This window comes from Rhamphochromis longiceps, linkage group LG1, assembly GCF_057381845.1.
Source record: "Rhamphochromis longiceps isolate RC_006_pf linkage group LG1, R_longiceps_female_GT1.1, whole genome shotgun sequence".
Lineage (NCBI taxonomy): Eukaryota > Metazoa > Chordata > Actinopteri > Cichliformes > Cichlidae > Rhamphochromis > Rhamphochromis longiceps.
The window spans coordinates 30,097,843-30,169,498 of NC_140557.1; the positions used below are offsets into that span (position 1 = coordinate 30,097,843).

Below are 71,656 nucleotides of genomic sequence, written 5' to 3' on the forward strand. Positions count from 1 at the left end.
CCGCCTATGCTACTCCTGCTTGACAGGTGAAAATAGAGCAACAGGACCGCTAATCTTTGATGTTATTTATTTTCTGCTGTGTTTTATTTGCATCTATTTGAAAGACTGAGTGTAAACACACAAAAAAAATATATTTTATGTGCTGGAATGTGCAGAAAATAAGTTTAAATGTTAAACAAATTTCTTCCAGTCAGAGAATGTTGCATATAATTTAATTTTTGCTTGATGCATAAAGTTAAAAGATTAAAACTAATAAAACAAGTTTTAAAAAGAGACGTTTCCATTTGATTACATTTTGTATGATGGATTATGTAGAAAAAGTAGAATTGGGCTGAAAGATCTATCGCTTTATCACCTCTTCAGGTTGTAAATCGTGTTTTAAAAAAGTAACTAAGTAACTAAGTAATTAATTACTTTTGAAAATAAGTAATCAGTAAAGTAACGGGATTACTTTTTTGGGGGAGTAATCGGTAATTAGTTACTGATTACTTTTTTCAAGTAACTTGACCAACACTGCTCCTAAAACTTCCCCCCTCCCTAAACAACTAAATGCCTTGTTGCCATATCATTTTTTTGGATTGGTGACATGGTACATTTTTCGACCAATAGGAAAGGGAGGGGTTTTTTGGCTTTGTTTTTGCTCACAGGTGGAGAGCGCTTTTTAGGTTTTCCTTACAAAACACCGTTTTTACTGTTTCTTCCTGCAGTAAATATAAACAACAATAGTATTCAGGAAGCACACAAGCACAAACACACAAGATATCATTGGAAAGGCCAGAATGTCCTCTACTGAGCACAACAGGACTTATTAGGGTAGCTCAAATAAGTCAAAAATATATATAGACCATTAAAAAGGATAGGCTGGTTCTCAGGAAGTAATTTTGCTTCCAGGAGCCAGAACGGTTTGTCATTTTTAAAGTGTTCTTGGGCAACAGTCTGCCAAGATTTCTGAAGGTCTTTCAAAGTTTTTCTTTGGACATTGGCTGTTTTTCACTCATTTTCAGTCCAGTCCTTGATCTGGACTATTTTCAGAGGAATGTTTTGTTTGTTAAGCTACTTGCAACTGGAAAGTCAGTAGCAACAGGTATTATGGAGTGATGAATCCAGATTTGAAACTTTTCTCATCATCAATATGTACGGATGAGTTCTGGAGAGAAGTACAACAGTGAGTGTCTACAGCCATCTGCAAAGGACGGCGGAGGCTGTGTAGTGGTTTAGGCCTGCATTTCAACCAGCAGTGTTTAGGAAGCTTGCCAAAATGATGGCATAATGAACACAGAAAAGTACCATGAGATTTCCATCTACTACTTGGAGATGGTGTGATTGGCAACAGCTTGTTCACCATTATAATGATCCCCAAAACACTGCCAGTGCAGTCAAAGCATACCTGGATAGGTATGCCAATCCAGTTCAGTCATGGATTGGCCTCCCCAGAGCTCGGACCTCAACATTATTGAAGCAGTGTGGGCTGATCTTAAATCATCAGAGAACAGAACAAAAGGCAGCCAGCATTGATAGAAGAAACTATTTAAAGAAACTTTAATGTAGCTTGATTAAGAAAGTTCAGGATTTGATAAAGAATACAGGTGGTCTTATCAAATATTGACTTTACTATATTTACATGTATCTTTGTCCATGTTTCAACAAATAATAGCACCTATTTGATAATTTACTAGTACACTGAAATGAGAGTGACTCAGGACTTTGGCGCAGTATTGTATTGCATGAACTTCCCTGACCTACAAATGAAAACACTTAGAATTTGGCACATTTTATCCTTGCAATTAAAAATACATATATCTCATATGATGTTGTGATTGCAGTGTGACAACTCAGAGTTCATGAGAAATATGTGGCCCAAAAATTGTTTGCCAGCCAGAAAAGGCTAAAAACTCCTGGCACGCTGAGGGCACAAAAATTTCATCCTTCTTCTGTCTGTTGCTTGACAGAAATATAACTACATTTACGATGTTTAGAATCTGTTGGTTTGTGGCTATATAAGACCAAAAAAATTAAAACTTGAAAACCTACAGCTGGTTGAAGCCAGCATGTGACTGGGTGAGCACTGCCCCTGATGATGTTTTGTGCTCATTTGAGGTAGGTGGCAATGCCCTCCAGGGATAGCAACTGGCAGCCAGTAATCTTTCCCTCTGTTTTTACCACTCCTTACATGGCATACAGTCTGGATACCACACTGGTAAGCATTAGAAATTATTCAACTGCAGCACCATAGAAAGAAATGAGCAGTCTCCCCTAATGACACCTTGAGAAATTTAAACGCTACTAATACTGAAGGGGCTGGGTTTTTCCTGCAGACAAATCACCTCTTGGATGTTAGTGGTGTGTGTGTGTGTGCGCGCGCGTGTAGTAGATATTTGCATATTTATGAATATACAATCTTTAGTCTGCCTGAAAGTCAGAGAAAATCATTGTCTGTACGAGTTTGACGAGGAGCATTTGAACGCAGCACGCCCCCAGGGGCTTGACGGTGGTCAGGTGACCCGCAGCAGGCAGGCCATTCTCGGCTTCCCCTGGCTTTGGCTCCAATGTCGGAGGTGTTTGTGCCTGGAAGAAATGGACTCTGGCAATGCAAGAATTTAATCATTCAGAGGTCCGAACAGTTGACTCCGTGAATGGCGCCAAAACAGGACCCTAAACCGAAATTTCAAGAAGGTCGGTAGGGGGGAAAAAAGCACCGATGATGCCCAGTTAGCGGCTGGAAGGGGGCGGGTTTGTTGTTGTTGTTCTTGCAGCTGCAGCTCGACGATAGTGATCCCTAGGGAAGGCGAAAGAGGCTTTATAAAGCTCAGATATCAATGAAAACATAGCTTACGTTGACGTAACATCGCAATGAAGCGCATACAATAAAGCTAGCTCAAGCTTTACAGACGCTAACGGAAGGCTAACTGTTAGCTAGCTTTGCTGTTCATGCTCTGCGTTAGCGGCTCGTTTGATTACATTAGTTGTGGGTGTAATGAACATCATAACGTGCTTTTGACATTAGTTTTCCCCTCCTCGTAGGTGAAAGAGTCCTGTGCTTTCACGGGCCATTGCTCTATGAAGCAAAGGTTTGTCCCGATACTTTATGAGGGTCTTATTACTCATTTATTCCCAGTTAAAAATAAACTGATCCAAGGCCTGTGTGTTTTCTCGCTTTTACAGTGTGTCAAGATCAACGTAAAGGATAAGCAGATTAAATACTTCATTCATTACAGCGGATGGAACAAAAAGTGAGCAGCTTGAGTTGAATATAGGCTGACATTTCTCTCTGTGCGTCTATTTGGATAGGAATTATAACACTGTGATGACGTTTGAGAATCTGTGATGGGTTTTTTCTTCCTTTGCAGCTGGGATGAATGGGTTCCTGAAAGCAGAGTTCTCAAATATGTGGACAGCAACCTTGCCAAACAAAAAGAGCTTCAAAAGGCCAATCAGTGAGTTAACCTCTTCCCACACAGACATGACCAAGAAGTGTTTTTGTGAGTTTTCGGTTCTTCCTAATGTCCAGTCAGCTTTTTAGAGTTTCTGTCAAAGAAAAGCAGCGAGAAGAAAAGTAGGGGGCCGTTTGTGCTCTGTTTTGGGCATGACTGGATAAATTTAGAATTTGCAGCTTTTAGAGTTGACATTACACAATATGGTCTGCCCAATCGCATCCAATTACAGATTCTTGGCAGGTAAAGTAAATAAGTAAATGCTATATCAATATATTGATCAGTATTTTTGTGTGGATACATACGTATATAATCAGATTTTCACTATACTGTTTTTGTGATATCTTAATGTTAAAATCAGCTTTATTGCGAGTTCCGTAGTATTTACAGGTCATTTTTGTTTTCCCGTGAACAAGAATGAATCAAAAATAAGATAAAATGGAGAGCTATAAGAATATGAGATGCATATGTTAAAATAAGTATGAAATATCAAAGTATAAATATGAATTACACAAGCTATATTAAAGCTTACATACAGTTGTATAGTTGTTACTGTCAGTGTATATAAATATAGTGTGTACATGGATTCTTATGAAGCTTATATGGATTATTCTAGTCTGTGTATGTTATGGTGCAAATGAGGAAACGTCAGTGTGAGACTGAATGTGTAGGTAGCACCAGTATTGTTCTCTGTACACAAGAGCAGCAGAAAAGTCCTTTAAGTAAAGGCTGAACGTTCTTTATTCTGTTTTTCAGATATTTTCAGAAATCTCAGATATCATTAGATATGTGTTTTTGTGATTAACATGAACTTTACTGTCAGTTCTGCCATATGATATACATGATACGTAATATTAGACATATTTAACACATAAAGTTATGTTGATAGGGGAAAACGGCGGGGTGGTTTTTACTTTTCCAGAAGAGATTGTACAACTTATTGAGCAACGTGCCACGAGAACACTGTCTGACTCCACATCACACACCACTGTCTGCAAATGGAACAGAGTGTTTTGTAAACAGGCTACACAGCAGGTAGCTATGCATGTTAGCAGTTTTTTCAATGCCAGATGCCCTTGGTGATTTGTGTCTCCTCCCAGAATCGACCCAGGGATCTTTAACTTATTTGTAAACCGCTACACTGTGAGGCCACTTTGGAAACAGTTAAGTCAGTGCTGCAGACAGTGTATTTCTAAAATACCCCCCCACCCCCAATCAAACAGCAAGGCCGTGTCTGCATCACCACGGTGTGATACATCACTACAACTCAACGGTGGTCAGTAAAAGTAATTTAGATACATTTCTATAATTGTGCTCTCTCTTGATTTTTTTCTGCAGGGATCATTATGTTGAGGGAAAGATGAGGGGCTTAGCACCAAGCAAGAAGATTGCTGCTGTGCAGCAGAAAAATGTTGATCTGTGAGTGTCCAGCTTCTTTTCCCTCCTGTAATAATTCATTTAATAACTCAGTTCTTGTGATGCAACCTTGATGATATTATTTATTAGAGTGCTATATGCTCGCATGTAGTCAAAGCAATGAATTACATTAAGACAACTTGAGGTATATGTGTCAAATCATAAGAACAATCATGATGTCTTTTTTTGCATTGTAGGAAAGTGAAAAAGGCAAAACAGAAGAGTAAGTCAAATATTTGTACAAAATGTTTATTGAATTTTGTAGCTTTCTTCCAGAATATTTTTTGTTCTTATAGTAAAGATCTTTGGTGTTGTGGCTTCATGAGGTTCAAGTACTGTTGTATTTATGGAGTCTGATGCGATCTGAGACTTATTAATAAACATATTCACCTTTTATTTCTGTGTATTATTTAAGCTGTCCTTTTCTTTTAGCCCCAGGGCCAGGTGAAGGTACCAGCAGCGGCGAGATGCCCCAGGGGCCACGAAAGAAGAGGGCTCGGGTTGATCCCACAGTGGAGAGTGTATGTATCATCATGTATTGGAACTGGACTTTTTATAAGAATAACAACTGAGCTTCTTTCTTGAGGTGTGAGCAGAATGAGGAAAATACTGAGATGTTGGGGGGGGGGGGGGAGGTCCACACTCAAGGCAGTACAAAACATCCTGGTCCTGTATCATTTCTTCAATAAGCTTGTGAAATTGTTCAAAGAGTCAGTTATTCCTGCATGAGTGAACCAGTCTACCCCGTGGGTGTAAAACCCACACTTGCTATCACAAATACACAAAAACTTTTAAAAGCAGCAAGGTCATATAGTGTGTGTGTGTATCCAGGAGGAGATGTTCACCAACCGTGTGGAAGTGAAGGTGAAGATCCCAGAGGAGTTGAAACCCTGGCTGGTGGATGACTGGGACCTCATTACCCGACAGAAACAGGTGAAAATAAAATCACAGCAGGTTTCACTTGTTTCCTTCATATTTATCCATATATTTATGGAAATGCGATGGCTAGAAATGTCAGGTTCTGGACCACTTGTGCTCGTTTGTCTCTGATTGCACAATGGATCCCAAAATCTTGGGTCAAACTGACCCACCCAATACGTGATATAGTGAAGCAACACTGCTAATGACAGCTGGACCTCTGGCTACCGCTCACATCCTAAACTGCAGTTTCTAATGGACAGGTCTGAAGAGAGCGCTTCAGCCAGAATCACTATCTGGAGCATGCTCATTTGTTCTTCTCATTTCAAAGTCAGAACATGCACAGGATGCTCTGCAATGTAGGACTGAGAGTAAATGTTACAGTTGAGTTTGAAATGAGTTGATGTCTGGATGTTTTTATTGATGGAAATGCTTGTGTAACATTTCTGTTGCTTAGTTATTTCATCTGCCAGCTAAGAAGAATGTAGAGACCATCTTGGAGGACTATGCAAACTACAAGAAATCAAAAGGAAACTCGGACAATAAGTAAGAGTAAACATCCTGACGTTCTCAGAATAATGGAGGCGTGAGGAAGCACTGATATCCTGTGATGAAAATGTTCAGCGGCACAGCATCTGTCAACCACATAAGACTTAAATTCCTTCCACTTTACAAATTTGCTTTTAATAGAGATACTTGTAAACACTTACTAACACATATACCATTAGCTGAACTATATTTTTAAGGGCACAACACCACTGATCTCACTAAAACTGTAAGTTGTGCATTTTGTGCATTATAGCCTTCACAGTAAGTCAAACAGTGCTTTTAAACCACAGGAATTCTTTTAATTATTTTGGATACACGACTCAATTTTTTCCCTCTCTCAGAATTGTGGAAACTGGGCGCTAACTCATTTTTTAGGCTCTTTTTTAAAGCTTTTTTTTAGGCATCCTTTATCTGAGTACTTCTTTAAATATCACAGCATGCTGCCTTTTTGCATCAAAATAAAAATACACCAGAATAAGTAAGTTTTTGTAGTCTTTTTTTCTTTTTTTTAATAGTCTGTAGCCAGTTATTGGGGTGGCAGTTGCTGTTACCAGTCTTCTTATAATAGTACTTGTGTGCTTTCTCACATTTGCTGCATCACAGCGCAACAAAAACAACTTTGAGAAGAAGTAAGCCCAGTGATTTCTCTCATGCAACTGTTCAAAACTGTACTATTGACTGTTCTATAGAGAGCTGACCTCTGCTGTCTCCAGTTATCTCTCCAAATACGTGACTTTTCTCTTCTCCGTTCGCTTAGGGAATATGCTGTGAGTGAAGTGGTGGCAGGGATCCGGGAGTACTTCAACGTCATGCTGGGCACTCAGCTGCTTTACAAGTTTGAGAGGCCGCAGTACGCCGAGATCCTGGCCGAACACGCGGATGTGCCAATGTCTCAGGTGTATGGAGCACCGCACCTGCTGCGTCTGTTTGGTAGGAACACGTGAAACATAGACAGTGTATCCGGAAAGTGTTCACAGCACATCAATTGTTCCACATTTTGTGATGTTACAGCCTTTTTCCTAAATGGATTAAATTCATTTTCACCTCACAATTCTACACACAGTATCCCATATTGACAAAGTGAAAACAGTTTGCTTTAAAATTCTTGCAAATTTATTGAAAATATAACATTTGCACACGTTTTTACGTATTTGTTCAATACTTTTTTGAAGCACCTTTGGCAGGAGCTTCTCCCACTTTTCTTTGCTGAACCTCTCCATCTGGTTGGATGGAGAGGATCACTCCACAGCCATTTTTAGATCTCTAGGGGTGTTCAGCGGTGTGAAAGTCTGGGCTCTGGCTGGGCCACTCAAGGAAATCCAAGAATAAAGCCACTCTTTTGATATCTTGGCTGTGTGGTTATAGTCATTGTCCTGTTGGGAGATGAATGTTCTCAGTCACCTCCATGACTAAGGCTCTTCTTTCCCAATTGCTCAGGTTCGTCATGAGGCCAGTTCTAGAGATGAGGAAGGCCAATGTGCTCAGTGGAAGCTTCAGTGCTGTTTCAGTTTTTCTGTACCCTTCCCCAGACCTGTGCCTCAGTACAATCCTGTCTCCAAGGTCTACAGACACTTACTTGGACTTCATGGCTTAGTTTGTGCTCTGACATGACCTGCAACTATGAGACCTTATATCGACAGCTATGTTTCTTTCCAAATCATGTCCAGTGAACTGAGTTTACCACAGGTGGACATTCAAGCTGTAGAAACATTTGAACAGATGATCAGTGGAAACAGGATGCGGCTGAGCTCAGTTTTGAATGTCATGCAAGTTTGCAGACTGTTTTTTTTTTTAACTTTGTCATTATTCAGTATTGAAAAAAAAAATGTAATCCATTTTGGAACAAGGTTGTAAAATGACAATGTGTGGAACAAGTGAAGGACTGTGAATACTTTCTGGATGCACTGTAAACTATATGAAGCGTAATCAAGTTCGCACTTGGTAACAAGAAAAAAACAGAAAAAAATCTTAAATAAATTTGGTCGCTGTTTGCTTCACAGATGCTTGTTTGGGCATCTCAGACTGTTTGTGTTCGAAAGTCCTGCTCCATGATGAAATGATAACTCTTGTAACAGGGCGGACCTTAGCGGCTGGAAACACAGTGAGATGGACCAAGGCAAGAGTAGTGGAACAAGAATGCATTTATTTCCTATACAGCTCTCCTTACAACAATTAACTTGTCAAGCTTCTTCACAGCACAAAAAAATCCACGCTCTAATGACAACTGGCAGCCTTAAATATGTTCAGCTGTCACAGACTTAACCATTATTCCACTCTCAGGTAAATTCTTAAATCCCAACCTTCCCCCACAGTATACAATATATCAATAAGAATAAATAAATACATAAATACATTTTAACATTTACATATTAATAAATATTTCACACTTTAATGTTACACCAAACCCAATATTATAAAAACCCAGAAACCCAAGCACAAAAAGATTCACCACACTCTTTACCCATGGTCTCTCCCGGAACCTTTAAATGGTGTCTGGACCCCCGGGGAAACATTTGCCCAAACACCTTGAAGAAGACACAGGCAAGAAAGGTGAGTAATCATTATCTTACAAACACCTATTTGCACCACTTTTATCCCTAGATTTCACACACACATTTGCATTAGTTTTCCTTACTGGTAAACCTTAATCACAATCTCAATCACCATTCTTCTCTCCTGACAGACAACCACCACATTCCTTGACGAGGAGCAGCTGCGCAGGATCTGAAATAAGGCTACCAACTGATTTTAAAATTCCCAATAAATAGTCAATAAATATTTAAACTGCTTGTGTGCAAATCCATGCTTAAAGTGCAATGCTCATAAAGTGCTTGATAAGGTGCTTTTAATAAAGTGAAAGGTGTGCTCCAAAGTGCTATACATATAATATAATATAAATAAATGCAGTAAGGGAGTCCTCTTCCTTACAACTCTTCATTTTCATTTTAGAAAAAGGAGACAAAGTCACAGAGAGCCTAATGAATGTGCTAGGTAGAGTAAGTGAGAGCAAGATTGTGTTGCTGTAACAAGGCACGTCCCACTGTTAATTTCATTTACACTGAAAACCACAGGATGATACGGTTAAACTCCTCGTTGGCTTTTAACCTGGGAGGACAAAAACCTGGGGACACGGTGCACAACTCCATAAATGCTGAGCTAAAGGGAGAGAAAAAAGTGGTCTCACTCTACTGAAGACCTCTGTTTGGTCTCAGTGTCCTACCTGAAGACCCAGATCTCATTAGCAGTGATGCTCCTCCGCATGAACGTTGCTTCAAAGAAGTTGATTTTGCTCTCAGTGCAAGTTTAAATTGCAGTTGCCAGTCAGATCAGAACTTCCAAAGACAGAAAAATAGTAGGAATGCAGTACAAAGTGGCAAAATGTGAAGCTGGAAACATTTTTTTGCTTTTCACGGGCACAAGGCCCATTAAAAGTATGTGTTCCTAATCATCATGCTTCTTTTTACATGTCGCAGCAGAATTTATATCTGCTCCTTTCAGTTCAGTTAATTCAATATTTCTGGTTCACCTTTTAAGCAGTTTTGTAAATTCGTGGATGAAAGTGCTAAATAGGCTCGAAGAGAAGTCCCAATGTAAAAGGATTGAAGTATTAGTTATTGTACACAAAATAGCTTTATGGCTACTTCAACTATGATGACTCATCTGGATTGTTAGACGTGACTGAAATTAGCTGAAATTTCATTTTATTATTATTTTTTCCTAACAGTCTGGAAAAATGTCAGAGGCCTCCACCTGTAAAACCATTCCTGTTTTGGGGGGTGTCTCATTGTTGCCCCTCTAGCTCACATGTTGATAATTTCATTCACACCAAAGCACCAGACAACCCCCTCTGCTACTGAACTAACCAGATTAAAATCCCACATTTAACTGACTTTATGCTATACTCTCATTACAACTTGGTCCTTATTCCCTGATTTTCTTTTAAGCAGTTTATTTAAAGTATTATTTATTTAGATGTTTGTAGCACCAGTCAGTTTATTTGAAAAGTAGGCTTCTCCCCTCTTTATGTCACATTTTTCGATTGTGGTGATGTTATAGAAATCTTACCTCAATCTCCAAATTTACCGTATGCAATGCTGCTCATACGCTGTATGTTGTCCTCCACCAACAGTTCGTATTGGAGCCATGCTGGCCTACACTCCCCTGGATGAGAAGAGTCTGGCTCTGTTGCTCAGTTACCTCCAAGATTTCCTCAAGTAAGCTTTTAACTCCCAGCACAACACCAGTCACTCCATGTCATGTTTGGCCGATTCTCAAATGTCATGTTGTATTCACATTCACATTAGTGCAGCCAGGCTTGTTGCAGTTCCTCAAAACATAAGCCATGAAATCGATTTTCTGCTCTGGAAAGTATTTTTCTTGAGACTAACCGTACACGTTGCAGCGCGTTATGACAGACTGAGGTACCGTGCCGTTCTTTGGGACTGAATCCAAATTGAAATTGGTCTCTTAGATCACTTGTGCGTGATGTTTAGTTGTTTTGATGTGTGAACAGCACTGCGGATACATCTACACTAACTGATACAGTGGTGACATAACATGACTTGCAGATATGGTACGGTCTATATGGTTGGCCTCGGGCTGTGTGAGAGACATGATTGAGAGAGAAAGTAATTCTGACCTCTCCCCTCTTGAACAAAAAAAGACCTGCAGGGCGGAGACACTCCTTTTTTATATATAGAAGTCTTTTCAGCTGAAGGACAGGAGTGTGACAGGATAAAGCACCCATGCACACCTAACCTGTGGGGCCATGACTTCATACCAAGGCGTGTTTCAGAATGGTGCTCTATGAGTGAAGTACAGCCAGGCAGGGGAAGAACACATTTGCAAACCGCTGTTGTAGTGCAGCAACATTCACTCTCTGGGCCTGTGTGTCATGGTTATCACAATGGAGGGAAGCAAGAATGATGAAATTTGGCAACTCCAGCCAAAGCTTATCTGAAAATTGGGTGCAAATCCACCCAGCCAATAAAATCTGGCCATTATTCGCTCCAGAGTTTTGTCATATCCCAAATGCCCTGCCATGGGGTTATAATGAGGCGCTTGGAAAATCGTTTCTCGGCAGCTTTTTGGCACCAGCACCTGGTTGTGTTCCTCCTCTGTGCGACTCACTCGATAATGCTTATACTTAGTCAATACAAAGTGTGTGTAGGTCAGCACTGTGTCAGGGCGCACCATGTGACCATCAGTTCTTATCACTTGGTCAATGGATAGCTTAGGGTGTCATCAACACACTGCTCTGATGGGAAATCTCTCATAGAGTGAATTACAAGGCCTTCTTGTGAGGGCCCTGCCAGACGGCAGCATCGGACAACCCACAGATACTACATGCTCCTACAGGTCGTGAATGCATCCCCACACACTACCTCAACAGGTTATTACAAGTGCCCACTCTTCCTCGGGCCAGCGAAATGCCTTTGTTTTGGCCTGAAAGATCTCCATTAATCAGAATCAGAAAGACTTTATTTATCCCCAAGGAGCAATTAAGATGCAACAGAGCAGCATGACGTTGAAGATAAGGACAGGGCATAAACAGGCAATAAGAGTGAGATAGTAAATACACAGAATATACTGTATATTTTAAAATTACACAGTTTTAAAATTAAAGTGACTGAGGGGTCATTTCCCTTGCCCAGTGCAATGGAGGGAACCACAGGGGGCAGTGGGAGCAGTGGTGAACCAGCCGAAACCCCACCCTGACACCACACACTGCTCCACCCCTCCCCTGCTGCTGAGCCACAAATCTCCCCCCTACACAAGTACATATGGAGGTTTTAATTTCTTAAATGCACCATCTTACTGCAGTTTCTTATCCTGACTGTTTTGCATAGAGAAGACGAAGGGTAGACAAAAATGCAGACACTGCTGTCATTTCCTATATAACTTGTAGACTTATTGAAGTAAAACACTGGTGATTTAGCTTTGAGCCTTCATCACCGATCCAAAGCGTAGTCATTTCCTTGATGCTTGGAAAGGTTTTTTTTTCTTTATAAGAATAAGAAAACATAAACATTCTCATTGAGTTCTCAATATGACTTTCCCATAAAGTTTTTTTTTCTGCCAGTTTGTTTACATACATATAGAATCAAACTAAACTCGACTTTTATTCAGAGTTGTAATTTGGCAGCAAAGCATCTGCCACAATCTAATCTTACTGTAACAGTCATTTTGTAAATGCATGAGCCTGACGACTGCTGAACAACACACTCTGCACCAGGCGTTCCTGCTTCCCTCCTCACTGACAGTCAGTTGTTTGTTTCCTTCAGGTACCTGGTAAAGAATTCATCGACCCTTTTCAGTGCCAGCGACTATGAGGTCGCACCCCCAGAGTACCACCGCAAAGCTGTGTGAGAGCTCTCAGCAAACCTCTTTCCTATTGAGACACCTCATCCCACTCTCCCAGACCACAACTGAAATATCCATGACTACCCTTTGGATCGCAGTCTTTGGCGATATTTTTCACTTGAACTGATTTGCTTCCCCCGCCAGGGTCTCAGGAGCTCGTCACGGTTAAGAAGAAAAAAAAATTGTGAAACCTTTTTAACTGAGTCACTTTTCTTTTTTCCCCTTTTCCTTTTCATGTACCTTTTTTTTTCATATAAAAGTGTAGTTCTTCATCGTCCGTTACCACAGAGCAGCTCTTCTGTGTTTTTGCATTCCAGCTGATAGATATTTGTTGCATGTGGGTATTTATTGGTGTTTCTTCGGCCAAATGAGGTGCAGTTTAATGCTGGTCCTCAGTCAGTATTCAGCAGTTAATGTTTTTGTATCTGTATCTTGTGTATTTGTATCAGTTTGTAAAAAGAAAAAAAATATATATGTTTATACACAGTATCCAGCTCGTTTACTGTGCGTTCTTTTTCACATCAAGTAAATTATTTGGTTTTATCTCTCTCCTTTCAAGACATATCTTGCTGTAAATGTCGCTTATAATTAAAAGCAGCAGCAGGAAATGAAATTGAAAACAGAGAGCCATCCTCCTGCTAAGTTTTGGTTTAGTATTCACCTGACGAGACACAGGGTCAAAGTATCTTTCAATTACATGTGTTGACTGTCAAAGTGCAAATCAGTTTTCAGTGTTAATCCTGCAAATGTAAAACATCCAAAATGCCTACAACCAGATTTTGACACCACATGACAGACTACAACATACATATCCCCACATCAGCATGGGAAAATTACCAAGGAATTATTAAACATGATCCAGTCATGGAGTCTGATTCCTATATATGTTGGTGTGTGTTTGTAATTTGAAATGACTTTTACTGGTCAGTAAATGGAGTTCTGTGGACTAAAAAATGTGCCCTGAAAAATGTTGTATGAGAGTTAGAGAAATATACATATCATAAACAGTGCTGTGCAGATGTCTTGAGCCACCCCTCATTTCTTTATATTTTGCTTTTTTACATTTTTTGGAGTGCCTTTGAACAATAGTTCTTCAGGGTTCTTGGAGGTCTTTTTTTATGCAGTGGCTGCTTTTTTACTCATTTTCAGTTCAGTCCTTGTACCTGGCCATTCTAAGAGATAGGTTTGTTTCTTTATGCATAGAGTCACTCAGTGTCAGGGGTGAACCAGTGCTGTCTACAGACAAAGAACCTATTTTAAAGTATTGTTGGATACTTTATGATGCACACTTGGGTGGACAAAAAAAACTTCAAGATATGAGTCTGTAAGTTGCTTTTACTTGTCTGCACAGAAACACAGGCACTTCAGGTCAGCGGAGCTGCGCTCTGCAGGCTGTCAGTGCACTAAACGAATCAGGGCCTCTATGACCAACTCTAAGGACGCCCAAGCTGCCCCAACCCTTCCCTGTGCGAGCTTCACTCATGGGAATCATACTTCACCTACTCAAACATATGTCCAGAATAATGAAGATGTAAATAAACGTTAACAATAAGTAACCCAATAAAATAAAATGATGCCCAGTATCTATGAAAATACATTCTTCTGTGTCCCAACATTCAATGAGTCCCACATTTACTAGCAGTCTGTCCTAAAAACACATCATTTTGTCCCATTTATTTTGTTGATTTTATGAAATAGTCCAAAAAATTCACAGTTTGACAGACACAAAATTGGATTTTTGCACCAACAAGGTGATTCCCAAAGAGCTATCAGCCCAACACTTGGCAGTCTGTGCATGCTGTGCAGTGTGTCTTTAAAATATTTGCTGGTCTCAGTGGAAGGGTGGCTGTCAATAAGTTATTCTTAAGTAAGGGAAACGGGGAGAAAAGGCTGAGGTATGTCAAAGTGGGTAAGAAATCCTCAGAATTGTACACTTCGGTCCTGAAGCACCGTTTTTGTCTGTACTACATTTAAAAGTTGCATGTGTATAAATTTTTGTGTTTAATTATAGTTGTACACAGCACATCTGGAGTCAGGATGGAACCACAGGAGCAGCGTGTTAGGGACACACTGCTTCCATTCCAAGGACTCTTGCAGGTTAATCCACCTATGATACTGATGACAAATACTGCATATAAATATGGATTAAACACTACCATTTTTTATCTGCGCATGAGCTGTGAATGCGGGCACACTGTGGGTGTGGCAGGTAAAAAATTCCTGACAGCGAGCAAATGCTGACACCATGACACCTGCCTCAGTCTGTGATTTGCAGTCAAACGTTTAATGCCAGGTCACTGCACGCGGGTGCGCACACACCCAAATGTGTGGATGAGAAATGCTCTCCAAGGAAACGTGGCTGTGGTAAGGGTGTTGCCATGGGGACGTAGACAAAGGAAGAGACACGCAGCATCAAAGTCTCGGTCTTATAAAGTCTTGGTAGCTTTAAGGACAGTGAAAAATACAATATGAGAGGAACACCAGGAAATCCTCCTCTTGGGAATAATTCATGAGACCTGTTAATAGATGTTAACTGTTATCGAGTAGCATTGTAACAGTAAGCCTATATACCAGCTGTTATGTTAGTTTGCCTGTTTATTTACTGGCTGATTCACTTAATCACCCTGCTCTGGGTGACCACAAGAGGGCAGCCTTTTCCCTTCCCCCAATTTGCTATTGTTTTTCCCTCTTTGTAGATTTTACAGTTGAATGCACTTGATATATTTTTATGAGGCGAAATAAAGGGAGAGAGAAAAGAAGCATAAAACAGACTGTAAACTGAAGACAGCAGGGAGCAGTCTGCTAATTGAACACCTTATACTGACTATATTTGGATACATACCCTCACTGTTTAATAATTTAATATTTAATCAGTCAACCACTGTAAACTTTGGCCTAAGAAAGTAATTTTCTTGTGACACACATTTGATATTATATTAACTCAGTCGTGTATCTAAAAAAACCTTTAACATAAAAGAGTCGTTTAAAGACTCTTCAGAGCATTCCAATTCCAAACATTCCTATTCCAAATAATGGCAAAATAACAGCTTGTAGAGGAAAATCGATTTCATCACTGGTGTTGCACTTGCAAAAAAAAAAAACACAAAAAAAAACAAAACTCTTACAAATGCTTTATGCTTTTGTTGTTGCTGTTTTCCTTTTTTCTTTGCAAGGTATAAAGTTACCAACCCTTCAAATAGGCTCATACGCGGGTAAACTGGTGAGATCTGTGAGGTGTTTAAGTGCACATTTCGATACAATACGTTGGACTTTGACATGAGGGCAATGACAGGTAAACGCACAGTTATTATTAAAATATGTTTCGGGGCACTCTGGGGAGGAGGGGGGATTAGAGGATATTGTGATGTTTAAACAGCAGATAGTTGTTTTTGTTTTTTAAATTCAGTTTACATCGATGTTTACAGGTAACTGTTTGTAGGTGTTTCATTCTTCAGGTAATCCTGACGTCACGCCGGGTTCTGTCCCAGGACGACTCCAACTATTCCCAGCGGCCACTCTCCAAGGAAGTCCCGCCCTCCGCAACTGCCCATTGGATTAAAGGTGAACAGAACGCGGTTGGTTTGGTTTGATTGGCTCACAGGTTGTCAGTCGCAGTGCGACGGGAGTTTCGGGAGTTTGAGGTTAGGCGTCAGGTGAAACCTGCTCTGTGAGGAAAACGGCGCAGATTAAACGTACTTTGCGACTACCTTCAGCATTGCTTTTGCACTTTTTAATGAACTTGTCCAGTGCGGGAAAAGTTTAACACCGGAGACCAACAACTTTAAAAGATGAAGAGCCTCAAGTATCGATTGAAAAAGCACGAAGTTACCATAACAGTAAGTTGATCGTTTGTTTTCTCGGTTTTGCTCATTTTCCCCGTTTCCCACCACTGGAGCGGTCAGCTGTGAGTTCATGGACGGCGCTGGGACCCGACGCTGTGTTGTACCTCCGCGGGTTGCTGTCTGTAACCCTCGCCTCTCTGTCTTAGCGACCACGCTAACCGCGGTCATGTTCCCACGGTGGCTGCCCGCGCGCTCCCCTGGAAAATAGACACCCCGCCAGCACGTTCAAGCACCTGCACACACACGCGCGCGCGCAAGCGGAGGTCGTGGCCTGCTCGACACAGATTATTATACTGCAGATTTAGGCCAGGTTCAGATTGTTATAACCTGGCCTAAATCTGCTGGAGCTGTGCTGTTGTTGTTGTTGTTGTTGTTGACAAAGCGCGCTCTGGAAGAAAGCACCACAATTCAATACCACAAAGTGCCTGTTCTGCTGTTTTTTTGTTTTATCACAGGGGACATTTGTGGTCATTAAAAAAACCAACAAAAAAAAAAAAAAAAAAAACGCTGTCGTGCACTTTGACCCACCTTTCATTTCTGTCTTGTGAACACACTGAGAGCTTTTAAATTATGTTTGTTTTTTGGTTGTTTAAATGCACCAGTGTGTTCTCTTTACCAGCCTACAGCTACTGAAACCATGTCCGTGAAACTTTTCTGTAGATCTGTTTAAGAAAAAGTCTGTAATCGTCTTCAGGATCCCGCTTGAACAAGGATTTAGTGTGGTGGTGAACTGCTTGTGTTTCTAATATTTTGTCCATCGTATTTGGATCAACATGAATGGTAGACATATTTGGAGACTGGAGCTTGGTGTTCCCCATTCAATGCTTACATAATGTAAAAGCAGGAAAAACAATGGTGCCTGTTTTATGTTTATTTTGTTTAACAAAAGCAGCGCATTATTATTTTTATTAATACACGATTAATTATTACAGAGCAGCAGACCTTCAAACTTGAGGACAGGTGGGCCTGAGTTGTTTACCGTGAAGTACGGCATGACATACATGACAAAGTTGGAATTGATTGGGTGGAATTGATTCTTCACAATCCAGCGATGACGTATGAACTTTGCTGAATAGACAGCCATCACAATTCTGCACAGTTCAGCATGCAGTGGGTGTCTGGCACTGCACTCTGTTTTCGGCTCCCAGCAATTACCATGAGAAAGGCACAAAGCCAGAGGAGCTGTGTGTGGTAAACTATCCGGCCCCCATTGAAATAAAAGGAGAGAGGGAGCGAAGAGAAGAGAAGCCTTTCGAGATTGAAATGGTATTGTATGTCTCACCCCCTCTGACAGAAGTAGAGACACCCTTTTAAAAAAAAAAAAAAAAAAAAAAAAAAAAAGAACCATGAAAACCAAAAAAGCTTGCAGACTTTATGTTCCACTTGTTTCAAAGCACCCTGAGGAAAAGCTCGATGTGGGCTGTGTTGAGGAAACAGATGTGACATTTACACTGGGCTAAAATTCCCGTTGCATTCCTCTATGAAGGCAGAAGAGGAAATATTAGCACACCTACAGATAAAAGGTGTGTTTAAAAAAAACTCAACAAAACAAAACATGGGTAATAATTTAAAATGTTTAACAAACCTGTTCTGCTTCAGGTAAGATCTTTGTGCTTGCACTGGTAAACAAACACATAGAAGAAGTATGTCATCACCACCTGTTGCACTTTGAAATTTGTGAAACGCAAATCAACCAGTCAATCACTCACTGAGGCATTAAGGTGAACGGCATTAAGTGCTAAACGTTTTAGATGTGTGCCTCGCTCACTGGCTCACAATGAGGTGAACTTGCTTGCTCTTTCTGGGTAGCGTGACTAATCATTAAGAAATACATGCATATTTTTCAAGTAGGAGAGGCAATCATGGGGGTGGGGGGTATTGAAACTGTAACTCAATCCTGGCCAAAGAAAACAAATCCATGGAGGAAACTCCATCTTTCCCCACTCCTTTTGTAACTGTATCAGTTGTGCTCCCTGTTGTTGAAATTCAGAGAAAAAAGGTTTTGTTTTTTAACAAAGAAGCCATAAGCATCATATTTAGTGTCATTACCGTTGTCTTCCACAGTTGCCTGCTTATTGGCTAATCAGGTTTTCCTGTCACGCATTACCAAGAACTTATTTCAGCTGAGGAATGCTGACTATGTTACCAAACAAAGCTGAAAACTTAGTATCCAGGTTTCAAAATGCCATGGCATTCCCTTAATACCAGCTGTAGATTAAAGACAGGATGAAGTCTGTTGGTTTGGCTCACGGTTGCAAAAGGCAAGCCTCCAGTTTCAGTTATTCTTTTGTGTAGAGGCCTATTCTTCTGTGGAGAAGCGTGATTAACTACAAGGCTTCGTACGACAAGCATTGTCATGTTTAAATGCCATGATCATGTGATGGAAAGAAGCGACACAAGATTGTTTTTTCTGTCTGACAGTATGGGGCTGTACCTGTTCCACTCAGTTTAGCTGCTGATATTTTCTGAATGTTGAAGTTCACATGTAATCATTGTCTGTTCCTAAAAGACATTCCTTTGTGGAAAATAATATTGGGTTATGAAAAGCAGATCCCTATCAAAATAAAAATAAATATAAAGCAAAAAGAAAATGTGCCTAGGAATGTCCTCAGCAAGATTCCGATCAGCATTCCTCAAACATTTTAGATAACCACATACTCGGATTGCAAAAAAAAAAAAAAAAGTGATATCTGTTTGTTTCAGGAGATATCGGTGTGCTTTCAGAGCCGAGGCTACAGAGGTACGAGCAGAAAGTTATAACTCCAGCAGGGTAACCAGAGAAAAATGATTTCCTGGTTAGATTTGAGATTTGGCTGCACTGTCGCAGTATCTGCTTGTTGTCACAGTAAACATCCATCGTGTCAGCTGGATTTTGTGCGTTCAGTACAGCCCGTGAAACTGAAATCACTGAGATGCACAAATGATTTGGTTATCAGAGAAGGAGACACTAAACCTGTCAGACATCAGTTTGAGTGCCTTGATGATAGAAAGTCTTTCTAATGCAGATTCATCCATGAGAGCCTTGTAAGACCAGGATGAGCAAAGCAAAACTGAGGTTTGGGGTTTTTTTTCTCGAGATATGGCTGTTAGAACCAGCTAAAATGTTCTGTGTTACTTGCCTATAGTTGTTTAATTCATTAGGGCTGCACGATTTTGCATAAAATGAGAATCACGATTTTTTTTGCTTAGAATTGAGATCACGATTCTCTCACGATTTTCTTTTCCAGTATAAATATTTATTGCACTTATTAGCTGCACATCAACTTCGTAACAGTTGAGACTGAACATAAAAACAATAAATAAACATAAAAATAACAAATGTCTCACATTTGGTCATTGCCGCAAAATGTTGTACTGCTTGAAATTCCGTCTCCACCGTTGCTCGATGCTGCGTGTATAGAGCAGGTAGTGCAACAATAGAAAAATAGTTGCGGGACGGCACTGTGTAGCGTTTGTCTAGGGTGTTGATCATTTTCCTAAATCCCTCGTTTTGCACAGTGTTGATGGGAGCCATATCTTTGGTCAGGTGATAAGTAATAGCCTCCGTAATTTCTTTGTGCCTGCGGGAGTTCGACGGGTATAGGGAAGCGCTGTATAAGGTTCCCGTTATTGATGTTTGGGTGGTTGACCGGGACGGATTTTCTCCTGTCACTTTCTCGTCATCCCTGATGTGCTCTCCGTTGTTTTTTTTTAGCAGCCAGCTTCTGTATCACGTGGTATAAGGCTCCGCCCTTGTTATTTGTTGAGCAGGAAGAGTGAGCGCTTGTTTTCATGCAGATTACGTCCCGGATCAAAATGCGGTACAATCGTCGTCGTCTTTTTTTCTTTTTTTTTCTTTTTTTTATTAAATCATTGTCATTTGGAAATTAGATCGCACATAAGTATGAATTGAGATTGCGATTTTATAACGATTAATCGTGCAGCCCTATAATTCATTGTATTGTTGTGGCAGACACCCCTCCTGGTCAGTTCTTGAGAAAGGCTTCTTTTCATTGGCCTCTGTTAAATCCACAATCAAATTTAGGGACCTTCTCCTCACAAGGTTTTGAATAATTAGGCCCCATCTTATCTAAAAGATTTCGTAGTACCATATCACCCGAATAGAGCACGTCGCTCTCAGAGTGCAGGCTTACTTGAAGCTCCTAGGGTATTTAAAGGTAGGATTGAAGGCAGAGCCTTCAGCTTTCAGGCCCCTCTTCTGTGGAACCAGCTCCCAGCTTGGATTAAGGAGACAGACACCCCCTCTACTTTTCAGATCAGGCTTAAAACTTTTCTTTCTTAAAGCATAAATTTACAGCTGGATCAGGTGACCCTGAATCCTCCCATAGTTACGCTGCAATGATACACTGAGTATTCCTTACTCACCTTTTTCCACTCTCTCTGTTTATACATTACTCTGCATGTAATCATTAGTTATTGTTAATCTCTTACACACTTCCTGCTTTACTGAGGCCTAAAGCCAGATCTGTACCTCTGTCAGATCTCCTGTGGATGGTGGCATGTTGGGGCACCTACCTGTAAACAGCAGATATACAGGATACAAGGCTGTGGTATATGAGTGGCTAAAAATCACTGCAAAATAGAGTTTCCGGGAGAAAATGCAGTGTGTAATAATAAAAAATGCAGCTTCACTTAGTTTTCCTTGTGATATGTGGTGAAATGTGGCTGCCCTACTGTATTGGGTAGGTATGGCAATGTTTTGCAATGTCAAACAAATCAAATCAAATAAAACATGTCTGCTACTGTTGGATGATTGTCGGTTATGCTACCACTGAGCGATGACATCAGTGCTTAAAGATGCTCATCTACGTTGTCCTAAGCCGTCATTATACACCTGCACCTACATCATGTGTCCATGATCCAATATCATTAAAAGTCTGCTGAGCCCATCGTAACGTTTAGTGTAAGGATAGGAGAAGGAAAGGTCAGGAAATGAAATAGTCCAAGGTCTACATGTAACATAGTAACACAACATGTAGACGTTGTAATAGATTATAAGAAGTGTGAGTGGGCTGACGTCCAGGTGAAGGACTGCGTCTTTTTCTCTAGCTTTCATTTCACTCGTAGGAAGCAAAGTATTTTGCTTGATGTTAAGAAAACTTAGACAAGTTTCGGATGTCTGTATCTGTATGTTGTTCAAATTCAGTCTGTTCCCTGACAGTACAATTTTTCAACACATGAAATTTTATATCTGTGTTTTGTTCTGCTCTATCGTCCATCTGTCTTCTATGACTGCTTAGTATTTTCTACATGACGTTCGCTTGAATTGTGACTTATTTGTCGGTGAAATCAGAGGAACAGTAAAACTCAAGTTATTGTCTAAAAGTTACAAAGTTCAGCTAGGCAGACTTTAAGTTCTAGCATATAATACATTATATGGTTATGTTTTTGCTTTTGCACTTGTTTTTCATCATTATAATATCACCTATAGGTCTGGGTGATTACTTGGGTTTTGGACCCAGATCACTTCGCAAGGCTCCTGATTACGGTAGCCGTAATGCTCCAACAATCCATCAAGCCGTGCGGCTTTGTAGCTTACCAAAGTTGTACTAAAACATTTTTGACAGATTTCTGCACGCCATGTACCACATAAAATCGGTTCGAGGTCAGTAAACACAACCAGAATTCATACACAAGGCACACTGTCGATTTTTGAGAAAATTAAAGGATTTTGCGCCTTGTAGTGTGGAAAATATGTTATACAGAAGAATGGAATATATCGCGATATATATCATTACCGCACATGCTTCAAGTTATACCTCCATATGGATTTTAGGCCATATCGCCCAGCCCTATGAAAAACATAGATCCAGTTTATGACCTGGTGATGGCCCGATAAGTATGTGTTTAGATTATTGTCTCATTGCTTCACTTGTGGTTTTCGGCACGTAGCTGGAGGCTGTATGTTTTGTGAGTTACAGGACTCGCGTTGAATTCTTATGACATGACTGCAACTGTAAAAATGCCTCTGGTTAGTTAGCACTAAAGGTATTTTTATCACCAATAAATTTTATGGTGGTGAATGGCAGTCACTCTGCAGCTCGCTGTAGGTCAGTGTTCATGGTCACTGTAGTTTTTTTTCTTTTCTATTTTTTTCTGGCAGTTTTGTTTTTGGATGGTTTTTGCATTGTGTACGAGCCATATTTAAAACATGAAGAGGGAAGCTCAGACCTGTCAGTTTAATGACTGATCATGAAGACCCCATTAGCCTCCTGACAGGTTGAACACTAATGAGAAGCTTCCTTTAGGCAAATTTGTAGCAGCACACTGTAATGAAAGGGTATTTGCTGCTTTTCTAGTATAACCAGCGTTGTTCTTGGGCTTTGATTATGTTAAGGATTTCAGCAGCAAGTGTGACTGAACGCGTAAAGCTTATTTATTAAATCTGTATCTGACTTTAACATTAATCTTGATGTTTAAAGGTTTTTTTTTCATTCACAATGATATGAATTTGTGTCCCAACTTTTTATTGTTATATTCATAAATCCCTCCTTAAAAAAAAAACCTATCAACTTTTATATTCTCAGAGTTCAGGTTTTTGAGCTTGGGAATGAATTTAATTGTTAAGAGAAATTAGTAGTAACATAGTACTCCATATTTCCTGGCGTCCTGATCACACGCAGATTTTTTTTTCTCTCTTCCCAGGGCTTGCATGTTCAATAATGGTGAAATGTAGGATCCTCCCTTACCCTTTAAGTAGTGTTATTTTACAAAATAGAGAGCGGGATTGGGAGGTGTTGTTGATGGCAAAAGTACTGTGGGACAGTGGAGGCACATGCAGCAGGAATGTTTTGTTGGGAAGTTGAAACGACTCTGGTTTCAAAGTTGTTTTTAACAAAAGGAGGGTGTGGATGGGAGAAGGGAACGTGATGGTTCCAAACCTTTAGGCAGTGATCGCTATCAGCTTCTTTAGCTGTTTCTCTGCTCAGGGATAAAAATGGTGATTGTGATAAAGTCTCACAATGAGCTCGGTGCAGATTTGACTTTCCTGCTTCTTTGTTTCGAGGCTTTGTTTGAAATTTCTTTCTTTTTTTCTTTTTCTTTTTTTGGAAGGTCAGTTAGGTGATAACAAAGGTTTTGTATATTTTATTGTGTAGTTAAAGAAATCAGTGTTACGTGCTTGCTTTGCTGGACTGCAACACTGTCTATCTCACTGAGTGACAAAGGCCTCAAATACATTAAGAAAACTACAAATTTGGCTAACAAAAATAAAAATAACAATAAAATAAATTGAGAGTATGCTTTTTTTTTTTTTTTTTTTTTAAACAGCCACGCACTTTTCGTGTAGCTCAAGCCAGGGTGACTAAAGGAAAGCCTTGAGTCAACATGATCTATCAAAGAGCTGTCTTAATAAAACCCTCGTGGTTTCAAAGATGCTGTGGAAGGATTATTTGTTACCCGCAGCTGCTTTTAAGTCTAGGCACTTATCTTAGTATCTTGGTACTGACCTTTTCAGAAATGGTACCGGCTAATTACTCATTAGAATTGAGCCTGTGTGAAACCAAATTTGCTCTTTTTTCCCACCTGCCTGGTGTCACATGCTGAGGTTTGTCAAGCCTGCGGTTACTGTCACTCCTTGGCGATCTCTGTAAAGATCTGCTGCTGTGTTTTTACCCTCTGCAGAGTGCATTGCGGGGCATTGAGGGAAGTGAAGTATATTCTGTCTGCAAGTGCGTGTTTTGTCTGGCTGTGCCTCGGTCTGCAAGGCAGGACAAATAAACAGAGAATTTATAACATGCCTGTCACTAAGCCAGGTCCAGCTTTTTAGTACATATTAGACTTTGTTCACGTAGAGACAAAATGCTTGCTGAAACAGAACCCTGCTTTTCTAAACGGCTGTGTTAGAGGAAGATGAGATGTCTGTTTATTTGTACTGATAAACTGTTGCCTTTGTGGGGAGCTTGTATGTTTTACAGCCTCCTAAATCCCCCAGGAATTTCTTTCTACCCACTGAGCGTTCTTAAACTACCTACTTATGAAGCTCCTTTATCAAGTTTAGGCTGCAACTTGGAGACACCCAGCAGGCGTTCTTAACCTCTGCTGGAGGGGGCGAGATTTGATTAAAATCCTCTTATCCACCCTGCTTAATTTTCACAGTGTGTGTGGTGTTTACTTTTTGGGGTTCAGTTTGGATGGACTGAGTGTTTCATTTGAGCTAATCCTTGGTCAGACTGTAAGGCTGTTTAAATCTCATGAGGAGTGCCTGTCTGACTAAATGCTGTGTATGCTTGCCTGTTAGATAGCAGGCTTTGCTTCATTATGAACCTCTCATACCAGTAATCAGGACCTAGTGTTTTGTTGTTTTTAATTTTCCATTTTGCTATAGCTGTGCGCGGTTGGAATAGTGCTGTGCTGGGTAATTTATTCAGACATGCTGCCTCTTAGTATTATTTTATGAGGAATATTTATGTACCAGTGCACAAGACATCAAAGCCCCGTCTTATTCCCCCATTAACAGTAATAGTAATTGACTGCGTTGACCAAAGGAGACAAACTGTGAAACAGACTCATCGCATGTTTGCTTTAGGCTGGATGTTGTATCGGCTGTATAGTCAGTGGCAACACAGTGATCTGTTGTTTCAGGATTAACGTCTGGCTCCATAAGAGCGGCTGTGAGGTCATCCCAGCAGTGTTACCCATCGGCGTTCCCATGCTGTGCTCCCTCCCACTGCTTACATGGAGCAGAGAGCTCATCCTGTATAGCATCAACCAGGGAACATAAATTTGTTTCTGGTGGTTAAGTGCATGTGTCTTTTTATTGTTGTTGTTGTTGTACAATGTTTGTCATGTGTGAGCTTTGCATTCAGTCAGTTTGTTTATGTGTAACATGAACTGTGAGTGTGTGTCAGGGCAGCGATGGGGAGGTTGGCATGTGAGAAGGGGCTTAGTTTATTGACTGACTTTGGGTGGGCTTCAGCTGACGTCAGAATGTACGTACACACACACACACACACACACACACACACACACACACACACACACACACACACACACACAGTCAGTCAATCAGTCATGCTGAGCAACAGAGGGACAAAGATTCTGCTGATGAAGGACAAACTGCTGTTCAGCAGCACGGACTAAGCCCTATCAAGCTGTGCTCTCTCTGTTTGTATGTTTCTGTCTGTCTGCAGATTAGATACGTGCCTCTGCCGTATGAAAAATGTGGAGTCACTAACATAGTTGGACGGTTTTGTTACTTTTTCAAAAAATCACTGTTCCCTTTGTCGTCACGAACAAACAAGATAGTGAGAGAAACGAAGCGGTGCAGCCAATTAGTGCCTTTCGCTTCAACACCACTGCTGTGTTCAGCTACAGGTGGTCACTGGAGATCTAGACAAGTCTGCTTTTTATGACATTATACAGTCATTTTATTATTTTTAAAATTATACAAATGCCTTGTTAAGATGTGTGAAGTTCATTCACCAAGCAGTATGTATTATTTGTGCAACAGCCACTAAAAGGTTATAGACTAGATGGAATACCTGCTAGGACTGGACGATATATCGAGTTTTTTAATAATATCAATATATTTTTATACGAGATATAAGATGTGACAATATCGTTTATATCGATATAGTATATGTTATGTTATAATTATACTTGTGGAGCTGTAAGTTTGCCTCTCGTTTGTCCACTTTTGTCTCTATGCAGCGTTACTGGGCCTCGCCTCTCCTTCACTGAACACAATTCCCCCTCCCCCATAGTTTCACCTGCAGGCAACGACAAGATGGACACGGCAAATCTCCTCTAACGAGTTACTGCGGATCGCCCCGTGCGTGGGGCTGGACGGCGTCAACGTGTTAACGAGCTAACCGCGCTAACGACATGCAGCCCACAGGGGGTGACTTTGGGTGGGCTTACTCAATTTATTTTTGAGTAATTTCTTCATGTACATCTACGCTGTATGTTAATAAAAGTGCCTGTGTGACATCTGGGACACAGCTTTGACTAAGAACTCTCTTTTTGTTCTTACCTTATGGTAAATATCGAGATATATATCGTATATCGCCATCCAGCTAAAAAATATCGAGATATGAATTTTGGGTCATATCGCCCAGTCCTAATACCTGCCACACAGAGCATGCTGTCTTTTGCTGTATATCTCTTTATGGTGGCGTGTTTTTGTGCGTGTTGATGGAAACCTGGTGCAGCAGAGTTAACTGATGCTCTATTTGTGGCGTGAATGTGCATCTGCTGTGTTTTGAGATGTGGAAATAGACTTTTCTTGGAAGAAGGTGGTCATAGGAAAGAATATGTGTGCATTGGACAATGTCAGAGGGGCAAGCCAGTGCCTGCTTTGTAACAGGCATGAGTCAGGTGTTCTCCAGAATTAAATTTTTTCTGATAGTTTTAGTCATTGTAGTAATTGTTAAATTATTGTTTATTGGATATTATTTTGTTACATACATTTATGTTACTGTTTTTGTTTGTCAGAGGTCTTTAGGTGCAAGACTAGGGAGATTTTATGAAGTATGTTTACTGATGTTTTGGTGTGTTGCATGATAATCCGATTGTTAAGTGATGACATGACGAATCCGACTTCCGGGCCTAAAGTAGTCTGCGTTTAATATGGCTTTTGTGTTGTTAACATGTTTAATGTTATGTATTTTCTTCTATTTAATCTCAAAAAGCTCCTAAAACAGTCAGTGATCACTGTTGACCTCCCTCGGCTTTTATTACCGCTAATCATTTATTTAAGGTCAGTTTTTAAAACCTTAGGATGTAACTACAGCCCAGCCCATGCAGCAGTATATGAATGACTAACCTCGTATTGTGGATGGATTATCTCAGTTGTTCTCCTGGCTGAAGTTTGGTCCTTTTACAGCATCCTGCCATGCGATTACATTTGTTCCTGACCACCGAGAACACTCACGTTAACTTTTATCGAGTGGAAAAAAAGTTAGCTTGTTTATATTATGCTAACATAGCTGTGTCGCTAGCGGTCACGTAGCACATCATTATATACCAGCTAGCCCAACTTCAGTAACCCTACAAACGTCACTGCTGTTTAGTTTTCTGTCTTCATTTATGCTGGAAGTGATAACAGAACTGTACGTTTTAATTTGTTTCCAAAACCCCGCAGTCAGGACATGCTATATTGTATTTAGATAGAAGCTAGCGAGCTAACTCCCTGCTAACTTCTAACTCCGTTAAATGTCATAAATTCCGTTTTTATGGATGCCTGGATGTTAAACTCAATTGTTACACCTGGTAGAGCAGAACGCTGATCATTTTATTAAAGATGAAAGACTTTAGACAGTTTTTCAACTCTCAGTAATGCCATAGTGATCGTTTGATATATGGACCTGCAGCGGAGTTTAGGCCCAGACACGGCTAGTGACGTCAGACTGAACAACCGGATAATATATATGGAAAATTAGTGAGCTCGTATTTACAGTAAATATACCACATGTAAGTGCATTTCAGTTGTAGTATTTCAAGTTTTACACCAAAGTTTGTGTGTGTGTGTTCATGTGAGAGTGAGTGACTGAGGGAGTGAGAGAGAGACAGAGAGAGAGAACCGACCAAACAAGTGTCAACATAGTATTTCTGCCCAAGTACCAGCATGCCCAAAGCGTTTCTTGCTTAACCACATACCGCCATTAGAGACCAAAGAATCCTGTGGTTTTTACTATGCTATTCTACACATACAGTTACACAAAGGATGGAGTGGCGTGGGATCGCGTTAACAGTCCATTAAAATTTTGGATTAAATCCACCAAAGTCAACTTAATGAGTTTAAGTGTGATTTATATTATTAGCATAAAGGTAGTACAGTGTAAAGATTTCAAATATGACACATTTGACCTCTGACCTCTCAGGTCATTTGATTGATCTGAAGGTGATAATAATGTGTTAATAATGATGTATAGAGCGATTTAAAGCAATGTTTCTTACTGCCATTGTTGCGCTTTTGCCATTCAGGGAATTGTATACGGGGATTTTAAATATCAGATATTTGAGATATTATTTTATTATGACTTTGTTATGTACATTAGAGTACCAAATTATTACAATTTAAATACATAAAAATTTGAATATCATAACACTTTTATTGACCCATGTACTAAAGTCATATAAATATAAAAGAATAAAAAAATAATTGTACTTAAATCATTTCAAGTATATCAGAATGGGTTTATACAAGGCAAATAACAAAAGCCTGCTCTTTGTACTTGTTTTTACTGAACTGCAAATGTTTTAAAGTACGTTTAAAAATACCAAATAACAAAAAAAAATGAGTATGTACAAAATCTCTTAAAATTAAATACTACCCAGAGAATGAGCTTCCTCGTGGAGGTTTGTGCTCTTCGGGTGCTGCTTGTTCATAATGCTTCCTTCAGCAAAATAACACTAACCTGCTGCTGTCCCACAGATCCTCCTGTGTGTTTTTCCTTCAGGGGCTGAAAATGTAAATTTTAGGAACATTTTTAAAATATACTACCTCTTTAAGGAAGTCAATACTTTTTTAATTTGCTGTAGTGTTTCTGCATTAGTGACCCAAGTATTCCCTCACTAGCAGCCCACCTCACTGGTACTGCAGTGAGGTGGGCTGCACCCTTTCTTTTTCTTGCATGGAGCTGGAGCTGCAGAGTTGTGGTGGGATATTGTCAGTGGCAAGTGGCAGTGACTTTCTTATAGAACGTGGCTTACTGGTTTGTCATTAGACTGCCTTTCCAGGTGAGTTGGCAGGGGCAAGGGCCACTGGGTTTAGGGAATGAGGAAGGTGATCCCGGGCCTGGCAGCAGGTCACGGAAGTTGAGGGAAAATAGCTGGGAAACGTTTTGTCCTCTGGGTCAAGTGTCATCTAAAATGGTTTGACCTAATAATTGGGTTGACTAGTCTCCATTTTGGGCAGCACAAGTAAGAATATCTTTGGAGGATCACCAGGAAACTCCCAGAAAGCCACTTTACCGTATGGGCTTTATTTTAGTTCCCACATGGTTAACTTTACGTAAGTGTCTTAAACCTTCACACTTTATGCAGATTAACAGCTCACTTTACTGCACGCTAACAGATATTCAGAGCTTCACACATTTTTGTATCCTGATCTGTTTCAACAGTCACTGCAGAGTTGGCATCATGTTTCATTTTGTGTGTGTCATAGTGCAAAGGCTGCATTCTCATGCAGTTGGTAAATTTGTGCTTAATCTAAGTCAGTATTTCCTTTTACTTTCTGTTGTTTCTTGAGCACTGAATGCTCAATAGATTCACAGCTGCTGAGAACAATAACCCATGACAGTGATCTTATATAAGCACCTGGCACTGGCTGCGTAATGGTAGTTTGTACTAATGATTGCTAGAATTTTCTCATACATACTTGTATCTGTAATACATTTTCTGTTATTTGGAGAATTACTTGTAAGATACAATTGCTTTGGATTCTCTTTAGGTTACCATTGTGTTATTAATGCTTTTGATGCTTATCACCTATCCTCTTGGTCAGAGCATGCAGATATACATTGACTTGTTATTTTTCTGCTGACCACCAGAGGGCGTTTCTGCCTGTTCTTATGCATCCAGACCTGGACGAATGACTCTGTGCTTAGCAGCTATCCAGACATGCTTCATATACATTCCGACAACCAGTGCCTCGTTTTCTCCAGACACCTGGCTTGAACCATCAGTGTCGGCCCAAATGCGCGAGGGGCTTTTACTGTGAAGCATCAGCTTACCTGTTCCAAAATGACAGATTGACTGCAAGCATGCTGCATCTTGTCACTTTCACACCTCCACCCCTCTCCTGTCCTTGTGTGTTTGGCTCACACACTCCCAATCTTTCTCTCCTGCACCCTTTCTGTTTCTGGCCCTCAGGGGTTTCAGTTACACCCTACATGCTCAGACAGTTGCACAGCTCACCGCGTTACGCACAGGTCTGTGGTCACAGATTAAAGGGATGTGTGCGATGGTATGGGCGCTGGTGTAAAAACACTCCCGCCTCAAACTGCAATGCCTGAAAAGGTATGCCGGAGAGCTGCATCTATTCATCAGTAACAGAGAAGATTATTATAAAGTGTCCCACTGAGTTACTAACAGGATTTCCCATCTTTCCTTCATGTTCACCTGACTGTTCATGAAAACTGCTCCGTGTTCCTGCATTGTTTGTTTACGTGCCACTTCGAGAGATTTCTGTGGCACAGTTTCTGATATTTAAGCTCTTGAGGGTCTCGTTTACACTGACCCAGCTAGAGTTTTGGCTTTTTAACTGCCACAGCATATCGCACCAATAAATCAAATTGTCATTGAGATATTCACAAAGCATGCAGCTATTTTAATGCCACAAACAGGTATCTCTAGGGATAAATGATAAAAATAGTAGCAGAAGATTGGTGTCCTGTTTGGACATGTTGCTAAACCAAAAGTACAGATTTTATGTTAGTCATGCAATATATTGGTCATCATCTTCAGGAAGCTCTACTTTGTTTGAACACATGTCATTTAGTTACTGTAACGTGTGTTTATCTTAATTATCAAAGAAATGCAGCAGTGCATCATTTTCTCAGTTTTGCTATGTAAAGCAAAATTCAAAGCATGCTCTAGTGGTTGTTGTCCGATTGATTGGACCAGTACGCACCATTTAGCCTATGTTATTCTTACTTGTTTATTCTCTATGAGGTTGCAGGGGCTTGTAAGGTCCTCTTAAGGTTTCAAACAAAAATGCACAGCTCACACACAGAGCTGCAAATATGCTGCCAGTTGCCGGTGGATGTTGTTGAACTGATGGTGGCTGGTTAAAAACTTAAAGTGTGTCAAGAAAATATTCCCCACTCCACCATCACCAACTGTTTATACAAAGCTGGATGGATTTGTGCTTTTGTGTCGTTTACTCCAAATTCTGACTGTACCATCCAAATGCTGTGGCAGACCTCGAGGCTCATCAGACCATGCAACAGTTTTCCAGTCTGCTTTTGCCCAATTATTAGTGAGTTTGTGCAAATTGTAGCCTCAGTTCTTGTTCTTAGCTGACAAGTAACCCAGTGTGGTCTTCTGCTGCTGTAGACTCCCTGCTTCAATGTTTGGTGTGTGTTAGGGGTGAGCAGTATAATCTTATAATTATATCACAATATATCAAGAATATTTGTGAACACAATATTTCTGATGATAAAGGGAAAACCCCCCCAGAACATTTTGTTGATGTTTGCAGGCAGCAGCATTCGGAAGTGTACGTTAATGAACAGGATTTTTCAACTGAGCTACTGTCACTGATGATATACTTCCTAGATTGAAATGTGACTATTGAAACAAGGTTCCAGCAGTACAGCAGCAGAGCAAGATTAAGTCAAATATAAGCACAAAAGTAGCCTATGTAGTGTTTTCCTTGGAAATTGTATGTGAAAATAATTCCCAATACTTCACTTTAACAAGACCTAAAGTATCACAACCTTGTACCTCATCAGGATATGCTCAAGAATGTCATATAGTAAAGCTAAAAAACTACCTGGGATGTTGTATCTTCCTCAGTGGAGTCATTTGGGCTGCACATCTACGGCTGCTAGCACCTCTTAATTCACAGACTGTTTGCACTCAGCGGTGTGTCTTTTCCACAAAATATACAAGCAAACAGCTGGAGCTGTTTTCTTGTATATTTTGCAAAAGTTGCACTTTGTTGGAGGTTTTATAAGAAACTTCATATATAGGTACTAGATCATCATTGGAGGTTGACACGCAGCTCTTATGCTCTGACATGCCTGGGCTAGTCTCACTGTTACACACAGCAGGGAACGTAAATGAATGATATCACAACTTGACATTTTTATATCACATAAAAATGCATACAGTATTGTCACAGAGGGTATGATACAGCACAGTCTCTTCTGCATGCCTCCGTGGTTATTTGAGTTACTGTTGCCTTTCTATTAACTTGAAGGAGTCTGGCCTTTCTCCTCTGACCTCTGGCATCAGCAAGGCATTTTCCTGCAGAAAACTGTGGCTCGCTGAATATTTTCTCTTCTTCAGACCATTCTCTGTAAACCCTAGAGATGGCTGTGTGGGAAAATCCCAGTAGATCAGCAATTTCTGAAAAATCCTCTGGCAAAAACAACCATGCCATTTTCAGAGTCACTTCAAACATCTGCTCTATTCTGATGCTCTTTATGACCTTAAGTTAGTCATCTTGACCATCTCTGTATGCCTAAATGCACCGAGTTTGATTGGCTGATTTAGATATTTGCATTAATGCAGAGTTGAACAGGTTTATGTAACAAAGCAGCCAGTGAGTGTATATGTCTCTAAACTCTTACTCATGTCCTCTTTAAGCTACATTTCGACTGCATTATTATATCTTATTCTGAAGCCTCAGTTTAGCTTCAGATGAATTTTGGAACATTTCTCCATTTGAGCTCACATGAACCCCTGTGAGGAAGATCAATGCATCCATTGAGTTCACCCATGTGCTGCATTACACGTCTGACTTCTGAAGACTTCTGAAAATCTGAAGCTTGAGATAAAGCTCTAAATGGGAAAAAGATTCTGCCTGTATTTACAGAGACACATTTCCTATAAATTGTCAAAGGGTTATATTTCATGGCTTAATGTCTGTGTCTTCGCAGATGACTTTTATAATCAAGAGGATCCCCGTAGTGGATATCATAAAACTAGATCTGTAACTGCAGTTTGACGTTGGACACAACTATCACTTACCATATTGGTGTAAAGCTTTATGTTGTGATCCTGACTTCAGTCTCTTATCAGATGACCGCTTAGATATTTCTTGCTGGTGATTTCATCTGTGAGGATATTGGAGACCTATTAGTCTCGCCAGCAGCTGAGAGAGGCAGGAAACGAGGTGTTGGAGAAGTGACTGAACATCTGAGCTGAAGATGGCGAGAGTCTCTAAGTGGCATATTACCAGGCAGCCAGAATAATTTGTGCAGACAGGTAGAACGGTCTAACCTGTCTGATCCAATGTCAGGTGACGTCTTGTCCTCGAGGTCACTGTGTTAAAATAGAAGCTTTAGCAGAATATTGAGTCAGTAACGTCTTGTATGCAGGTTTAATACAGACACTGTAAAGCTGGCTGCTCCATGCCTATTAAGGTTTTCTGTTCAGGACTAATTTAAAAAATTACAGAGATAATTTTTTTAACTTCTGTGTACATCTCTTGAAGTCTCACTGTGGCTCCAGTTACAGCAATGCTAATGAGCCCTGCCTTTGTGGAGATTACAGTATCACAAGTGTTCAAGTCATGTGTGTGGATGGGCTTTTTAATGGTGTAGATATTCAGCCCAGCAGATAAACATGACCACTTTTTTTACTAAATGACATGGCTTTGGGTACCAATTAGGAATACATTTATTCAATATTTGGATAAATGGGATGTTGGGATGTTGGTCCGATCCAAAATGATCCAAAGCTGGACTTTTTTTTTTTTTTTACAGTCAGCCTATGGCAGTTGCATCCAGTCTGTTTCCTATAATACAGGAGTGATAAATGAGCATATCTGCTGCTGTCTGCACAGAAATTCAGATTTAACAGAACAAGCTGGCAGCCAGTTGAGTCTCTTCGAGTTGTGCTCACTGACATAGACTGATGGCAATGTGTTGGCATGTCTGCATGTATAAATTCGACAGCAGTAGTTTGCAAACGTGTACCCCCCTCGCATGAGCCAAGGTGTGAAAAAGGTTGTGGGTCATTATCAGAGGTTTCAGGTGAAACAATAAGACAAGGTCTCACCCTGTGTTAAGGCCCCTGGGATGGGATCTCAAGCTCAAAGAATCTATAGATAAACCTCAATCTGCTGCTTTATGTAGTAGATTCAAAGAACCACTACTGTCAGGATTTACAAAAGAGGTGCGGGGAAAATGTAATCATGTAAAGCAGCGGTCCCCAACCCCTGGGCTGCGAGAGTTGAGGCTGTGAAATTTATGGTTTTCAGGGTTTATGTTTTTTTTTTTTTTATCGTTAACTCTGTTTCCCTGGGTCTTTTCCAGTGTGTTATTAATAAATCTTCTTTTTTTTGGTATCGGTACTGGTTTTATTTTGTTGTATTTATCCGCGACACCTTAAATATTGTTGGACATAAATCGGTCCGTGGCGCAAAAAAGGTTGGGGACCGCTGATGTAAAGCCATGGACTCAGTTATTTCTGCAGCTGGTCTTACTGCATATTTATTTGTAGGAGTTTCCCCTTCAAAACGTCAAACTTTAGGGAGGAGAGTATTTAAAGGATACAACTGTTTATTATTTAGTACTGAAGAAAAAGGTCCTAACTCTTTTCCACACAACTGCGATTAAGCAATTTAAAATGAATCACAGATGCCATTCAAGCTGCTCCTCGGATGTCAGATTAGTCATGCGGTCATCCAAACAGCTTGTTTGCAACCCGTTAATTTCAATAAATGTCAAGTAAATGCCAGGTCATTTCAAAGATGACCTAGCATTCAGGGCAGGTCCAGTGTCATGGAAAAGCAGAGGTGTTTCCAGAACACGCAGTTCTTTGTGGGTAGATTGTTTTATCTCACTGGCAAAAGCAATGGATTAGTCCTGGAGGGAAACTCCCACGTGAAGCTTTTATCCTCAAGAAAATAACTGGTGATTTTCTGACTATCGGTAATTTAGTTGGATGACTCTGCTGCATTTACTTCAAACAGTGCTCAGACTGCTATAAACAAAAGTGCGATATCTCTAAATTAGCCAAAACATTACTTTTTTTGTTCTGTTAAAGTATAGGGAGTATTTCCCCTGATCCTGGTAAATATGTGTCAGCAATGTACAATTTGAGATATGAAAGTAAAACAGGAAGATACATTGATATCATGTTGGCGTCATTAAATGTAACTAGATATTGTCATCTGTTGCAATCATCATCCTTTAGCTCGTAAAGGAAACTCATTCACGTTTAAAACCTTTGACTGCTCAAGAAAGTGGGAATCATATCTGGAAAACTTTTCTTAGTTTCCCGTTTGCTGTTCTGTTCAGTTTGCAGATAGTTTAAGTCACATACGTTACAACAACAAGCACAGATGATCTATTTCTCCTCACAACATCAAGTTATTATATGTCGATCAGCTCCCCTTGAAAGACAGGGACTACTGCGGTGGCACCTCTTGCTTGCTAACAGCCCTAATATTAACTAGTACATAAACAGATTCCCAAACAAATACACACAGCAGCAAAGCAGTGTGAGATATTTACGTGACCGACGTATGTGATGGCTAGGTGCCATTTTGGCGGCTTTGTCTCCATGCGAGGGCGAGCAGCTTTCGTAAGTTGACACCTACTCCTTATGATACGACATGTCATGCGGAGGAGGTCTTTCTGCATGTTTGTGGATATCAGTGTTGCTCTGTTAACGCCAGTCTGGCAGCGGGCAGTAACATGAGGAGCTGATGTAGTGTGTAAATTAAACGGGTCTCCTTGTATCCTGTCTTCCTCACCATAGATTGATGTCTGTGTGTCCCCCTTTTTTTTTTAAAAAAACTTCTTTTTTTCTGTGATGTTTTACTCAGTAAGTTAAAGTTGTGCTTTTAAAGTGTATCAGTGAAAGCGAGGAGGCAATATAGATGCAGGTTTTGGAGGGGTTGCAGTCACAGACGGTTGTAAAAAGGCTGTCGTCTAACCCTGCTGCCGTACTGCAAGGATCACGGGGCTTTGGAGCCACACCACCCCGTTTAGATGGATGGGTTAACAGCAGCTTTTACCCCGTAGTATCCTTTGAGGGTCAGTGCCAAGACCACTTCAAAATGTGCAAACCATAATCCCCCTCTGACATTAATATTTTCAGATGGGAGGCAAGCAGAGAGCATGGTGTGTGTGTGTGTGGGGGGGGGTGTCGATGTAAGCACGGTCTTTTTGGCTGGCCTTGTCGCATGCTGGCAGTGCTGATGGACATTAAAGCCATTACTCATGCTGGAGGCATGTCCAGAATGTATTCTTAGCCACTGTCTTCCTATCAGTCACTACAGAAAGGTTGGAGGGTCAAAAAATAAAGAGGTAACCAGTCTGCAGGGCTGTCTGCACCGCTGCTGTTTACCAGGGAGGGGGTGATATTTTAAACCTGTGAGAGTTCACATATTTACCCCACTGAGCCTGACTGACCTTGCCATTTGGTGGGGTGAAGAAGCTGGAGACCACTGATAGAGAAGAGAAGAGGCAGCGAGAGAAACCCTTCATTACTACTCGACAAGAAAGAGCGTTGAGTTTGTTTTTTCAGACAGAAAACAGCAGGAAGAGTACCAGAAGAAAGGGAGACTGAGTTGAGGAAAGGAGGCGACGGCACTTGAGGGAGGTGAACGGTAGCCAGGCTGAGCTGACTTCCCCCACCAGAGGAGGAGTTGCAGTTGCCGGCCAGGGCAGGTCCCAGGGCTGGCAGGGCTGGCCCTACTGCTTCTCCACCTCTGTTCTTTTTTCCTCAATCACTCCTCCTTCTCCTCCCTTTAACGATCAACTAAACTGCTGTGCAGTGATGAACTTGCCGGAAGCGCTCATGAGCAACAGAGGAATGCTTAGAAAAATCTTGCGAAATGAACTTTTTTGCTGCAAGTGAGAAAGATTCCTGAGGTTAAACCTCCCATAAGAGGACCTCCTCTGCATTACAGACTCTCACCCTTATGTCTTCTCATCCTTTCTTTTTTGTTGTTGCACTCACTGGTTGAGTGCACTGAGAGACTGGGGGGATTTTTGTACTGTTTTTCTCTAGTTTTGCTTTTGTAAACCAGAAAAGTGGCAACTTTTTCAGTAGCACGGTGCAAGGACCAGCTCCACTCACCCAAGATGAGCCGCTGGCTGAAATGCACCTCCGTGCACTTTGTAGGTATTCATTGCCAATAATTTTACCTTGTCACCACCGTTATTGGAGCTCTGATTTCATGAACAGTGTGAATGTAGCCGAAAGCTGTGCTTTACAGAAGCAGCAGTGCAGTGGCAGAACTCTTAGATCAGCTCTCTGTGTACACATCGCCTGTTTTGAATCTTGGTTATGATTAAAATTTGCACTTGCTTGTTTTTGCTTTGTCTTTATTTTGACTTTCAGTGTAAAGAGCCACATTCTTATCAGGAGGTTTAAGAGTACTGTTTCCTTGCTTTGTAGCAACAACTCATGAAGCGTTTTAAATTCCTGGCACATTAAGGTCTATTCTTGTCTGTTATTATAGCAGAAAAGGAAAAATGACTCAGAAATGGACTTTGTTCTATGTGTGTTCGTGCCCGGCTTGCGTTTGGTAGTCAGCTAAAACTCCTGGGGACCAAATTATAGCTATTACTCTCAGCTGTTAAACTAAGTACAGCCTTGGTGAAATACATAACTGTTTGGTTAGAAATGTCTGATAGTTTGCTATCATCATTGACAGAACACAGACTGGAACAAGTATGATGATCGGCTGATGAAGGCAGTGGAGCGTGGCGAGGTGGACAAGGTGTCTGCTGTTCTCAACAAGAAGGGCATCATCCCCACTAAGCTTGACGTGGAAGGACGCTCTGCGTAAGTAAACACAGGCGCATGCAGACACACATGCATCCATGTGCAGTATGTTGACATGTATAGTCAGAGCTTTGAGCTTCAGCAGCACACACGCGTACCACACGAAGTGTAGTACAGTGAGATGACAGTGTACAGATCAGAAATCACTGAAACGTTTGTGTTTGTTTGAGTCCAGCATGGATTGGCAAAGATTTGTAAATCTAAAACCAGCAACAGCAATTCCAAACATTGTGGTGACCTCCCCACCGCGTGACATTCCTGACCTTTTTTTCCAGATAAAGCTTCTCTAAGATTCCTTCACAATTAGGTCACTCTCGCTCCAGAACGTCTTAAATAAGCACCACGTTACCCCTGCATGAACCTCCACAAATATAAACACAACAAAATGAAACGAGTGCAGTACATGATTCTGTCTCCATTTTTTTATATCCAGAAATTTCCCTTTTAGTTTCCCTTTGACCGGAGGTCAGTGTGGGAGCTGGTGTAAAGAATGTCCGTGGACACGAGGCTTGACCACATTGTCCGGAGGTGGTTTATGTAGTCCCTACAGGAAATGACTCTCTGCAAATTAAGATTAGATCCACTGTGATGCTTGCAACACCAAGTAATACATTTAGGCCCTGCTGCAGGCCATTACCACGATTTCTTGACATCTTGGAGGAGGAGCATGTTTTAAGTGAGAACCTGATATATTCAGAGGTTGTTGTTTTTTTTCCCTACTAACTCGATATGCACCCTGCAGTGTTAACAGGGCAGTAAGAAATAGAAGGAAAATAGGTCAGTCTGAAATGTGTATGAGGAATTCTCTGATGTTGCATCTCAGCCATCCAAAACCACAGATATGAACACATCTCCCAGACAGACCTTTAATGTAGTGCTATTATTAAAAATGGTTCAGCCTTGAAAAACAATACATTGACCTGTTTTGTTTTTTTGTTTGTTTTTTTTTTTAAATGAGGTGCTCTGTTTTCTTCCTAAATTTAAACAGATTCTGACACCAGTTTTTCGGGCGGGCAGGCGCCCTCGGTTTAATCCTAGATATATGAATGAGTCACTCGTCTCTGGCCTGTGCTGCGCGTTTATTTTGACAAAGCCTTTTTTAAACCATAAAACTCTGGAGCTCCAGATCCCAGACTGCAAAGGTGCAGAGTATTTTCAGCAGTGTGTGAAATTCTCTTGTGGCACCACCGCATAGACCGATGTGCACATGCATGCGAATAAACACAATTATACACACATCCTGATAAATGCCTGGTCTCATAATAAGGTGCTAGAATTTGTCAGAACTAAATCCAGAACCACAGCCTGCAGAGGTTGTTGTTTCCAAACACAGTCATGCTTATCATTCGCTGTTCCCCTGTGGATCAGAACCAGTTAACTGTAAAATGAATGAATATTCGAGGGGGGGCCGGAAGAGGTCACTATTTTGCCACGTCTAACCAAAACAAAAGTGAACCGCAACTCAGCCAGGCCACTTATAGTTCACTGGGCCACACACACACAGACACGCACACATGTGCATATGGTATTCTGGCCTTTGCAAAAGCCCACAAAGGAATGTTGAATGGTGATTCCTTATAATCATGGACCTCTGAGGGGAAACTAATTACAAGCTGTTACCCCCAATATATCATTTGGTGTGCCCTGGATTAGCCTCGTTGTGTAGAGCTAATGAATTCAGCCCTAAGTGTTTCTATCGCACCTTCCAGCTGAGTAAACAGTTTGCATCTCTGCTGTGGCTTTAGCTGGATCTCAGCGTGGTAAGCCCACCCATCACTAACGCTCATTCTGTGCAGACAAGGGCCTAGTAGCAAAAGTAGTTCTCATGACAGCATGAGCATACCACTAAAGACAGTCAGTCAGCTAAACCTCCAGCACAATCCTGGCACTGAGTGAATAGCTAATTTTGTGCTCAAGTGCTTTTGGGGGGTGCTTTTTTTGTTTTTTTAATCTAACTATTGTAAGATCTGAATTTCGTGTGTGTGTGATCTTGAGGCCAACTTGATGATAGATTTACAGGAAGTAACACTAAGCAGTCACTGCCATTCTCTTTGTTATATATCAAATGTATTGCAATGTTCTCCTTGTCTGGCTACCAGGCAACGACGTTGACCTTCTCATTTTGATACGATGGATGTTGTGACTTACCACTGGCATTAGAGGACTTTCTTAAAACTAAGCGCAGCAGTGATTGACAGAGCTTTACAGAAACGAGTAGAGCAGCATGTTTTTGTGCACACATACCAATATTCACTTTCAGATAAGAGGGAGCTAAATGTAAGATATGAACATGGACTGTTGTATCCTCAGAGACGCACTTTGTCACACATGGTTCAGCTAGCGTCATACTAGGGTTTGATAGAAAACAGAAACAAGTGGACTCTTTTAAAAATAGCAGCCATATCCAGTAGACTGACAACCTGAAAGCTCCCCAAGGAGCAGATGTGAAAATGTAATGTGCTCTGTTAAAGCCAGAGCCATTAGTCTCCAAAAAAAAATCTTGTCTAACCATTTCACTGAGGTCTCCATGTATTTATAGCATCAGTCCTTTGCATTTGTTGAATATCATACTTTATTTAAGATGGATTTTTGGCATTTTTGCCTTTATTTTATTATTGTAGAGACAGGAAATGCCAGATTTTCAGGCTTGGCCATTTTGGCTTTGAGTTATATTTGCTGTCAAGACAGTCATCGCTCTCTATTCTTCAAAGTCATGGGGAAATGCACTCAATTAATTGCACTTATGTACCTTTAACTTTATTTCAAAGCATTCTTTGAGTTCCCTTATGGAAAGTGATGTAGGTTATGAACTTAGTGAGGGGTATCACCCCACTTGGATAGCTTTACTCTGCTTCCCGTCTGCTGTTTGGCCTGGAGAGCCCAAGACGCCACTGCTCCACAGAAGATCAGCATCTCCTGGTCATCAACACTGCTTTTAATACCCACGCCAGCGTTGAGGTGACAGCCGAGCTGTCTCCTTGGCAGATAACTTGGGGTTAGTGTATGAACGGGCTCATGTGTCCGGGTGGGTGTCAGACAGAGATTAGCTTACACACAAGTGCTCCGCAGTCTTGCATGGAGACTAGCAGCAGTGCTGCTGTGGGTTACATTGGACAAGCGCAGCTGGAACGTTTCCAGTTGAAGGTGATGATTAAATACATGTTGGCAAACACGTGCAGTGGGAAACGGCTTAACTAAGTAGGCAATTAACGAGGGAATATGTGCACTGTGTAGCAATCGTGCATTAAACACTTTCGCTCCAACTTGCACTGAGTATGTTCAGTCGAGTCACATGGTTCTCATTGGTCGATAGATTTGATAATTTGGCTTGGGTATCCCAGTCACAACACTTGATTGATGCTGTAGATATCAATAAGCTTACTATTCATGTCTATTAACTATTAGCTATTACCATGCATTCAACATTTTTTGTCGGTAGACACGTTTTTTTTTTTCTGCAAAATAAGCAAGTTTGTGTCGCTCCTAGTTGTCACTTAGACCTCACAAACCCTGAGGGCTCTCGTTATGTTTTGAGAATGCTGATCCTGCTGATAGCTTGGAGCCAGGCATCAGTTTGCAGCCCCTCTCTTGTCTCTCAGTTTTACCCTCTCCCCTGTCTCTTTACACCCTATCACGTTTTCACTTGCCCTTCTCAACTCTGTGCTCTCTGCTCTCTGCTACATACCTCTCACCCATGCCCTGTCAGTCTTTTCTGGCTTTTTTATTTCTTATTTATTAATTTTTAATTAATCTCCATCTCTCTCTTGTTTTCCAGGTTTCATTTGGCTGCAACACGAGGACACTTAGAAGTCCTCAATCTCATCCTGGGACACAATGTTGATGTGACTGCGAGTGACGCCGCTGGTAAGTTTGTTGCACCAAAAGCCTTGTGCGTGATTGCTTTGATTGCTAGCAGATCGTAGCAGTCACTCAGAGTTTGGATAGAAGACACTGACTTGTCTGCAAACGCTCTATGAAATGTAAAAAGCGCTATGGAAACTGGAAAAAGAGCATGATCACCTTCATAGCTCAGAACCATTTAGCATGCACACTCACAGACCCTTAAAGGCGCAATATATTTCTGCAGCTGTGAGTATATGTTGCTTGGACCTGAGCAGACCGTCATAAATTTTATCCACTGGTGACAGCAGTTCTCACTGCCGAGCGACTAAGGCAAAGAGTATGCAACCTTCAAAAGAGTGGTAATGCTAAATACTTTGAAGAACAAATGACATCATGCTGTTACTTTCCACAGACTGAAGAAAACGGCAATCCCATCCCTATAAAGGGCGTAACAAAGGTTTTAATACTAAAATTACAACTGCTATTATAGCAACAATGAAATTACTTCATAATCTAGTTTGACTGAAACAAATCTGTATGCTGTATTTACAGAAATATTGCATTTCTATTTAATATAATGAATTTAACATCATTTGAAGTCCTCTAAACAGATTAAACGACACATGTACTGTAAACACTTGTAGTATGTGCATCAGATGGGGTAATTGCATGTTGTGGCGTGTTTCTCTAAATATGCATACATGCAAATCGTGGGTTGTAAATTAACTTTTTTTTGTTGTTGTTTTGAAATTGCTTTTGTCTCTTTCAGGTAAAAGTGCTCTCCATCTAGCTTCGAGAAATGGACACTCTCTGTGTGTGCAGAAACTCCTGCAGGTAAAGCGCAGCTGTCATTGTTAGAAAACGTATGCCAAAATGAAATGACATACTACCTTTTTATTTGGTACAGTTTCACAGTCACTGGTCAGTCAGAGGAGATTCCCTCTCAGCCCCATTAAATTCTTTTTGCCAAACAGCTGTGGCTGCTGAGGCCACTCCATATCGGTCAACAGTAGTGCTTGTTGAGTCACCGTGGCCCTCTGGAGGATTTATGTGTTTACAATAAGGCGGCTGTCTCTCTGCAACATTGTGCTCTCATTGTCTTGCGTCCCTTCCCCCTCATGCCCCCCTCATATCTGGCATGGCAATGATCTAATGGAGGTTGTGGCTGTTGGCAGGGGGTTGTCAGAGCTGTTGACAAGCCTACCCTCCTGCAAACCTGTCATCCATTCTTAGTGCCGTCATCACACCAGACATAGCAGCTGGATGCCCACCACAGCTACTGTCTCCCTCCGTCAGCCCAAACCATCACGGTATAGGATATCCCACCTCCAATGCGCTACCTTCAGCTCCCATTGCTGTTCTACGCCCCCTCTTCACTATGTCATTTGAGCATGCTGCTAATTTTTGGCCCTTGTTGCTAGAGAGAGTGGAGTTTTTATAGTGGGGGACAGATCGTACTGTCAAGCTTACCCAGCAACATCAGGCTCCTGTTAGCATAGAGTCCTGCAGCCCTCATCACCACAGCACTACAATCACTGGAGCCCAGTCAGTGGAGTGGGCTGTGTGTAGATTTCACAAGCATTTGAGCACAGCACCACTTATCCTAATATGACCTTCCTTCTTCTGCCTTTTAGTTTTCACTGCCAGCTGCTGGAAATACATGATATTTAGGGTGCTCCTGTTTTACACACCTGCAACAAGGAAACCTAATTAAACCACTGCTGGACAAGTAGACTGGCATAAGAGAACCTGAGTGTCTGTACTCCACTGAAAACACTTTGTGTCCCTACATAGTTACAGTGCATGTTAGTAATGACCAAACAGAATTGTTAAGGGGTCATTTCTTTGTTATTTGAATCAGATTACAGCTTCTGCCTGGCTCTGTGTCATTATACTATAATACACTGAAACAGGTCTGTGCTAACGAACCTGTAATGTAAAGTGTGAGTTTACCTTTTTATATTGACAATAAGTCATATTCTTTATTTGTTTTGATACACGCTGTGTAACAGTTTCTACATTTTCTTTATCTGAGTTTATCTTTGTTTTTAACAGCACAACTCTCCAGTTGGAAATGTGGACCTGCAAGGAAGAACGGCTCTACATGATGCTGGTAAGACTATTCTACGGCAAGGCAGGGAAAAGTTATTTCACACAGCAATTCATTAACATTTGTAGTTCCAAGGACTTTACAAATATTGTAAATTTCAAGAAAATGATAAAATAACAGACTGAAAAGTAATGCACCATAAAACCAAAAGAAGAATACAAAGAATAATAAAAAGTGGCGTGAAAGAGGTTACAGCCGATATATCTGAGATCCAAGGGGAGTCGATTTCAGCATGGGGTACTACAAACATTAAAAGCCAGTTTGGCATTTTGAGTTTGAACTCTGGACACCACCCGCTGTCCAATCCCTGCAGACTTGTAGAGCAACATACAGTGCTGACCGCCTGTCATGAAAAGAAGGAAGCACAAATAATTTAGAAATCTCTAAAAATTAAAGAATTCAGTTAACTGAATTTTTATATCCAAATTTGAGCCAGCAACCACTAAAACCAAGTTTTCTGTTCAGGAATGATTGCTTAATTTAAAAAAAATAATGCACTTTACTATTTTTTTCTTATTTTTTCTAAAACCACAAATTTTTAAGTTATATAACAACGATGATTATATTTTAAGAATTTGCACATAGTGATGTATTAACACTTCTAGGAACATTAAAAAAGTTATTTTGGCATTTACAAGTACTGTTAATTTATGGCAGCTGTGGTATAAACCATCCATGGGCGGTTAAGCACTGTACACTATATGGACAGATGTATTGGCCCACACCTTTCAATGTTTGAATTCAGGTAAAATTTGGCCTTTGCATACATTTGTGATAGTATGAGTAATTCTAAAGAGCTCACTGAATTCGAGCCTGGTGCTGTAATAGGATGCCACTATTGTATCTCATGAAATGTCTTCCCTCCTAGATATACCACTATCATAAATCAGTAGCATTATTGCAAAGTGCAAGTGTTTGGGAAACACAGCATCTCAGCCATGTCTGTGTCCGACCACTGAGTGCTGATGCACACTGACATTCTGCTGAGTTTCTGGCATTGGCTCCCATACCTGAACAGCTCCTGTAGGTGTCCTGTGTTGGTGGCCCAGTACTTTTGTCCATATAGTGTATTTTGCATTTTGGTCTAAGAAAAAAAAGACTCAGTTCAAAGCTTTAAGTAGTATGCTCTCTCTCATCTAATGTTGAGGTGACATCACTCTGTTCCAGCTCTGATTCCACTGCAATAAAGTGCTCAGTGTATTTTAAAACTCTATTCTAGTCCACTGTAGTCCTGATTCTATTATAATCTACTAGTACTGACAGCAGCAGTAGAAGATTATAGTAAACAACTATCCTGCTGCTACTAAATTATAGGTGTACTACGGTAAAATAGAGCTGGTACCCTGTGCAGTAGCACAATAGTAACTGCTGTAGCATCAACCCAATTGAGTTCTATTCAAGTACTCACTCTACTCTGTATGTGTGTACTGGAGTAAACTCTACTCTTTTCTCTCTTTGACTGTTTTCCATAATCAAAGCCTACGCATGCGTGCATATGGATGTTGATGTTTGAGACATTATAGAAAATAAAATTCAGCAGTTTGTTTAAAGGCGGTTTGCGTATAGCTTTGATGGTACTATTTTCAACATCAACAGTGTCTGTGCTTGTTTTTCCATGGTAAATGAGATGAAATGATTGCAGCGCTCTGTTCTTTTTCTCCACAGTCATGGCGGGCTGTGCCTCCAGCGTCAAACTTCTCTGTGACAGCGGGGCGGCTGTGAATGCCACCGATTTTGTGAGAATTGCTTTTGCTCTTTGTTTTGCAGTATTTTTCTGAAAAAGCCCAAGCCATTTTGTGCTTGTGTTTAGTCCTTGAGTTTGCCTTGTGTGGAGGTCTTAAACTACATTTAAAGTCATGTTAACCTAGTTTACATAAATGCTCTTTGTGGATCAGATCATGAAGGAGTGTACTCACATCTGTAGAGGAATGTGAATGTTTTTTTTATTTTCTTTCTTCAGGATGGGAGGACACCTCTGATTCTGGCAACCCAGATGTGTCATCCCCGTATTTGTCAGCTGTTGCTGGAGCGAGGAGCTGACATTACTGTCCGGGACAAACAAAACAAGTAAGATACACTCCAATTTGCCGAGCGGGCCTGTTAGAGCAGTTTTAATTGAAGTGGAAAGCAAGATTTGGACAGATTATATAGTTTGAAAAGTTAAAACAAGTCTCATTTCTTCTGGCGTTTTTGTGACATTAACATGAAACCAGTTTAGATTGAACAGGCAATAAAAGTTTTGTTTTTAAAAGGGAAGCAAACAGAATCCAACACTGAAAAATACAGCAGTAGTAAGAGCTCATGAAGGCACCACCAGCCTGAACCCCTGTTATAAGGCAGGATGGATCCATGCGTTCATGTTGTTTACACCAAATTCTGAACCTGCCCTCTGAATGTTACAGAATTTAAGATAATTTGATTTGACAGGAGTCGCACACAATGTGGTCTTCTGCTGCTGTAGCCCATCTGCATCAGGGTTTGAGCTGTTGTGTGTTCAGAAATGCTCTTCTGCACACCTTGGCTGCAGTCAGGTTACTGGTACATCCCCATCAGTTTGAAGCACTCTGATGATTCAGCTTTGCCTTCATTATAAACCGTCTCTGACGCCTTCAGGACCGCGCTGATCCTCGGCTGTGAGTTCGGCTGTAAGGATGCAGTGGAGGTGCTGCTGAAGAGCGGCGCCGATGTGAAGACTGTGGACGGCTTGGGTCACGATGCACATCACTACGCTCGCTTCAACAAGGACCAGGAGCTCATCACGATGGTCAAAAGTTACATCGACAAAGCCAACAGAGGTCAGAGAGCAGGACAAGAAACAGCTATTTCTAAATTTGCTTTTGGAAGAAAATAAATAAATAAAACTTTCCAGACTAACCTAAAGATAAAGGAAAGGTCTAAACCTTAGTGTCACACTATTTATTTATTTCTTTTGTTACTTGGATACTTAGTGGCATAAAACACATCAGCGTGACGGCTCACCAGATTATTTACGTACAAAGTGAAAGGTGATTTTTGTAAAGACTAACAAAAGTGTAGCCTTTAGGCTACATGACAGTACTATTATTACATATGCTATCAATAATGACAAGATGCTATTTAACTTTAAGTAGCTGCTGGCTTCGAATCATAAGTATACAAAGTTATACATTTCAAATCCTGTGTTTTGTTTTTTTGTTCTACATGTCTTACAACACTTTCACAGCTGCTTCCTTTTGCCTTCCTTGGTTGCGTTCTCTCTGAACGTGTTTTTGTCTTATCCTGATAACAAACAGCGGAGGAATGAAATGTCACCTTTCGCTTTTCTGGTTGTGTTGCAGATAAAGAAGCCGCAAAGATAGAACAGTGGAAGCGACAGGTAACGCTGAAACATGCAAAAATCACATCATCTTTAAGTCTCTTTAATATAATAATAAAGAGCATTTGTTATTCTCCACATTTCACTCATTGTGGAGTATGTCATGGTGACATGTAGCCTAATGGAAATGGTGCTGAAGCTCTATATTTGTTAAAGATAACGGTGGTCAGAGTTGCTTATATTTCCAGCACTGCAACCTCGCCCTCTCCTGCTGCTCCCTCCACATCTCTCAACATCTTTTTTGGTGTTGTTCAGCACACCGTTTATACATTTCAGGCTACATAGATCTGCTCAGTTGTGCAACGCTGCCATCTAGTGCCTATAAGTGAGAATTGTTCTGTGATTTCATGACTGTGGTAATGTTAAATTAAGATCCTGTCTTATCCTCAGCATTCAGTGGAGAGAACAGAGGCAGCTGAGATTAACAGAAAGGACCAGATCATACATGTAAGTGCTGTGTAACGTCACCATACTCATTACACACAAACAGTCTTTTCTATTTTTGATTCATCATTTTAATTATTTGTTTAAAGTTTTGTCTTTTTTTGCTGTTTGTTATTCAGGATCTGGAAAGGCAGAATGAGACTCTGCAGGAAGGCCTCAGGAAGTACTACCAGGAGCAGAAAGCGCTCTTAGATAAAGTCAACATGCTCCAGCAACAGCTCACCCAGGTAAATCCAGGCTAATGTATTCCCACAGTGACAGAGCCCCTGTGCACAACGGTACAGTAAAGCCTTCCAGGCGTCTGGCTCACTTTGTTCACTGCACCTGCCGGATGGTTTTGCACGTCCTTCTTAGGACTGAAATGATGAATTAAAGTAAAATGTAATAACAACAGCTAAGCTGAGTCACGCTGCTTTGGCATAATGTCTCCTTTTCCTCTAACATAAGGAGTGTAATTTAGGAAATGTGTGATAATTTTCTAACCCTAGGTGTTGAGGAGGAAGAGCTGGCTTATAATTATATTAAAAAAAGGGAGACTTTCTTAAGTGAGCATGATAGCTGCCTGCTATTAGCTGCCAGAACAATTTCCAATACGCAGAAGGGCAAGGAAATTCAATTAAATGAAATCAGCTGTCATTTATTAATCTCTCATGTGAGTTGACTTGTGATCCTTTTTCATCTGCAGGAAAAAATGGCCGCAGAAGACTCTCAAAAAGAGGTATGATAGAAAAATAACCACTTACTCCTGCCTGTGGTTCATTCACAATGTTCGCTTTTATCCTTCATTATAAACTGCATGCATACGTAACTTGAACAACAAGGAAACACTTTGTATGACAGTGCTGGTTAATGATTGTAGCTTGCTCTTTGTGAAATTGTGTCCTGTGCACAGTGAACTCTTTTCTTCCAAGAGCTCTTCCCTTTTTTTAGGTTATCAGCATTTAATAAATAAGGAATAAATAACAGTCACTTCAAAGTAAAAGGAAATTGTTAAACTAGTCTATAAATAAGCGTGAAGCTGCTCGCCCTTTAAAGCCATGGATGTCGAGGTGTTTTGTGGATTTATTTTACCGTGCGCGGATCAGTGTTTGCCTGCAGCTTAGTATCTTGGGCGCAGGAGCAGTTTTGTCTCGTAAAGATGTGCCAACCTGCAGACCAGATTTCTTCTCTTCGGGACTTCAGGCCTCACCTCCCTCCCTTTGACTTCTGCTGCCTGTAGAAGCATTCGTTTTTCACTCTGCCTGCAGCACATCCAAACGTCTTCGCTAAGCCCCTTTAATATCTGATGTTGTTAAAACTTTTTGAATTAGAAACATCAGTGGTGATAACACAAACTGTAGCACACATAGGGAGTAGATGCATTTAGACATATGGTTAGTAGGTACATTATCTGATATCTGTGTTTTTCATGTTACGAACTGTTTCAGAGTAAATTGTTTGATTGGTTTGGCCTTTTCTGAGCATTTCATTTAAAGTGTTGAAGTGTGAGTTCTTACCCTCACTGCTTTTAACATTCTTCTTCTTCTTCTTCTATTAGAAGGAACAGTTGAAGATGTTACTCAGCACCAAAGAAAAAGATGAAGGCGCTCGAGGGCAGGAGACTGTCAAGGTCCAGCTCCGGAGTACTTTGGTTAGTGAATTTATGCATGTGTGTGGTCTCTGCTTCGAGGTAATCCTTATGAAAGTAAAATGTTTTCGGATTCAAGTTTAACAGGCATGTGCAGCCTTCTGATTACAGCAGTGTTATTTTATTTGTATTTTTATGTATTCTGTCTAATCGGTCAGTTTGTAATCGATTTGTCCATCTGTGTTTTCACAGGGGGAATACTCTGGTCAGTCGGTTATCAAAGGTCAGCTTCCTGCTTATTTTGGGCCATAAAGAAAAGACTGTAATTTCAAACTTTAGCAGCAGAGTTTGTGTTTTCTTTAGTTTTACGTTTGTGTGCTGTTGTGTTGCAGGTAAAGAAAATGTTTTTGTCAAAGGTCACAGCCTGGATTCTGATCAGGTATTTCCCCCCCTGTGAACAGTTTTATATGTGCTGCATGTGTCTGGTGTCTATGCACGTCTTTCTTTCATAGTTTACATCTAAAAGGTTTGAATGTACAGTGGTGGGTGGGGCAAAGCTGAGAATGACTTTATTGTGCAATATAAACATATACTATACTAATTCAGCATCTTTTTCCTATCTCTCTCTAAAGATGCTCAGAAATCCTCCCCTCTCACGTTCATTATCCCGACCGCTGGAGAAGGGTCTTCCTGGTGAGCTGGATGCGCTCCGAAATGAACTTGAGGCAGTCAAGAAAAGACAGCAGGCAGCTGAGGAGGAGACGACACGGCTTCAGTCTGCACTGAGCCGTAAAACCAGAGAGTGCCAGGAGCTACTTCAGAGCCGAGACACCATCCAGAAACAGGCTGACCAGCAGGTTCAAGAGCTCGAGGACGCCTTGGGAGACGTCCAGAAACGGATGCTGGACTCTGAGTGCAAGGTCAAACAGCTGCAAGCCCACGTAGTCGCTGTCAAAGAACATTTAGGAGGCCAAGCGGCAGAAGAACTGCGCACTCAGCTCCAGGACGTCAAGGCCAAGTATGAAGGTGCTTCGGCCGAAGTGGGCCGCGTTCGCAACCGCCTCAAACAGAGTGAGAAGGCCTTGGAGGAGTACAAGAGCAGTGAGAGCCAACTAGCAGCTGAGACGGAGAGGCTGAACCATGATGTCCAAAATCTGACTGCAGAGCGAGACGTACTGAGAGAAACACTTTTAGAAATGGAAACCCAGCTGAAAGAGGCCCAGACTAAACATGGCAACACCGTACCGGCCGAGAAGTTCGACAACATGAAAAACCTGCTCACCAATGCAGTTGACGAGAAGGAACGGCAGCTCGCCGAGCTGAGGGAAGACTACGATCGGGTGCTGGAGGAGGTGGCGGAGCTCCATCGAAAGCTAGACAGCCCCTCCTCACAGGGAGGCCCGAGGCCGTTGTCTGCTGAGGAGCAGCAGGTCTGGGCAGCACTGGAAGATGAGAACGCTACCCTGAAAAAGACATTGGTGGAGGTGACTGCAAAAAGCCAGGCTCTGATTCATGAGGTTGAGAAGAGTGAGGATGAAAAAGACATGCTACAAGAGCAGCTGGATGAGCTTAACAGCAGGATTGAGGTGGACTTTATACCGATACAGAACCACGAGGAAGTTCGGAGGAACATGGTAACGGCTCTGGAGGATCTCGAGGACAAACTGGTGGAAGCCGGCGAACGTTGCGGAAGAGCAGAGGCACAAGTCCAACAGCTTCAGACCGAGAGGGGCGCGTTGCAGAAGAATATCAGCAGCCTCAGCAGCACGAGTGAGAAACAACAAAGTGAGATGGACACTATGAGGTGTCAGAATGCCGACCTGATAAAGAAAGTTGAGCTTTTGCAGAAGAGATGTGAAGACAGAGATAAAGAGTGTGTGCAGCTGACCACACAGAGTCAGACTCTCAAAGAGAGCTTGGAGGGACAGTATGTTCCCAGACAGCAGCACGAGCAAGTGAAAATGGAGTTAAGTTCCACCTTAGAGAGCGTTAAAGCTGAGATGTTAAAGTTGGACACAAGTCAAAAAGAAAGTGGGGAAGAGTTGAAGAATGTGAAAGAAGGAAATGAAAAGTTAAAAGAAAAGTTAGAAAAAGTTCTGCTGGAGATGAAAAACGACTACATCAGTGTAAAAGACCACAGAGCTATCACAGACAAGCTGAATGCTGCCGTGGTCGAGGCAGAGAATAGAGCAAATGAGGCGTCTGCAATGCATGCGTTGGCTCAGGATGAAACTGTTAAGCTTACTCACGAACTGGAGGCTCAGAAGAAAGAGCTTGATACCATACAAGAGGCTATTCAGTCTAAGTTTGTGCCTCTGACAACAGCTGAGGAGAAGGAAACCTCTTACAGCACCCAGGTTAAAGAGTTGACAGCAAAACTGTTGGAAATGGAAGAGAAGTATGACAAAGAAAAGACTGCCAGAGAGGGCAACAGACAGGAGGAAAAGAAACTGAAAGTTGAGGTGGAATCTGTTCAGAGGAGACTAGACGTCGCTCTGGTTTCCAGTGAAAAGCACAAAGAAAATGAGGAGGAGTTCAAGGCTAAATGTGAAGAACTGACCCAAAAGTTGGTCAACTTAGAGCAGCAGCTCGACGAGGTAACACTTCAGAAAGCTGAACTTCAAGAGCAAAATGCCCTGTGCAATGCTCAAATTCAAAACCTACAGGAGCGTCTGAAGTCAGAGCTGACACGCATATCGACATACGATACCGAGCTCAAAGCCCTCAATGATGCCTTACAGCAAGCGCAGGCTGATTGCAAGAAAGCAAGAGAGGCGCAGCAGGCGGAGGCCCAGAAGGTGTGCGCCTTTCAGAAAGAAGTGCAGGAACTCCACCGGGAGCAGGAGTCTCTGCTGCAGCATGCCGAGGCCAAGGAAGCCCTGGAGGCTGAAGTGGCTAAGCTACACCTGGCTCTCCGCGAAGAGGAGGAAAACAACGCCCAGAGGGCGGAAGATGTATCTGCTCTGCAGTCAGAGCTCCTTCAGGCTACTCAGGCTCTCGAAGAGATCCGCTGTAAGGAAGACCAAATGAACGAGCTGAAGAAGGAGAAACAGCAGCTGGAGGAGGAGGCCGCCAGCCTGAATAACAAGCTGCTGAGCTTGGTAGAAGAGCGTGAAAAGGTCCATCAGGAGGCAACAAAAGCAAGAGAGGGCGAGAGCAGGGCGAGGACGGAGATGGAGGCAGTCCAGGAGAAGGGGCGCGCCATCGAAAGGGAGATCAGAGAGCTGAAAGAGAGATACGATGAGTCCCTCACCACCATCTGTGACCTGCAGAAGAGGATTCAAACATCAGCTGAGCAGACCGAAGCCAAAGACAAGAAGGTACAAAACAATTCACAGTATAGTCTTAATTGTTCCCAGTTTCATTTGAGAGATTTTGATCAATTTTACGCGTGTTTCACATAAACTCTAAATGCCACTGTAACAATGAAAAGCATGATAATGACCACTGAGACGCGTTTGTCATTTATTTTGATGAATAGAGGAAAAAGATTTTTCTGACATTTTTCCATTTCTACTGTGGAAATCCTTGATCGACGTTAAATGATCTTTAACGTCGATATTTGTCCTGCTCTTTGTCTGTGTGACAGATCACAGAGTTGCTTACAGACGTTGAGCGATTAAAGCAGGCGCTGAATAGTCTGTCCCAGCTGACATACACAAGCAACACACCCAAGAGGCAGACGCAGCCCATCGACACACTCCAAGCTCAGATCAAGAGCCTACAGCAGCAGCTGGCTGTAAGTGGACACACATCACATGCTAAAACGTGTTCTAGACAAACTATATAAATATAGACCGCCAAAAGTATTCGCTCACCCATTCAAATAATTGAATTCAGGTGTTTCAATCACTTCCACAGTCACATGTGTATAAAATCAAGCACCCGTGCATGCAGACTGCTTCTACACACCTTTGTGAAAGAATGGGTCGCTCTCAGGAGCTCAGTGAGTTCCAGCATGGTACCGTGATAGGATACCACCGTGCAATAAGTCCACTCATGAAATTTCCTTGCTACTAAATATTCCACAGTCACTGTTAGCTTTGTATGCTTTGTTATAGTACCACTATCTTGCACAATTTCATGCTCCCAACTTTGTGGGAACAGTTTGGGATGGTCCCTTCCTGTTCCAACATGATTGCACACCAGTGCACAAAGCAGCATCCATAAAGACATGGATAGGTTTGGTGTGAAAGAACTTGACTGGCTGACTTCAACCCGACAGAACACCTTTGGGGTGAAATGGAGCGCAGACTGTGAGCCGTGTCTGACCTCACAAATGTGCTTCCATAAACACTCCTGAACCTTCCCCAGAGGAGTTGAAGCTGTAATAGCAGCAAAGGGCGGGCCAACATCATATTAAACCCTATGGACTAAGAATGGGGCATCACTCTAGTTCATACATGTTTGAGGGCAGATGAGTGAATACTTTTGGCAATATACTGTATTTAGTTATTATTATTATTACATATTTATTTTGGATAACTGAATTGATAACGTAATGAAAAGCTGAAAACAAGAAGACGTGAACAACTTTAGAGCAAGTTGGATGCTGCTCTTCTAACATCATAACATACAGCAGCTGGAAGCTGGAATACAGTCAATATTAATTACACTGTCTAGCTGTTAAAGACGTGAAACAAAGCACAGTGTCACTCACGTCTTCCTCCTTTCTGCTTCACAAGGATGCTGAGAGGCAACACAGAGAGGTGGTTTCAATTTATCGAACACATCTGCTCAGCGCAGCCCAGGTAAGTCTTACTCATTAATCTGTGGAGATTACTGCACAGTGAGATTTGTCTGGTTTGTCTACGAAAGAAAGTTTGCAGCAGGGTTACTACAGAATATCAGATGATGATAGTCTAATGTTAATATCTGATGTTATATATGTACCGAAGCCCTTCTTCTGTTTCTCCCACAGGGCCACATGGACGAGGACGTCCAGGCCGCCTTGCTGCAGATCATCCGCATGAGACAGGAGTTTGTGTGTTAAAGCTTCAAAACCCTGCTGCTACCTGCTGACTCAGATTCACTGTTTTCATATCCCCTGCTGTAAAGTGTTCCTGCTGTGGCCCCTGTGGGCGCCCAGTGTGTGTCTGCTGACAGGCTGTTAGAAAACACATTTTGCTGCATTTAAAGTCTAAGAAGTCTCCAAACTGTAGATGCAGACGAACACCAGCAGCGTTTTCTTTTAGATACACAGACAACATAAACTCAGCAGTTAAAGCCAAATGTAATCAACTACCTGTATGCAGAAACACTTTGCAGTTGCTGGTACACAGTATGTAAAAACAACAAACTGTTTCATACATTATTTTTCACATCTTTTCTAATGATGGTGAAGATCTGTGGATTTTATGCAACTTTTACACATTATATTCAGTGATGTGAAGGTTATTTGAAAATGTGCATCCCTTTCTTGGATTACTCCTGAAACACTCAGCTAACTGTAAACTGGACAAGCAGACCACTTTTCACATTCCCGCCTGACTGTCAGCGCTCGTGCAGAATGCTTCCATGTTTAACACCGACGTTTGCTGGAGTTTTAATGGGAGGGGTTCACAGTTTCCAGCTCAGAAGCTCAGAGTTACTGGCTGCTGTAATCATTGTTTTCTTTGATACATTTTCAGCTGCTGATTTATACACACACACACACACACACACACACACACACACACACACACACACACACACACACACACACACACACACTCAAATGAAGCAAAAACAGAATAGCAACAGTAGCAATATCAGAAAGGTACTTTAGGTGTACTTTCATGTCGCCTATCTGTACCTGGCCAGTGTACAGAGTGGCAAATCGTGCATGTGTGTTATCAGCCTAAAGCTAAATGACTATTTCTTGTAGTGTGCTAGCTCCTGTAGGTAAACCTTTTTGTTTTACATAGAGGGAGTCTGAAAACTCTTTTATGATTTTCTTCAGCTTGCAGGCGACAACGCAGATGTTGAGATGAGCCATCAGTTTTTTTTTCTTGTTCTTGCTAAGATCTAACTAGTTTAAGAAGTGATAATACTTTTAGTACTTGGTGTTAAGTTGAACAAATGCAATATGAGATCCAGCTGAATGATTAGTATTTACTTTGGGGCAAAGGCTCCTTTTGCCTGCCTGTTTCCTTGCAGAGCTGCTGGGAGTGCACGGTGACATGGTGAAATCACAGTAAATTTAACTGTGGGGAATGAAGCCTTAATATTTCCATTTGTTTTTGACTCAAAAAATGATTACAGCTCCCAGTAAATCAGTCAGTGTACAGACGGGCTGAAAATCAGATGAAACTACGTGAACCTGTCCTTTAACTTTCACTCGCTTTCTTTTAAGTCAAACTCATTTTGTGGCACACCTTTCTTCTTCTTTTCTTCTCTTCTGGAGGTCCAAACTAATCAGATGCCAAAGACCTGAAGTGGATCCAAATCTAAAGCCTTCTTGCCGCGCTTGTAGACAGTTGTATGAGGTATATTTGGGTGAGTGCTCAGTTATCTCACAGTCCGGTTACACGAATCTGTGCACTGGTCACGCAGGATTCGAATCACAGGGGTGTGAAGAGGCGATTTCTTGCTGTGTCCTACAGTTTGCAGTGGCACGTCGTCTTTTTCTTTAAACCAGAGTGTCCTCTAGTGGTGAAACTTGGCAGGCCAAGTTGGTAGAAAATGTAATAATCACTGCAGACCAGGGGTAGGCAGTTGCTGCTTTTGGAAGCTGTTACAGCTGCATGCGTTTACTGAACACTAGTGGCATTTATTAGAAATCTGAGAAACGCTAAAAATGTGCATAAGAAACTAAAGTGATAAAGCTTCATCTGCTAATATCTGCTGCTGTGTGTTACTGCTTTTTAAACCAAACCTCTTTAAAAACCGCTAAAACTCAACTTTATAGAGCAGCTGATTCATGCAGCTATCCCAGAGCAGCAGACGCGTACCCCTGAGCCGGCTCTTTGTGGCTCCTGATGGTGTAGTGTGGTGGTGTTGTGATTGTTGAGCGAGTCTCTTGTGCCTTTACACTGATATATTTTTCATAGCTTTGTACTTTAATTACTTTACTACAGTGTGACATTATTCAGCAGGTCTGGAAGTAGAACGGCACAAAACACGTTGAGGTTTTACTGTAGGATACTAATTTGATAAGAACAACCCCTGAACGATTACTCATCTGAAACACTCCTCTTTACCCTTCCAGCTAATACGCTTTGTTTTTATATTTAGCACACACACACAAAAAGCTGTTTACACCCATCAAACCTTTTCTCTGTTTTGTTCTGCAGATTTTTTATTTTTAATGGTTAACACAAACTTTTTGGATGTTTCTTTTTCTTTTCCCTCTACCGTTTAAAGGCTAAAGTATGAATCCGTTTGAATCTTTAAATGTTACTGTTTAACCAGTCTGTTTAACTTGGCGGAGGCTCTTGGCAAGAATAGTTGTATTTGTGAATCAGTCATACAAAATCAATAAAAGTGCCTAACATAGAAAACTATATTGTGTTGTGTGTGTGTCTTTTGTCATCACAACATTAGCACTGCTGGTACTGTAGCACAGCTGAAATGCCTCAGTGGCTACAGGATGAGGATGTGGTGAAGACATTTGTGTTCTTCACCGGATCTTTTTGATGATTTCCTGACTTTGTCTGGCACCATCAGCAAGTCAGATTTTGAACTCGTGTTAATCTCATCACCTGTGTGTGTATGGTTTATGAACAGCTGTACTTTGGAAAGAAAAGCTGGGTTTTTCTCACATGGAACGAACTTAAAAAAAAAAGAAAGAGTTGGTCATACATGTGCTTAAGAGGATCGGTGTATGTCCAAAACAGGGAAAGCACTATATTACTCAATGTGCTGAAGACGGAAGACAAAAACTGTGTAGGTTGCCTTAAGGAAGTGAAAGCAGCAAAACAAAAACACCTGTTAATTGTTGGACTGTGTGAGTCAAAAGTTCTTGAGCCTGTTTTTGAATGTACGCACAATAAGTAAAGACTTCTTTATCTTATTTATTTAAGAAATGATTAATAAGTGTTTATCTTTGACAAGTAAACTGCTCAGGATGTTACACATACGAGTCATGCATAAAGAAAAGTCATTTCCAAGTCTGTGTTGCCCTTGTTACCTCCCAGTGAGATGAAATGATCGACTCCAAAATACATATATACATACACAGTATGGGGTAGCGAGGCCAGCTGTTCGCTGCACTTCTGCCAACACAAACCACTCGTCGTTTCACCCGTCTGCACATATTTTAATTTAGGGGTTCTAAAATATCTTAATAGGTTTTTCCAGCAGAATTTCTCTCCAGGCACCTGAGCTGGTGAATGTGCTGCATCAGACACTTATTCTGCCAGTCGTCCTTTGCAATCGAAGCCCCAGACTCTTTCTCCCATTTAACTGTGCTTGTTTTTGTAGTAATTAACACGTTAGCGTGACAAAGTGCTAAATGGTGAACAAATTAAACACTCCACTAACATGATAGCTGAAAAATCTGGTGATATTTCTAGTATGGAAAGGAATGGTCTTTAAACGCTTTTCTTTTGAAAGGCCAGCAGGGGGCGACGTCTGTGGTTACAAAAAGATTTCCAGTTGTATAGTCTGGCAAAAACAACCTTTGCCATGTTCAGAGTTTCTCAGTCACATCCATCCCACACTCATCACATGAAAATACCAGAGATGAAAATTTTGTACTAATCAATAGGTGGCGCTACGACGGTCATCTTTTCTGTACATTCTGTTGGAAAGGACGATACTATGATTCTGGCCATGTGAGAGGGAACCACCCTCCACTCTCTGAACTTTACAGAGGGCCTTTCAGACCGAATCAGGTAGTATGGAGTAACTTGACTCTGCAGTTTCTGGAGAAATTGCAGTGGGATTGTTGCTACTGTATAGGTTTTATAGAGGCTGCTTCAAAGTCAGCTTTATTGTCAAAAACCATATATACAGATCATACACGGGAACTTGAAATTGCAGTGCTCCCACAGCCCTCGGTGTTACACTAAAGATGGGCAACAGGCCGCAGGTGTTCCATAAGGTACAACAGCTGCTCTGTACCTTATGGAATTGCTTAGAGTTTCTGCAATCAGAGTGTTGGGGGACATTTACGTTAGTGTAATAAAGCTGTCTCTCATTTTGTACACAGATATCTGAAAAGTGTGTGGATGTTTAATACACAGTATAATGAAATCACGAAAAGTGTCCAGTGCTGTGACTGAACTCCTAACCTTCAACATAAGTAAGCGAGCAGTAACTATACCAAGCCACTGAAGGAGATGTGAGATGGGGCAGAATTTCCACTCAGAGTCACTAGAGCTTTATCAGCAGAAAAAGTGGACTATTTCAGAAACGGTGCACAATTGAGCTGATGAGGTATGAATGGAAGTGTTTTACTTTACTGCAAATTATGGTATCGATCCAATACCAAGTAAATACGGGGCAGTACTGCCAGCACCGATACTGATACCGATATTTTTATTTTTTAATCTTTTTAAAACTTGGAATGTAAATGTGTCTGTCTTAAAACAGTTCACTGGGTTACATGCTCAGCAGTCATGCTCAGATCCCGTCGAATCCCAGGGATAGCTCAGAGTGACCCTATGAGTAGAAGGTCAGGGGTTCGAATCCACTGACCGGCTGCCCTAAAGTACCCCTGAGCAAGGTAACGTCCCTACACACTGCTCCCCGGACACCGGATTGGTAGCCACTGCTGCACTGAGAGAATGGGTTAAGTGCAGGGAAGAATTTCCCCACATAAAGCAAACATTATTATTACTGAGCGCTCCTGTGGCGCTAGTATCAATCCGATCTGATACCAATACCAGCACTGGTATCGATATCTGGATTTATTCCCCCACATCTAATGAACGCCGGAGAGGAAGAGGGGAAAATGGCCTACGAGAGTAATATATGCTGCATAATAGTGAAGCAATGAACTGTCCATTTATTTCAGCTTCTGATTTTAGATTTCTGCTGTGTGAGCTTCACTGCCACAGACTGCACTATCATGTTTCCAGCATTAAACCTGTTAAAGTCTGATTTTTAATATGGAGATCCTCATAAACTCACGGGTCGGAAGAGCTGTGATTATTTTACATGTCCGATTTGTGCTTTTGTTTATTTTATTATGCTGGACTCAAAATGTTCACAATGCGCCAGCCAAGATCACAGCTGTGTGCGCGTGTCAATCCAACCCAATCAAACCACACCCACTCAATCTGATGAAGCATTTTGTGGCTCAACTTTAATGCCGCTCATTTAGCCACAAACAGTTAATGTAACAGAGAAGGACCACGTCCCCCCCCCTCCCCCTCTTTTTTTTTTTAGGTGCTGAAGTCTGTGTACTTTTAGCTCCACACACTCTTACTTCCTCTGTGGGAGCAGCCCACTTCATGTGGTTTCACTTTAAGCACAATCAACCCAGGAATGAGAGAGCGAGAACAGCTCTTTGGCGCACAGCGCTCGCTTTTATCTTTCAGCCTGTGCCTCTATTGATTTGTCTGTTGCTCTTTTTCTCTTCACAAGATTTATTTTTCATTAGAGCTCTTTTCAGCGGGATGCTGGGAACCGAGGGTCAGGGCCGTATCAGTTATCTCGTTTTAGATATATTCATGCGCAGGGGGGATTTAATGTGGTGGAATAGAGGAGCCTGCCTTTAAAAATAATCAAGATTACTAATAATGAAAAAAATACTACCTTAAAGCAGAGCTCTGAGTTTACGACTGAGGGCTAATCCATATGCTATCCTACCCCCACCCACCCATTTTTTAACACAAACACGCACACACCGTCTAATTGACACAAGACTTGTCCTGGGTTTGATTTCTTTGAGCAAAGCTTGCTGGTTTCAAGTGGCAGTCTCCCTCCTCCTCCTCCTCCTGCTCCTTCCTCGGTTTTATGGCTCTCTTTTTTGCGGTCTGCACTGAATAAGCTGTTCTCAGCAATTATGGCAAATACAGTTCAATCTGTTGGTAGAGCTCTCTTTAATCTCATTTCCAGAGTCCTAATCAGTCCCATACATACACTTGTGGGGTTCGGTTAACCATTGTAACCCCCTTTTCCTCACCGCAAAAGGATCCCATCTTTATAAAATTCGTCATCCCCAGGAGGATCAGAGGCATTATTTATGTTGGACTGAGCCCCGGCCGTCCACTGCATGCCTCATGAGTGCTGATCCGACCGAGGAGCCAGGCGGGTGGTTTTATACACATCAAATACACGCCCACATCTTTGCCTGTAGTCTCCCTGGGTTGTGGTGAACGTTTGTTATCGCACGCAGTAGTCTTCCACCTCAGCGGATGCTCCTTTCTCCTCCCGACACTTGTTCCCCAGAGAAGCCGTTGCGCTCTGTCAGCCACGCAGCACCTCAGAGGCCTCTCCTCCCCGTCTTGGTGGAATTGTGATAACTTTTGTTGTGCCTACTAAATGCACTCACTTTGATCGTGTGGTTATTGCTTCTTGTCTTACACACAGATTAAATTATTTACTTGGTCTGTAAGGGCAATTTGGTGGTGCTGTGTTGCCTCACAACAAGAAGGTCCTGAGTTCAACACCACTGGGTGGGGGCTTGGAACACAGGGAGAACATGCAAGCTCCCTGCGTGGAGTGTCCATGTTCTCTCTACGGGAAGCTACATGCTCCCTCTGTGCTTCTGTGGGCGCTTCATCCCGCTGTCCAAAAGCAAATGTGCAAGGTTTACTAGTGCTTCTAAACTGACAAATAGATGAAAATGATTGTCTGTCCAGGCAAGTTTTAGTATCTATCTGATAAAAAGTAAACACAGGGCCAGTATCACGATCAATCAATCTGCACACCTCTACCAGGGTGTGTCTTTCACCCTGTGACACAATGGGCCAACTTCCTTTGCCCTGTGATAAGCAAAAGAAGATGGATGGACTCAAGTTTATAAATGCATGCTATTTACCCTCAAGGAAAGACAAGTAACGGGCCTCAGATCCCTGATAACATCACTTCTTAAAGACTAAAGATCCCTGCTTTGTTTTTTCTTACATTTTCTTACTTGTAGTTTTCATTACTTGTTGGCTGCTCACTAGATTTTCTTTGGCTCTCTCTGGAGCCACAAAAAGTTTCATATACAGTGGTGCTTTCCAAGACTTTGAGGCGTAAAATCAGTGGAGTTCCCCTTGAAGTACAATACAGATGGCACACTTTATTGGCTGTTTTTTTCAAGTTTGCGAGGAAAAAAAAGGCAACTTGTAATCTCTCACTGGAAAACTACCAGCCACGATGTTTCTCATTGAATTTTTCTTTTTTCTTGGTGCTTTATATGTGAAAATGCACCGTGAGAGCATAAAAAAGGAAACCACAAGAGGACCCACAGGGGCTGCCATTACTCATCATTCGTGGTGCAAACACTTTACCGTCCACGAAAGTCCACGTCATGCCACCAGCACTGTCCTAACCACAGTATGTTGTAATGTCTGCTGTCTTGTCTAAGGAGCGCATTTCACCTCTCATCCTGTGACAACTGGGACAGGCTACAGGCCCACCACAGTTGGTGGTTAAGAAAATGGATATATAGATGGACACTGCCATCAGGGTTTCAATATTTAGATTTTGCTGCGATAGCAGGGCTGCAAACACCCTACACGCTTTGCAACTAATGAAATTATGTTAAAACATGTTGGGCTCCTGGTGTTTCCCCGGGGCAGTTGCTCCCTTTCCCAGTCATCCAGCTCTCCTTTCCTATTTACTCCTCATTTTTCCTCCCTCTCCCCCCTTCCTTCCTGCTGTTTTACCTTTTGTCTCCCATCCTTCCTTTCTGGTTAATTCCACGGGTCAGGTCAGTCAAGAGGTCTGTGCCGTATTTGTCTTCCTGGTGTAATTGCTAACTATTTCTCTGTCACTAATAGGCCATTACTCAGGCAGCTTGCGAGGCTACACCGAGGGCAGCGAACACGAGGCCAGGGGCCCCGCTTTTTTTTTTTTCATTAGTCCCTCGAGGAGCCGGACTCCTCTTGGCTCCAGGCTGAGACAGGCGAGGCCCCTTTAATGTTTTTGCAGAGCTCCAAAGCACTTTGTTGCCTCAATAAAGTTCATTTATGGGATAATAAGGCTCTGGAGGACACATGGTGCTGATTTGAGCCGAATGGTTTCAGCATGGCTCACATTCCCCAAACCAGCTCTCCCGTCTCTCTGCCTGCTCTCCATCTCGTTCTTTGATTTCGTCTTGTTTCTTTTCCCTGCCTCTCACCTTACTCTCGCTCCTCACCTCACATCCGTCCATGCGCTTTATCGGCAGTCATTTGTTATTCTTCTTTATAACACTTTGGCAGCATATCGGTCTGATCCTAAAATGACCTGGGACTTGCACACCTGGGAATGAGTAGCAGCGAGAGGGCAGGAGGCCCTCTCATTTCCCAGGATTTATTCCAGAGCTTTGAGGAAGAAGGTTGTGAGGGTAGATGAGGAAAGAGAGGCGATCAGTGGAATGAAAAGCCACAAACCCCAAACCCTGGCAGATGGATCGGGTCTTACATGCCAAGGCTACGCCAGAGCCAACCACCGTGGACCTCTGCTGTATCAAAGGTGTGGGATGCATGTGATAAAACAGAATCCTGCACTCGGTGAATGGGTTAAAAAACATCGTGCACAGATATATTAGAAACAGGCCCCAGCCTCCTCTTCTATTTATCCCTTTGGTTATTACACACAGGGCTTACGTGAGTGTTGGCCATCTTTCCCTGAAACCCAGTAAGGACACTGTACACCCCTGCCTGCTAAACGGTTTCATCTGAGTTCAGTGTTTTTCTTTTTCCCTCATTAGTAGTTGGTTAACCACTAATGCTTGGTGTATCTGCTCAGCTTTTCTTCCTCCCTTCATTGAGTTAGCAAGAAACAGATGGGGCCCAAATCGCCACAACCCCCTCCCCAACACTCTCCCCTTCTGACTGTCATCCTTCCCACCACTTCTTTTACAATAATCTCTCCCTCTCAAACGGAAAATCGCCCCAGTTTTGCATGTCTGCTCGCGGTGCAACGCATGAGACAACGTATGCGGGTTGCTTGGTGCTTGGAAATACAGCTGAGGCCACACCTGGCTGCTTCAGTCATCTTAGAAACATTAGCTTATAAGCCTGAGGGTGTTAGCGCGAGCTTGTTAGTGTGGTTAGGAGTGGCCGTGTTTGACTCGATGATGAGGACTGGATGAAAAGCTGCGAGCCTGGAAGACTGGCACTGATTTGATGTTGGCATTTGGGAGCTGCTCCATTTTTCACTTGCGGTATCTTGGGATGGCACGCTGGTTGGATAGCTAGTTCAGCCGAAACAGACCACTGACACCAAGGCTTACTGTGTGTCATAAGTATTATATATATTTCTCAGGTATAAGAGTTAGCGATAGAAAACTGAGTTTAGGCTTTTGACTTCTTTGGACGATGATCAACAGCCTTTTGGCACCAGGAGGAGCCTGTTTTTGGACGATGGATGTAGGTTTAAGCTCTGAAAAGCCACGAAAATGCCATGACCCTGCAATCTTAGCAAAACAGCTCTTATTGTATATAATTTTACGAGATAATGAACCTTCTTCTCACTTGATTGATTACCTCAAAAAACATTTTCCAGTTGCTAGTTTCAAGTCACACTTAATACAACATGATGTTCATTAGGGCACCGTTTAGACAAAAATAGACAGTAAGACAGGGGATGCTTTTGACTGGCAAACCACTAATTTATGAGCAAACAGCGTTCTCATTTTCACTGTAACATCCACCCATAGACTCTACAGAAGCAGAGATGGCATAACCCAGAAGCGTCGAACATAAAGCCTGGGGGCCAGAATGGTCCCAGCAAAGACTCAAATCCGGCCAACTAGACTGCTTTGGAATATGTGGCATAGATTTTGGACTTTTAATTTAATTTTCATACATTTAACAGCTTTGCTGATTGATTAAGAAATCTCCATTGCCATTCATACGACACCAAAGCTGATAGCAATTAAATGACAGAATAGTTCCTGTTTTTCCACTATCAAATATAGAAATTGTTTTTTCAGTGGGTATAAAATAAAAAAGACATTTTCTGTGAATTAACAAAAAACAGTTATTTGCTTGTGCCGATAGATTTATTTCATTTACTACAGCAAAATTTTGTTGTAATGTAGAAAAACTGAGAAATTGCACTTCTTTTTCTTACATTAACTGGGATTTAATGTGTAGTTAAAGGGCTTTAGTCTGGCAGAAAAGGGAGTTTTGCAAGTTCGACCCACTAAAGACCAAAGTAGGCTGTGTGTTGGCATCATTGTAAGTTTGACACCACTGACATGTCCAGTGGTCAGTGAAGCCTTAAGCTGAGCATTATGGTTGTCACCATTTCATTGTTTAGTTACCAAATAACAGGAACTACAGGTGGATCAGACTGTGAAACCAAGGGACTCATAAGGTAGATCACATCAGGGGACTCAAAACTTAAAACTGCACTGAGCTCCTAAATGAATCAGGGAGATGTTTGCCGAGGTCATAGATGAGCAGACTTATGATACTTCCACACAGTGTTTCGGACCTGAAAGCCATGTCCATCCTTTGCATACAGTATTAGATCTATCTGGCATATGATGTCTGTGTTTTCTGTTCCTCTTAAAAAAGGATGGCTAGCGTTCAACTTGAGAGAATCCACAAACATGAAAGACCAACCACTTGCAACAAAACTGAATGAAAATAAGCGTCATTTGCTGTGAAACCATATTTCTGTTTATTAAATTAAACTAATGAGGAGTTACATATTAATTAGGGACCTTTCTAGGCACTAGTTTCTGCTTCTACATACGCTAAGCTAATCACCTTTTTCATCTGTTTTAACAGACACTAAACACAGAGAAATGAAGGTGTATTTATTTTCTGATCAAATCAAACTCTGGGCAACAGATAAAATACATAATCATGTCACATCTGCTTATGTAGGATAAATATGAAGCTATGACAGCAGCAGCATGTCAGGCCGCCGTAGCATACAGGCTAGAAGCAGCTAGCTCAGCTCTCCCCAAAACAAACCTGTTAACTAATACAACACGTTTTAGCTTATTTGATGAAAACTGACTAAAAGTTTCATGACGCTTATAGGTAGGGTTGCCAACCGTCCCTTAAAAAACGGAATCGTCCCGTATTGAGCTAATAAGGGACGCACTTTGTCCCGTAATACAGTGAGAATCAAAAGTAGTCTATAAATGTTAATGGAATTAACGCTTTGTTTGAAAACATAATTCCCAGCCCCTCTCCTGCTTTGTGACCAATGAGCTGACAGCACACTTATGACAATTCGAGTATGACAATTCAGATTACCGCTCATCTCATTGGTCGAGGAAAGGTCGCTTGCGGAGAAAATACCGGAAGACAACAGATGACCACAACAAGAAGCATGGCCAACAGGGAAACAAACGCCGACACTGCGGTGCAAGTCTCGGATGACAGTACACCTAAAGCTGGGCAGACACTGTGCGATTTTTTTCAGTCACGTTATTCAGCTCCTGCTCAAACTGCACGATTGACTCGCAGGGATTAGAAGTTTGCAGGTCACGATGCAGGGTCTCACACTATACGGCCCGATGCTCTGATGCGACCTGAGTGCTCACACTGTGCCAACATAACATGAAGGTTATAACAGAAAATCTGTCGCTCGCTCTCTCTGTCTTTCACTCACACAGACACACCACCATCAACTTTGCTAAATTGCTAATGAAAAACATGATCAGGCAGCTGTGATTGAGCAGCAGTGTAAATCCAACTATTTTCACGGTTGTTGTGGTCGTGATAATTTTGTGATGCCACATCGAAAAGGCTCGGATGAGCTTTCCAAAGTTCTACAAGTGCCTCCATCACTTGTGTCCAGATCACACGCTGCACAGCCGTGCTGCGCCGTCTTTTTCACCGATGTTTACGTGTTTGCGCATGAGCAGTGTGAGCGGCTGTGGTGACACCCTCACGAGCGATTGATGATCGGGAGCTGGTCGTGAGGTGTTAATCGCTTCTCGTTACCCCACGTATACTACACGATGCACGATGAAGGCCAAAATCGGGCCGATCACCAAATCGGTCGCACGACTCAAAAATCGGCTCAAAATGGGCCAAAAATCGCACAGTGTAAGCCCAGCGTTAGAGCAGCAATGTTTGTTCCCCTCAGAGAAAGAAAAGAAAAAAGGCTGCAAAAGTACAGGGAGGACTGGGAAAAGGAAAACACCTGGCTGGGAAAGTGCACGATAACACCTATAAAGCGCACTGCACTGTGTGCCGGCGCACTTTTTCCATAGGCATGCTTCTAGTGGTGGGCACAAGAAGAACATGAGGGGCGTGAAAGCTCGGGGAACCCTTAACCAATTTGTTGTCCACCAGGCCACGGCAGAAGCAGATATGGTATGTAAACACTGGTTTGTTGTTTAAACCCTCTGGTTAAGGTTAATATGGGCATGTGCAGTGAATATCAGCGCTATGTGGCCAGAAGTGTGATAATATAATTTATTTTGTGTAATAAACAACTGCAAGGATGGATGATTACAACAAATAGATGAATAATACATAAAAGTAATACATAGATGAATAATGATGATGAGTTAAGATGCGTAATCATGGGAACAAGCGGGTTTACAAACAGGAGCAGCTGATTAGCATTAGAAAAGCTGAAATAATACCTCAACTGAAGCCAATTGTACTAAATGCACTATATGTGCACTGTTACAAGAATATTTTTCGTTCTATTGCTTTCTATTAATTTATATAATTTTAAGTTAAGCAGGACAGAGTTCTTTTAAAGAAAGATTTACTTATATTCTCAAAAGTTAAGCATGACAGGCTTCTGTTTAAGAAAGAGACCTGTTTTACTGTGTTAATGTTGTCATTTTGAGCTAAAAATAAATGGCTAAATGATCATTTGTTTCCCATATGGTCATATCACAAAGAATATGCATCTGCTTAAATCAAATTCAAGTCAAATGGTTAAAAAATAATTTCACACACACAAAAAAAGAGCTACCACACTGGGAAGGGTGAAGACAACTGGGTTGCCCGGCCCTGGCCACGAGGTGTCCCTTATTTATTTTTCAGGGAGTTGGCAACCCTACTTATAGGTGGCATTACTTCAAGATTAACTGTCCTTGGAGAACAAATATACAGCACATAAAAATCCCCCTGTTCTCAAAGTGACCGACCAGCAGCCTCTGTTTTCATTTTAAAGACCACAATGAGACTAATTTAGAGCATCCAGCTCTTGATGATGATATAGTGGCTCAGAGGGTTCATTTCCTCAACAGAGCTTGGATTCAGTAGCCAGGAGATCAAAAGGTCAAGCACTCAAAACCTCTTTCCTGCTTGAGCAGCGGTTTCAGTTTCTGAGTTATTGTCATGCTGGATCGTAGATATTAACCAAGTCGGGTTTCAAATCAGCTTTATAGGATGGAGCTGGCGGTCAAGAGCTGAACAACTTATACAAGGCTATATTGTCACACCATCTAATAAGACACTTAAAAGGAAACCCTTTTCCTGGGGCAGGAGTTCACAAGATGTAAACAGGCTGTAAAACAGAGACATCTGCATTCGTTTTTTCCTTTTCCTCCACATTTGGTAGTCTTTAGTCTATGCAGCTCAGAATAAAACAAAAAAAAGAACTATTCAGGGCAAATTCTGAAAAGCAAATGTTTGGGTTTTTAAACTTTAGCAGTGTTGATTGGGGTTGTGACAAATATGCAAATGTATTAACAATTACTGTGCAGCGCTGGAAAGTGCATAACCAACCGCAGAGACCTGTAATCTCACACCAACCATATAACAATCTCATAAACTATGCTGCACTGTCATACAGTAAGCTGACAGTTATATATATAGTAGCTCCAAATCACTTTCTCACTGCAACAAATGGCTTTATTAATATATAATAATAGATAGCACATCACGTATATGCACATTATTTTTAAAGGGCCTTTCTTTATCTTGAATATATTAATTGTGACATTTTAAATGCACTTTGCTGATTCCAGCTCTCAGTCATACACAGCTTGAAACAGAAAGATTTTTGTTGTTCTTCCCATTCGACATGCGCTTTGATCGCACAATTCAGAGCTCAAGGTTGGTTTTTGGTGTTTTTTTTTAATTACTGTGAGGTGTTCTTATTCAGTTTCTCCCCTTTTTTCTCATAGACGAGTTCAGTGTCTTGAAATGTGTATTAAGAGCGTTCTGTCATTGACGTGTTTGCATTACATCCGATGTCTAGTGGGAAGAGCTCTCATTCGCCTGATCAGGGTTATTTAGTTTTGACGATCTACAGAGAGAGGTATGTGTGACAGAGAAGAGAGCATTTCACTGCAGACGTGTGTGTGTGTGTGTGTGTGTGTGTGTGTGTGTGTGTGTGTGTGTGTGTGTGTGTGTGTGTGTGTGTGTGCGCGCGCGCGCATGTTTGTTTAAGCATGCAGGCAGCTCGCAGCGCTGACTTTCATGGCCTCACTTCAGAGAGAGCTTTCCCTTGGCAAGATACCTCGCCCTTGGTGAGACCAAAGGGAAATATTTATAAATCATCCGCACAACAAATATTGAAGCCAACCTGCGAGGGCAAAGCCATTCAACAGACACCCTCGCCAGAAATGCGCAAATACACCTCCAAGTCGGCCTCCTGACCCACCGGAGTGTTTCTGGAACCACATCTATGACCCACTTGTATATCTCACACACACACACACACACACACACACACACACACACACACACACACACACACACACACACACACACACACACACACACACACACACCATTCTGACCTATTAATACCAGCACACTCCCTCTGGGATTGTGAACTGCCACTTCCTTCAAGATCAAATGTAAACATCTGGTACTTCTGTGACTTCCAGCATCCAGCAGCCTTTCTCCACCACGCTGCGTCTGCTCGCCGTTGTTTCTCTCGTTGCTGTTAAACCCATTTTACTTTCAGCTTAATGTAAGTTCTGCTTTCTATTAAATGGATTTAAGCATGCCTGTGCTTTACATCCCCCTTAGAAACCACTGCCTTATGACAGCTGAAAAAATACCGCTTGCACTTGTGTGCTTGCAGTTTCACTGTGAAGCTCAGAAACTTATGAGAAGTATTTCTGAGGTGATGAGAGGGGTTTTTTCTCCCTGTAACTTTGTCCTCTTCCCCAAATACAAGTGAAGTTTAAAGGTCGTCGTTTGCACTAAAGATGATCCTACACAGACTGCATATGCACAAATCAGGGAGAGCAGGAGCACCTCAAAGGTCTGCAGCGTTGCCCAAATAGAACACTTTGAAGGGGACTGAAGCACAAAGTGGAATCAAATATAATCTTTGCTCTTTGTCTTTTTTCACGCGTGGAGTTGTGGAGTTTTATGATCGCAACTGATATACATTAGATAGAGAAGAGGAGACAGACACAAACAGATTTAATAATACAGTTTGAGTGATTTTGTCTGTTATACACGAAGCCATTTTTGGAGTGTGAACTAAAGAGACGAGATCTTTGTGTTTTGGAAAGTATGACTGAGTTAAATACAAAATTTATTTTCTTGTCTCATGAAATTTTCACATACAAAATATGCAAATAAAACATAAATAATGATACAATGTTCTTCAAAAAGGATTATAATACTACATTTTTATGTCCAGTCCAGTTTTGCAAGTATTAAACATCATAATGATTATTGTATTCCTGATATTTTCGATCATATATAACCAGCATTAATTACCACACTTTGCTGCATTTTCAAGCTGCTATTCATCTTAAGCCAAGGCAATCATACAGTCATTATGCTGGTAGTTTTATAGGACCAGTGCCTTGTTTATGCGCAGCTGCTGGGCATTTTAGGGAAGAACAAGGCACGTTCTTGTGGATGTGATGCTCTAAACTTGTTTATTGGTACTTTTAAGCATTCAGTGCAACAATATTTAAACAGTGGTAAGTCCTTTCTCCTACACTTGTGCATTTACTACTTAGTTCATCAAAGAGAGCACAATTAAGACCTTCTAACCAACACAAGGTCAACTAAAAGGACCAATAGACTACATGAGGTATAACAAACTGTGTTATTTATGTCCATCCATTCAAAGATCCATATTTTTGTCACACATAAACTAGCTTGTAAGGTGCTAAACAGAATATTTTAATCCTTGTCCAGCAAAAAATTACATTCTAATATGTCAGTTTGTTCATATGACTCGTTTAAAAAAGTGGGAAACAGAAAATTAATTTAAACTAACTGTTCAAACCCAGATTTAAAGAAAAGTCCCAACAGTTGAAGTTCGAGCTAATCTCTGTCGTCCTTACAAGGAGAAATTTGTCCACACATATGGATAGCAGTTGAGTTTAATCAGATATGAATGTTACAGTCAAAGAGTTGTTTGTTCTTAATCCTTCTTGGTGTATTTGTGTGCTTGTAAGGTTGCAAACTTTTTCAGTTTTATTACAACTGCAACATCAGTTCTGACCAGCAGGGGGCAGCAAATTACCATCTCTCTAGTGCTGGTCTCAGTGGTTGAGATCTCTTTGTAAAAGCAACAAAAACAAATGCACTTTGCAATCAGAGCCACTCCCCTCCCAGAAGGTCGTGTTTTCATGTATGTGGAAACTACTGCCCATTGATATAAAAGCCTGTTATTAATCTCTTTCCTTTTTTTCACCGCCGTCATCATTTCTGTGCAGCGTAACCTACTTCTTGCATGAATTCTTTTTCAAAATATGGGACTGATTGGGTCATTTCAGCATTCTTTCTTATGCCTGTCTGTTTTTGAGCTCATCCATTTAAGACCGGTTGTTCTGCGCACGTAATGATACATCTGTGGAAGCCATAAGTAATGAGGCCTTCTTAGAAACAAAATGCATATTAATCATTTCTGGATAGAGGATAGAGGAAGAGCAATGCAGGGGTTGTGGGTAGAAGTTAAAAAAACAAAACAAGAAAAAACAGCTGAACACCGAAAATGAGAAGAGACTTCTTGTTTTCAGCACTCTTGTTATTGCAGCCTGGCTGTTGGAGGACCAGACTGAACCCTGACCTCTCTGCTTGCAGCATGAGGAAGTGGTTAGGCAGGCTCACAACAAGACGTGGTGCAGCTGAGTTTTTCTTTTGTTTTTTTGGCACAGCACCTCACACCAAAACCGCGGTGCTGTGCCTCGCAGACTCTCTCTCAGGCTGCTTACCGACGATCGGGCCTCGTGTGTGAGTTTCTGTCCCTAAAAAAAATCGCATCTCCTCTTCCTCAAAGAGCAAGTGACCTCGTTGTGTGTCCCAGCACCGCTCTCTCATGAGGAGAATGGCCCCCAGTCCCATTAATCTGGCCACTCTCCACTGACCATGTGGCTGAAGTGCGGATGCATAAACCAGGCTGCTGCTCCACTGCACTCGGGCAGCTTCATGCTCATAAACACAGTCAGGGCTCAGTGAAAGCACACTCATCGTTGAACTC

At 41.5% G+C, this 71,656-nt stretch overlaps 2 protein-coding genes across 6 annotated transcripts; both read left to right on the forward strand.

Annotated features, from left to right (window-relative positions):
• The first annotated feature begins 2,383 nt into the window (after positions 1-2,383).
• On the forward strand, positions 2,384-14,242 carry LOC146678972 (mortality factor 4-like protein 1). Of its 3 annotated transcripts, XR_014911663.1 has the most exons (13): positions 2,384-2,673; positions 3,022-3,068; positions 3,163-3,230; positions 3,348-3,434; positions 4,770-4,850; positions 5,045-5,070; positions 5,280-5,368; positions 5,679-5,780; positions 6,223-6,311; positions 7,072-7,244; positions 8,315-8,864; positions 8,998-10,528; positions 12,599-12,662. XR_014911663.1 is itself a non-coding variant. In XM_085405426.1 (12 exons), exons 1-12 carry the CDS (start codon positions 2,634-2,636, stop codon positions 12,681-12,683), a joined length of 972 nt encoding a protein of 323 aa, XP_085261552.1. In that variant the 5' UTR covers positions 2,395-2,633; the 3' UTR covers positions 12,684-14,242. The 3 variants fall into 3 exon arrangements, 1 of the variants encoding a protein (XP_085261552.1); XR_014911661.1 differs by having other exon boundaries at positions 8,315-10,528; XM_085405426.1 differs by lacking the exon at positions 8,315-8,864 and having other exon boundaries at positions 2,395-2,673; positions 10,444-10,528; positions 12,599-14,242.
• Positions 14,243-16,285: 2,043 nt separating this feature from the next.
• Positions 16,286-54,988, forward strand: uacab (uveal autoantigen with coiled-coil domains and ankyrin repeats b). Of its 3 annotated transcripts, none has more exons than XM_085405441.1 (19): positions 16,286-16,513; positions 37,806-37,936; positions 41,712-41,800; positions 42,549-42,613; positions 43,835-43,892; positions 45,555-45,625; positions 45,850-45,956; positions 46,503-46,684; positions 47,207-47,244; positions 47,635-47,691; positions 47,808-47,915; positions 48,374-48,406; positions 49,226-49,318; positions 49,508-49,538; positions 49,648-49,694; positions 49,888-52,575; positions 52,845-52,994; positions 53,941-54,006; positions 54,177-54,988. In XM_085405441.1, exons 1-19 carry the CDS (start codon positions 16,466-16,468, stop codon positions 54,246-54,248), a joined length of 4,134 nt encoding a protein of 1,377 aa, XP_085261567.1. In that variant the 5' UTR covers positions 16,286-16,465; the 3' UTR covers positions 54,249-54,988. The 3 variants fall into 3 exon arrangements, with proteins under 3 accessions (XP_085261567.1, XP_085261582.1, XP_085261575.1); XM_085405456.1 differs by lacking the exon at positions 16,286-16,513 and adding an exon at positions 36,530-37,270; XM_085405449.1 differs by lacking the exon at positions 16,286-16,513 and adding an exon at positions 36,530-37,266.
• The last annotated feature ends 16,668 nt before the right edge of the window (positions 54,989-71,656 follow it).

What these genes read in the sequence shown, in the direction of transcription:
- LOC146678972 (XM_085405426.1), top strand. Translation starts at nt 2,634, where the DNA reads ATGGCGCCAAAACAGGACCCTAAACCGAAATTTCAAGAAG. An exon ending in TTGATCCCACAGTGGAGAGT is followed by an intron (nt 5,369 to 5,678) that starts GTATGTATCATC and finishes GTGTGTATCCAG; the next exon opens with GAGGAGATGTTCACCAACCG. An exon ending in AAAGGAAACTCGGACAATAA is followed by an intron (nt 6,312 to 7,071) that starts GTAAGAGTAAAC and finishes CCGTTCGCTTAG; the next exon opens with GGAATATGCTGTGAGTGAAG.
- uacab (XM_085405441.1), top strand. Translation starts at nt 16,466, where the DNA reads ATGAAGAGCCTCAAGTATCGATTGAAAAAGCACGAAGTTACCATAACA. An exon ending in GTGTGCAGAAACTCCTGCAG is followed by an intron (nt 42,614 to 43,834) that starts GTAAAGCGCAGC and finishes TGTTTTTAACAG; the next exon opens with CACAACTCTCCAGTTGGAAA. An exon ending in CATCGACAAAGCCAACAGAG is followed by an intron (nt 46,685 to 47,206) that starts GTCAGAGAGCAG and finishes GTTGTGTTGCAG; the next exon opens with ATAAAGAAGCCGCAAAGATA.